At 44.4% G+C, this 69,488-nt stretch overlaps 6 protein-coding genes, 1 long non-coding RNA gene and 2 pseudogenes across 10 annotated transcripts; 5 read left to right on the top strand and 4 right to left on the bottom strand.

Annotated features, from left to right (window-relative positions):
• Positions 1–701: 701 nt before the first annotated feature.
• On the top strand, positions 702–2,350 carry LOC133895160 (plant cysteine oxidase 1-like; annotated as a pseudogene).
• Positions 2,351–10,146: 7,796 nt separating this feature from the next.
• On the bottom strand, positions 10,147–11,652 carry LOC133895977 (plant cysteine oxidase 1-like). Its single transcript, XM_062336501.1, has 5 exons — positions 11,478–11,652; positions 11,221–11,384; positions 10,976–11,123; positions 10,686–10,892; positions 10,147–10,580 (listed from the first exon to the last, which is right to left on the bottom strand). Exons 1-5 carry the CDS (start codon positions 11,614–11,616, stop codon positions 10,456–10,458), a joined length of 783 nt encoding a protein of 260 aa, XP_062192485.1. The 5' UTR covers positions 11,617–11,652; the 3' UTR covers positions 10,147–10,455.
• Positions 11,653–29,386: 17,734 nt separating this feature from the next.
• Positions 29,387–31,680, top strand: LOC133894773 (14-3-3-like protein GF14-A). Its single transcript, XM_062334935.1, has 4 exons — positions 29,387–30,067; positions 30,169–30,291; positions 31,117–31,233; positions 31,316–31,680. The coding sequence occupies exons 1-4, from the start codon at positions 29,579–29,581 to the stop codon at positions 31,367–31,369; spliced, it is 783 nt and encodes a 260-aa protein (XP_062190919.1). The 5' UTR covers positions 29,387–29,578; the 3' UTR covers positions 31,370–31,680.
• A 936-nt stretch (positions 31,681–32,616) lies between these two features.
• Positions 32,617–34,771, top strand: LOC133894772 (uncharacterized). Its single transcript, XM_062334934.1, has 2 exons — positions 32,617–33,050; positions 33,226–34,771. The coding sequence occupies exons 1-2, from the start codon at positions 33,031–33,033 to the stop codon at positions 34,532–34,534; spliced, it is 1,329 nt and encodes a 442-aa protein (XP_062190918.1). The 5' UTR covers positions 32,617–33,030; the 3' UTR covers positions 34,535–34,771.
• Positions 34,772–35,310: 539 nt separating this feature from the next.
• On the bottom strand, positions 35,311–38,884 carry LOC133894770 (pentatricopeptide repeat-containing protein At4g02750-like; annotated as a pseudogene).
• On the top strand, positions 36,972–38,858 carry LOC133894775 (uncharacterized). Its single transcript, XR_009905523.1, has 2 exons — positions 36,972–37,939; positions 38,104–38,858. It is a non-coding gene; the product is annotated as an uncharacterized LOC133894775 (long non-coding RNA).
• Positions 38,885–40,950: 2,066 nt separating the features above from the next.
• LOC133894771 (uncharacterized) lies at positions 40,951–44,255 on the bottom strand. 2 transcript variants are annotated; one of them, XM_062334932.1, is made up of 5 exons: positions 43,782–44,255; positions 42,781–42,971; positions 42,432–42,704; positions 41,569–41,832; positions 40,951–41,411 (listed from the first exon to the last, which is right to left on the bottom strand). In XM_062334932.1, exons 1-5 carry the CDS (start codon positions 44,167–44,169, stop codon positions 41,043–41,045), a joined length of 1,485 nt encoding a protein of 494 aa, XP_062190916.1. In that variant the 5' UTR covers positions 44,170–44,255; the 3' UTR covers positions 40,951–41,042. The 2 variants fall into 2 exon arrangements, with proteins under 2 accessions (XP_062190916.1, XP_062190917.1); XM_062334933.1 differs by having other exon boundaries at positions 42,781–42,947; positions 43,782–44,254.
• A 7,893-nt stretch (positions 44,256–52,148) lies between these two features.
• On the top strand, positions 52,149–57,514 carry LOC133896348 (heterogeneous nuclear ribonucleoprotein 1-like). Of its 3 annotated transcripts, none has more exons than XM_062336935.1 (14): positions 52,149–52,401; positions 53,372–53,469; positions 53,546–53,635; positions 54,027–54,092; positions 54,267–54,332; positions 54,446–54,534; positions 54,625–54,670; positions 55,351–55,405; positions 55,924–56,000; positions 56,140–56,278; positions 56,368–56,501; positions 56,610–56,714; positions 56,830–56,961; positions 57,134–57,514. In XM_062336935.1, the coding sequence occupies exons 2-14, from the start codon at positions 53,452–53,454 to the stop codon at positions 57,194–57,196; spliced, it is 1,080 nt and encodes a 359-aa protein (XP_062192919.1). In that variant the 5' UTR covers positions 52,149–52,401; positions 53,372–53,451; the 3' UTR covers positions 57,197–57,514. The 3 variants fall into 3 exon arrangements, with proteins under 3 accessions (XP_062192919.1, XP_062192918.1, XP_062192917.1); XM_062336934.1 differs by having other exon boundaries at positions 53,369–53,469; XM_062336933.1 differs by having other exon boundaries at positions 53,337–53,469.
• A 325-nt stretch (positions 57,515–57,839) lies between these two features.
• LOC133896347 (dicarboxylate transporter 2.1, chloroplastic-like) lies at positions 57,840–62,994 on the bottom strand. The gene is made up of 4 exons (XM_062336932.1): positions 62,110–62,994; positions 60,268–60,581; positions 59,087–59,535; positions 57,840–58,469 (listed from the first exon to the last, which is right to left on the bottom strand). Exons 1-4 carry the CDS (start codon positions 62,881–62,883, stop codon positions 58,354–58,356), a joined length of 1,653 nt encoding a protein of 550 aa, XP_062192916.1. The 5' UTR covers positions 62,884–62,994; the 3' UTR covers positions 57,840–58,353.
• Positions 62,995–69,488: the final 6,494 nt, after the last annotated feature.

The following is a 69,488-nucleotide window of genomic DNA, read 5'->3' as shown; positions in this document are numbered from 1 at the left end:
GCCAGTGACCTCTTGTGTGTGGTAGGATCGACGATGTCCGGTAACCTCTAGCATGAAGTGCGTCAAAATCCATAGAGGCAAAGACGTGTGAGCCAACGCTGACCGTTCATCAGCTCAGCTGGGTCAACACGAGGTGGGACCGACTCCCAATGGTCTACAAAGTTTAGTAGCTCTATGCCGATGTCCCTGCACATGTCTGGCTCCAATGCACAAGATAACACATTCAATATAATCATGCAAGTCAGTAGAATACAACAAGTCTCGCATACCATGGTGTGGTATGCTGCCGCAGGCTCTGTAGCAAAAGTGTCGGTGATCTTCAGCTCGTGCTATGCTGGCTCCGGAGACACTGGGATGCACCTAACCCGCGTCGCCACGTGGAACCAACACAAGTACGCGTCCTTCATCGACAGGTCATAAGGGCCACTAGGGACGTGGAGGTATGTAGCTGCGTCCGCCCACTGCTCCACCCGCAACTGCATCTTTGCCGTCCAGGTTCCATCGTACTCGATGCACTAACCCTTTCTTGTCATCCTGTAAGACAAAGTTACGATTACGGAACTAAAAACATGATTAGTAAAGCACATGTGATAAGAAATACTTACATGTGAGTGTTGTACATCAGTCGATGCTCCAGGAGGAAGTGTTAGTGATACCTGAACTGCCTATACACTCTATCCGAATAGTAGGGCTGGACCGTAATGTCGAAGACCAGCCGTCGTCTCGTAAGCCAGAGAGCCTGGTCCTTGTGGCACAAGTCAGAGAGGTCAAAAGGCGCATGAGTCGTGACCGCCTCGTGGTCGTACGATGTCCACCACACCCAATCCATTTGCAGTTGATTGAATGTGGCAATGAACTGATGGTACGAAGCGCGTGTCGTCGTTGTCGCCTACCTCGACTGCATGAAAAAGTAAAGTATTAGAAATATAAGCGTGATGAAATAACTCAGTGGAACTTGTTGGCCCTCCACGTTCTAACAGACAGTGACGTGCGTGCCGACATGCCCCTGTGGTCATCCGAAAGCCAACGTGGCGCCCCTAATTCAACAGGCACATGACCTGTCGACATAGGGAGTGCCGACAGGCTCCTGCGCCCACTGTCACATAGGAAATCGGCATACAGAGTGCCGACACACGTGTGGAGGCACCTATTCTTATAATTTTATGATTTTAGATATTATTATTACAATTTTAAATAAAATAATATTATTAATAAAATTATATAGCGATGGCCCATTGCCGTGGCGTTCCCGCCGCACATCATGGCGCTGAACAAGGTGCAGCGGCTGTACGACGCGTGCGACGTGGTCTTCTCGTCGCCGGGGCAGGCGCCGTCGCCCACATTCGGGGAGAGCAGCTGGCTGCAGCAACTCCTTGGTGAGTCCATGATTCTTTCGCTCATCGCATCCTCTGTGTGTGTTCGTGTTGGACGGTGAAGAGGATTGACTACATACCGTGCTGGGTTTCTTGATTTCAGATGGCACGGAGGCAGCGGATGTCGGGATCGACGACGGGGAGAAGCAGTCGGCGGCGGCGGACGACGAGCTAATTAGCCCGAAGAGCGGCCGGCCATACGTGCACATACACCGGTGCCACGATTTCTCGGTACGCGCGTGTGGCCCGAAACGGGTCGCGCAAGCGAAATCAGCGGACAGCGCTGCTGGTTTAGGCTGAGTTGGTTGGTTGTACTGATCACGGCGTGATGGTTTTCTGGCAGATCGGCGTGTTCTGCTTTCCGGCGGGCGCGACGCTGCCGCTGCACGACCATCCGGAGATGGTGGTTCTGAGCAAGCTCCTGTAGGGCTCCGTGCGGGTGTGGCCGTACAACTGGATCACTCCGCCGCCGTGCTCCACCGCGAGAAAATGTAAGCCCCGTCACACTGCATATGTACTTGCCATCTGTTTTTTGTGGTGTCGAACGGTCGTGCTGATGGCGCGCGGTCGATGCGTGGACCGCAGGTGGTCTGTCCAGGGTGGTGGCCGCCGACATGGTGCGGCGAGCGCCGTGCGAGGCGTCGGTGCTGGTTTCGCGGAGCGGCGGCAACCTGCACGTGTTCACCGCCGTCACGCCCTGCGCGATCCTCGACTTGCTGACGCCGCCGTACTCGGAGGAGCAAGGCCGGCCGTCGACCTACTTCTTCAATGACGTCCCTATCCCATCTCTCCCAGGTGCGTATTACACGTTGTAACTTGCATATACATGTACCGCTCGTTGCGCAAATGTGAAGGCTCAACATCAATCAAAACAGTCTGAGACAGATCTGCCAGAGGATTTCAGCGTGGCGGGGGCGCCGCCGTATCTTGGCCCTGAACTCACAGTCCATATGGATGAAGACGACGACGGCGAGTAGCTAGCTAACTGTTTTTTCGAAATAGCTAGATATTATACTGATACTAGGTAGTTGCATGCACAAGTTCTCAACACGAATGTAAAGACTTTTCCCCAGCGCGAGTTAAATGGGGATTGATAGATGTTTACGGGGATTATTCAAGAATAAGGTTTATTATTAGCAGAAAGCTAATTTTTATGTAAGGGTTGGATATGCAAAGCAGGATTAAAAGGATTTCATAAACCATGGTTGATGCCAATATTAAGGGTTGTTGGTCCCGCGGAGATAGAATATATCCCGTTAGTTTCCTAGTTTTAGGGCATGTTTGATAGGATTCTAGATTTTTTTTAAATGTTTTGATTCCATTTTCTCTCTGGAAATATTTTGCTAGTGAATCAAAATCACTACTACAGAAAGGATCATCCACGTCTCCTCTTCACTGCCGGTTCACAAATAATCGATAGTAATAATACTCCTTCGATCCATCGTACTAGAGCAATCCGAGAAGAATGCCAATAGACGAAGTGCTTCGCTTAAGGTCGATTTTTCACATCATTGCCGGTTTTTAAGCTCCAGGCGTGAAAAAAAGCTGTGCCAGTAAGAACCAGTAGCGATAGTAGTTATCACCGTCGGTTCGTGTTACGAACTGACAATAATATTCAAATTATTATTGTTAGTTCTTAAAAAGACATGTATAAAAAGACGTGCCTTTAATAACCATCATTGATAATATTTATCTTAACTGGTTCGTATTGCAAACTGGCAGTGATAAATATTTATAACGGCTGATTCTTAAAAAGACGTGCATAAAGATGTGTAGTTAATAACCAATAGTGATAATATGTATCTCTGCTAGTTCGTAAGCTGTACCAACGTAGCAATAATTGAGAACAACGAACCGGAGATGTTAATTATTATCACTGTTGGTTCGTATTCCCAACCGACAGTGATAATTTTTCAATAAATTGGAGCCATCTCCCTTAGCCACACCCATCTCTCATTTCTCGCTCTCCCAAAAGCCGCTATTGAGGGATAGTGGCGGTCAAAATGGAGAGGTGGTCACCAGCTGCCTCTATCCCTCATGCTTGGCTTCAACACAACTCACACGAGTTCCTCGTCGTAGCCACCGTTCGCCAAGGTCGACGTCCACCGTGCTCGCTGTCTCCCAAGCCAACACGCGCCTTCCCCATCTCTTCATTCATCTCCCCACGATCTCCTCTCACCATCTCCTCATCTCCTCTCACGGTCCTCCAAGCAAGTAGCCACCTCGTGTATGTTCACCGAGCCCGCCGTCTCCCGAACCAACGCGCGGCCACATGTCTTCTCGTCTCCTTATCTCCTCTCTCCACGTCTTCACTGCGTGAATGTTGTGAAGATAGTTGTGACAATAGATAGATCTAAAGAAATGACAAAAAAACATAGTCGCTTCAAGTTAAATATGAGTGTTAAAGATTGTACTTTTGCCATTTGTTTAAACTTACTATTGTCACTCACAGATAGTAAAATCAATCGGAACATCCGAAGAGCGCGCAAGGTGTATAACGGATGAGCAGAGCTGCTGTATCGGGATCTCTTTAACGTGGAAATGTCTGAAGAGTTCTTGGTACATCAGCTTCGTAACATCTTTTTCTATTTTTAGATTTAGATATAAAATACTCTACCGCGAACATTTCAGCATGGGGTGTCTGTCTTAAGTTTGATCCTCATACTGAAGAGTTCGAAGTAGAGTATTTTTGCACATCTAAAAGGATTATCACTGCCGGTTCATGCATTGAACCGCCATTGATAGTGGTGATCACTGCCGATGAACTGGGAGTGATAGTAGTGTCATCATTGCCGGATCAAGGCTTAAACGGAAGCATTATCAGGGATTATCACTATCGGTTTAAAAACTAGCAGTGATGTCAATTTTGAACTGACAGTAATGACCTTTTCTGTAGTAGTGAATCATGCAATCGTTTGGCTACTTTGATGGATTCCGATTCTCGAGAGAGGATGGGAATTGTAAATGAGAAGGAAGTGATTCGGAATAAGGAGAAATCATCTTTTCCTTATTTCTCCCTTGCTGTGTAAAAAAGAGAAATGTTTCTCTCATTTCGGATTCGAATCACTAGCCAAAAGCACCGTTTGGCATGGATTCTAGTGATTCTGGCCAGAATCTAAAATGTTTCTTGCTGCCAAAAGCAACCTTAAAGTTGGTGGATACCGTGTCCTAAACAACTCATGATATATAGCCAACATTTTCCAAAAAGGGCATATCACCCACTCACGTATCAAGGGAACTCACACTTGAGACTAAAACCATTGTGTAGCCAAAGCTTCGTGTGTCCATAACTGTTGACATGGCTTTCCAAATAGTTTTACACTCTACAAAAGTTGTACATTTTACCCATAAAATATGCTCAACTTTCAACCATAGCCAATGGCAGATCATACATAATGAGGTCTTGTACCCACCTACCATTGCCTTGATAACCACCCACAGGACAACCAGGTGCTAATACATCATAAGCGTGGCCCATTCAGAAATACCAGCCGGATTTTGGGACTCCACGTAGATCATCTTTGTCTTGTCCTAGCTCTTGTTGCCACTACCAGCCTCCAAGTGAGCATTAAGATAAGCTAGAGGGGTGTGGGGCCAAGACCTTCTCATAAAAGGATTTGTGATTGCACAAGGGTTACTTAGTGCGATGGCACAATGATTCGGTCTTTCAGCAGCCGAAGCGAGTGTCTCTTAGAAATATGTGGCTCTCATGAATTGACTTGCTCCCAATGTATTCTCACCCCCGTGGGGTACCTTATTCATCCTATCAAAATAGGTTTTTATTTTATTCATACCACACAGTTCAACCTGCTCACACCACAAAGCATACCCAACACATTTCACATATTTCAAAAAGCATGATTGAAGTGATTAACTATCACTATTTTCATTTACGACGAGAAGTCCTAAACATGCTAGTAATCAAGGCAATCATCTAAACTATCTAGTATATAGTTGATGTTGGGGACCTCCTACAGTTTCAAGATAAACAGGTAAATCAACAACAAGGGATGACATAATCAAAACTAGGCCATAGCTAACAATCATTTAAATTAATTAAACTAAGCATGCATAAATATACGAGTAATATTTTTGAAACAGGCTCGACTAGATTGTGGATGTAAAAGATGGATTTTATATAACTAAATGAGTTATGACTTTTCTTTTTTTAAATTCTTCTTCTTGCGCCGCCTACCTAGCAGGGAGACCACCCCGGGCCAGGGCAACCACAGGCGGGACCTGCACCCTTGCAAGTCACATTGGCACTGACGGTGATGGGACTTGTACTGCCTCCGCAATCATAGCAGCTGCATGCAGCCCCGGTGTTGTTACCATTAGTGGTACGGGTGGCACAGTCGCAAGTGGTGATGGCGGCGGGGCACCAACACCACTATGACAGACACCAAAAATGCTTCACGTACGACTGGGTTGTCCAACCCCCTATGATCAGGCCTTGCTACAATACCCCCGTTGGGTACTGTAGCCACGCGGCTGTGCCCAATCGTAAGCCGGTCGGATGATCTGGTCCTATGTCAGTTCTCGACATACACCATTGTCTGGACGGTGACCCTCGAAGCCTCCGGCACCGCGTCAAGGATCAAAACCTCAGGACCGACTACGCTTGCATCCACCTCGGCCACCATGTCCCCACTCCATAACCATAGTCATGACTATAGCCATGGTCGAAGTGGCCCCGCTCGGGTCCCCCGCCATAGTCGTACCCTGAGTTGTCGCCACCATATCCATACCCTGAGTTGTCTCCGCCATATCCTCCACGACCACCACCATGCACCTTGTTTCGGTTTGCATCAAAGCCTCATCCACTGCCACCAGTCCGCCCGCCACCACTGCCCTGCATTCCATCACACACGACTTACATGTAAGAGCGCAGAGCCGCATTAGCAAGTGCTGATGCAGGAACATGTGATGTTGCTGGAGAAGACCAAGAGGCGATAGTCGCAACCATTGGCGAGCCTAACAAGAGACAAGGGTGTACATATGTACACCCAAAATTTTGTGTCAATTATATAAAACACAAGTTGGTTTCCACATCATCTCTACCCTCTACTCTCCTCATATCTAATAAAAAAACCCTAAAATTTAAATAATTTACCCACTTTTGCTATCCACTCTTATCCTCTAGTCCCCACACCTCATTACCGAGTACAGATATGGGGCTTATTTTACTAATGAAAATAACTAAAGAAATTAGGAGGGAAATTAGTGGATAATTTTGTACTCCTTTTTTGAATCCCATTTGAAATCAAACTACGGCATCGCTTCTGACGTGTTCATTCAGTTGCGCTCCTCTGACGTATCCACATCTCCATACCATGAGTTTATGTTTGATGTTACCACGTCCAATGTTTGCGTTTTCGTTGCAACACACGGATACTTAGCTAGTTTCATGTTATATAGGTGTGCATGGTGACTGCAATCCACAACGGCTCAAGCCCATATCACCATGACCCGACCGGTGTTGATGCGGCCACGGCTCACAACCCACTGCCCACGCGACCACGCATAGTGGCCTAGACACCTTCGAGGCATGAGTGACAACCATATGCATGAGTGTGTCGATTCCTAAGAGGCTGATACCATGTGTGTGACTACGTGATGACCATATTCCTAAGATGGAGGACAGCGGTGGTGCAGGCATGAGCAAGGCAGGGGTCGCGGTGGCGGGCTCGAGCTAGGCGAGGTGCGGCAGTGGGGCGGGCATGAGCGAGGCGGGTGCACATGGCTGCACACGCGAGCATGAGCGTGACTGTTCCTGCGACAAGCGGCATTGCGTGGATAGCCCTCTGGGTGTTGTGAATGAAATTGGGGTTCCAGTGCCCCGATCGAGCAAAGAAGCTAGCTAGGCCAGTGGATGTCTAGAACATAGCCTGTACAGGCTGATTCCAGATGGTCACCGCACGGCCCACCCCACTTCTACCACTCATGGGTTGCCCATTCCGATCCACCTTTCCCTCCAAGCCTAGATCTGCTAAAACCACGTGATTTAAATTTTGAACCTCCTCCTTCTATCTCTCGATCACTACCGGAGCACCATCCACGGTGCTGATGAGCTTCTTCAGAACAGAAAGTGCTGACTGTAATCCCTAGACAGAGCGACAATCCTTGACCACGACGTCGCCCAAAGTTCACGGTGGAGAGACCCGTGATGGTGGCAGAGGACCTTGCCATGGTGATGCCATCGAATGTGGTCGATGTTGAATCACGACATCAATGATCCATCCAGCCAAAGATTTTTGTCACCCCAAACTTGCAAAACTAGCTGAATATACCTACGAGTCTCTGCTCTCCAAGGATGTCTCGGCGTCAAGCACCTCCTGGGTAAATCCAGCTTCCAGCATCCCGAGGGACACCTCTCCCTTTCCTTCTGAGAAACCAAGTGGAGAAGTGCCTTAGTTTTCATGTGATTAGACATTGATAACAATTGATGTATCTTGAACTTGGTTAGTATATATTTGTGTATGATTGTTCTTGTTTATGTCTAACTTGAGTTGGTGGTGTTTGGAATTGGCGAATACTTCTTTGTACGCAGAAAAGTTACACACACTGAAAGTTCCGGCGTGAATATCATATGTTACGGTGTTCACCGAAAGTTCCGGTGTGGGCAGTGTATACTTACCGGACTATTTCTTGCAGAGAGTAATTTTTCTGATAAAATTTGAGATCAATGCACCGGAAGGTCCGATGAGTGTGGTGGCTACACCAGAAAGTATCAACAGAGTATTTTCAGTACTGAAGCAGAAATGCAAACAAATATCGGATAGTCTAGTGATGGACTTTGACAGTGCTAGAGTATTTTCTACAGATAGGAGATTTTTAGCGTCAAGTTTGATTATATACGTCGGATAGTCCAGTGCTGAGATTGTGAACACTGGAGACTGTACTGGACCTTTTGTTGCAGAGAGGTTGCAGAATGGTGGTTCGGTGGATTGGCACACACTGGTTTATCCGATGATGGACATGAGATCACCATAAGCTTTTATTGGATATTTTCTTGCAGAGAGCAAAGTTTTCCTAGAACATAAAGTGTTACACTCATCGGATGGTCCGGTGTTCAGGAGCATAACACACCGGAACATCTGGTGTTCATATTTTCTGTAGGATGTACTCTGAGTCGAAGTTTTTGATTTAATGCTAACCTAAAGATGTTTTAGAGTGTGGAGAAATGTGTTTGCTTGTTTCAAGGTGTGCAAGTGACGGATGCAACTTGGCGGTCGACTGCCGATGATTGGCGCTAAGAGGGTGCTTGGTGCCTGACGATCAAGGAAGGTCAGTCGGAGTCAAGGGTGATCCTAGCTATACATATGAAGGTCAAGCAAAGTATGAAATAGATGTTGAAGATGGCGTATTGATAAAATCAAGCGAAGGGGATATCGGTGCAAGTGACAAGCGGCCCGAGGGATCAGGTGCGGAGAAAACTTGCTGGTAGTTAAGATCGCAAGACGGAGGACATGTATTATCGTCAGAGCGCTTACTTCAGGTGGAAGCAAGTGGTGGCTAGTTATACTTTGAGAAGCGTGCTAGGGTTTCGTGGTTTGGCCTCAAAACTGTAGGAGGATTGGAGGAGTACGTGGCACCATTGCAAAGCTTGCGTCAAGGCGAAGTTAAATCGTAAAGTCGATGTGGCCGTCTGATGAATGGATAAGAAAATAAATTAAAATATCCTCAATGGTAGGTATAAGTGTACTATAAGAGATGAGTATTTTAGAAAAAAACTAGTAAACTTGAGGGTCAAGTTTCCTACTAGCCATTTGAGCCCCTTATGACACCCATATGAGAGCATTGTTTAGTAGAGAGAAATATGAGTGTTTAGGCTATGTAATAGGTGAGAGTTTTGAGAGGAAAATCTTTTTAATCCGTTTAAGATAGGACTGACCTATTTGAGTAATAAAGTTTATTTTGTTTCATATCTTTGAATCCACCTCCTTCTAGTTTTCCTCTCTTGGTTCTCTTGTCTTGTATGCAAATTTTTTCCCTTCTGGTTTTATTTTTTGTTTTGGTTTTTAGGCTAAAATTTTAGCACATTGTGAGGTTATTTTTTTGTTGCTAGAGGCATAAAATTTACGTACACACACTTATATGATGGAGTCTTGAAATCTCTTACCTCTAAATAATCAACTTGGAAAGTTTTGTTGCTCGGTGTTCATCATTTCTTGTTTCTTTGCTAGTTATGATCTTTCGAGTACTAAGACATATGGATTAATCTTAAATGGAACATATGGATCATATATCATCCGTAGAGTCGTGTTGTTTTGATTTTCTTTATTAAATTTTATCTTAATTTTTGCTTCCACTTAAATTTAGAGTGTGTTGACTGATCTAAATAGAAGAAGATCATCGATTCCATAAGAAATTTATTAAAATACATATTCATCTCCTCCTGTCATCAATTTTGTTCCAATAAAAATAGTCCGGGAAAAGTCCGCCCCACGAGTTCCGAAAAGCTATTTGAATTCTGGGCCATGCGCATCATCTTTTCCGTCACAGCGATAGCAGATGTTCACAATGTTTTACGCCACCGCTTATCCATCTTTTTATCTTAACGAGTCGTACATGGTTACACAGGTTGCACGACGGAAACCACTAGCCAGCAATGTGCTATGTGCAGCAACGCTGTGCTGATACAATGGATTTTCCTTCTGTTTGCAGTTTTGCATGTTGTCAGACAGATAAACTTTTCTATCTCTTTCTCCTTCGTGTTCTTTTGAAGCGGTCTGCACTAGCCTCCAAGGAACAAAGAGACGGAATCTCAGCGTATCATGTGCTAAATAAAATGAAAGAAAATGCGTAAATCTGTACATAACATTACTCTGCACACTCCGATGCTCAGTTAGCTCAGTCAGTTTTTGTGATTTTGTTCAACTTGCCAGCCTGATTTTTTTAGGGCACTTGCCAAGCTGATTTATAAGGTTGTCAGTATGTGAAACTTCTGTGTAAGACTATGAACTCTGAAACACCCTAGTATACACAGGGGGGAAAGGCTTTACATTTTTGTATACAGAACTTGTGCCCGCAACTACCTAATACCATCTTTATATAGCTCTTTTAAAAAGGAGTGAGCGCGCTACTCGTCATAATCGTAGTAGCCGTCATCGTCATCCATATCGACCGTCAGTTCAGGGCCAAGATACGGCGCCCCTGCCACGCTGAAATCCTCGGGCAGATCCGTCTCCTCCAAGATAGCAAACCCTGAACAAGAACAGCATAGCACCGTGTCAGGCAGTGTTTTTGCCGGATGCAAGTTTTAGCGTTCATGCGCATATGCAAGTTTCAAAAGCGTGTAATGATCAGCACCTGGGAGAGATGGGATGGGAACGTCGTTGAAGTAGGTCGACGGCCGGCCTTGTTCCTCGGAGTACGGCGGGGTCAGCACGTCGAGGATCGCGCACGGCGTGACGGCGGTGAACGCGTGCAGGTTGCCGCCGCTCCGCGGGAACAGCACAGACGCCTCGCACGGCGCGCGCCACACCTCGTCGGCGGCGACCACCCTGGCCAAACCACCTGGAGCGCGTTGCCCACCGTTAGCACAACCGACACCACAATACAATACGCGCGTGTATGGTATTCAGCGTTGTGAGGCTTACGAAATCCTGCGCCGGAGCACGGCGGCGCGGTGACCCAGTCGTACGACCGCACACGCACCGAGCCGTACAGGAGCTTGCTCAGAACCACCATCTCCGGGTGGTCGTGCAGCGGAAGCGTCGCGCCCGCCGGAAAGCAGAACACGCCGATCTGCCAGCAGAAACCAACGCACCGTGAGTACAACCAGACAACCGGTCTAAACCAGCAGCACTGTCCACTGATTTCGCTTAGGCGACGCCACACGTACCGAGAAATCGTCGCACTGGTGTATGTGCACGTAGGTGATCCGCGTGAACGCCAGCGCCGGCAGCAGTCGGCCGCTCTTCGGGCTAATTAGCTCGTCGTCCGCCGCCGCCGACGACGACTGCTTCTCCCCGTCGTCGATCCCGACGTCCGCTGCCTCCATGCCATCTGAACCCAAGAAATCAGCCCTGCACTTTGAGTTCTAACGTCCGACACGAACACACAAGACAGGGCACATGCAGGCGTCGATCATGAACCTACCAAGGAGTTGTCGCAGCCATTCGATCTCCCCGAGAGAGGGCGTCGCCTCCCCCGGCGACGAGAACACCACGTCGCACGCGTCGTACAGCCGCTGCACCTTGCTCAGCGCCATGATGTCCGGCGGGAACGCTACGGCCATGGCGGGGAAAGCACGTACGCAATATATAAGTCGTGTCCCGATGTGTGTATCTTCTCTTGCGAGGTGTCGGACTTTGGTATATATAAAGCTCGGCTTGCGCGCGTACGTGGTGCGCCGTGGAAACCGTGGGCCTCGGCAGCTTTTCCAGGGGCATTTTGCCGTCCCAGGACCCAGCCTCCGCAACCTCGGTGCTCGGGCTGGCCGTGCCCTGCTGTTTCTGACGGCGGTGCGTTCGCAGAATCGTCACATCAGACGATACAACCGCACAACAGCTTCGTCCCGATCTATAGCAGAGATGTACATAGCTTAGATATAAAAACACACCAAAGACACACACTTGAAAGAAAACGTATTGCCAAATAAGCTGAAATCTGAGCAACACCGGTATAATTATTATGCTCAAGCTTAGATGCGAAGCCTAAACTACTATTTAAACCGGATGAAAAACTCTATGACCATTTTCTCCTAGCGTGCGCATGTTGGAGATAACCAGCTCGCCGTGTTCGCAGATTTGTGCTCGCACCAATGCATCCACCGCCGTTTCTGACTAAAACTAAAACAATTTGCTTCCCTTGCGGCCTGTTTGGTCGCTTGGGATCTCGACAGAGTCCGTTTTGGGCATGAGTTTTTGTACTTCTAGTGCCCACTTGATGGTGCCCTTTTTTTCATTTCGGGAAGGATTTGATGATGCTTGATAGAAAAGTTTATTATGCGTTTAGTGCTTATTATGTTGCTGCCAAAGATCAGAATGGTACTACTGTTTTGGTCGTATTATTTAGGTGGATAAATTGATGCACAGTAGCAGAGAGAATTGCTTTTTTATTACAAGGGGTTTCAACTACAAAAATCAGCTTGAGCAGACATGTTTTTTTTTTTTTGCAGGAAATGCTTAAGCGGACATGTGACAAGTGGCTAATTCATTGTTTCAATCAGCAGTTAAAAAACAACGAATCGAGTATCAAACACGTTAGAATCCATTGCTTATCTTCCTTGTGTTTAGTCTATTACGGCAGGAATCCACACCACAGAACCGATAGACCTCTTATTCCACGCACCAGGTTTAATCAGGCGAATGGAAAACGAAACGGATAGCGTGAGAAGAAATGCATTTCCTTCACTAGTCCACGCACTACGGCACCCTTTTTTGTGCTTTTTCCATGCATGCTTGTAGCGGTAAGCTACAAAACAAACATCAAATGCGGCGAAAGAGATGTGGAGATGACACCTCTCACGACCGGGAAGACATTTCTGCTGTTATCTTGTCTCTTTTATGGACCTTCGACGCTGTAAAATCAATCAGACGGCTCTGCGTTATGCTATTTCTAGTCTCGGTCTTCACTTCGTGCTGTCTCAGCGCGCAGTGTGCCTGCCGCTTTTGAGCGTCCATTTCGCTCTATTCGACCCGGGTTTGTTTGCAGTCCGATCCATGCATGCTTCCGGAGTTCAGTGTATTGTTTTTTAGAAAAGCAGTTTAGTGCAAGGAACAGATGCACGACGATATTGCTACGATGCTATCGATTGGAAACATAATATCTTCCAATTTGGGGGTGAATCAAACGGCACTGCGTGGACCAGTTCCAGCTGCAGCATCTGTGATCTCAGCCAGCCCAGACGCCGCATGACTCGGTTAAAAAAAGCCGGCCCCGGAACGCAGCAAAACAGCAGGAGACTCGAGGACGGATCAAACATGGGGCGGCGGCCAGGGGCACTCGCTGAACGGCATGCTGTGAAGAAACGTGCACCGCACCGCACAGCATGCCACTGCTTGCCTGCCGGCCTCTGCCTGAGGTGGCCAACCAAGCAACAGTATTGGGGCGGTAGGGAGCGCAACGGCGCAAGCCATGTGCTGCGCTGCTGCTCACGCGGACGGCTCACGATGCTGGCCCGGAATGGCAGTTGTCGCTGCAGGTGCAAGTGCAATGGATGCTTAAATAGATGCTTCAAGAGAGAAAAATGAAATACATGCGCAATAGCCTCAACCTCTATAGGGCGACAGTTATAGACGCTTGAAGAAAAAAAATACTAACATCATAAAGCAATTGTGCAATGGATGCTTAAAGAGAGAAAAATGAAATACATGCGCAATAGCCTCAACCCCTACGGGGCGACAGTTATAGACGCTTCTAGAAAAAAAATGCTACATCATCAAACAACTGTATACGAGTTTTAATTAGAGATGACAATCGAACACGGTCGGTATGGATAGAACTCCCCTATCTATGTCCGCTATTTTTTTTCTGGTCTGTGGGCATGCCCATTAACAACGATGGGCATAGAACTAGGAAAATACATGTCGCCCGCGGGCACCTGTCGCCTAGAGCGCCCACCTCCATACGAGAGCGCTTGTGTCCGGCTTGGGGCGTCGACCACTTCCTCTGGCGTCGATTGGTATGGGAGCTCCCGCCGGTCAGCTCCACGGTGCCCAGAAAATAACGTAACTTCTGTCAAGCGCCAGACACATGAGCATTGTGCATGGCCTTGGCGCTCGCTACAGTTTGTTGTCTCCACGCCTTGTTCGGCTTCACCGCTCGGAACCCGACCTTTTCTTCGCCCTCCCCCCGCCCCACCCCTCCGAAGCTGCGGCGTGCGGAATCGCTCATCAGCGCGTGGTTTGGTGCCAGAGCTCGTAGAGTTCCTCGACGCATGGCGTTGTCGACGAATCGTAGAGACGGCGAGGTGCGGAGCTGCGGTAAGCCAGAAACCGCAGGTAGCCAGCCGGTGGATTCGGCCAAAAACAATGATGATACAGTCATGTCAAAGGACCTGCTAGTTTGGTAGACGAACGAGCTAGATTTTACTAAGCCTGTATAGACCGGCCTGGTGGGGCTGCTGCAGACGACGGCGGAATCGTCTGCACGCCTCGAGACGCTGGAGTTGCGGCCACTACCTCCACCGGCGACTGCGACTCCCGCCGATGTGGCTCCATTGAAGGCGGCGCACCCATTTGCGTCGACCTCATAGCGGTCCAATGGGCACTGCGTCGAATCGACACACCGGGATGATGGCTGCAAAAACCTCACGGATCCTCAGCCACTCCCGATCACATGTGCGTCGAACTCCATGAATCTCTGTATGGTTGGGTTGCCTGAGGATTGGATGGGTGTTAGTTCGCGCAATGGTCCTCTGCCTAAGTTGGAATTTTCAAAGTTTGATGGTGAAAATCTTCGGTTACGGAAAGATAGGTGTGAAATGTATTTTGAGGTTTTCTCTGTCAGTGACAGTCTAAAGATGCGATTCACGGCTCTTAATTTCATCGGGCCCGTGGCATCGTGGTTGCAGACTCTGAATTGCATGGGAGGGTGACCAATTGGGATGAATTTTGCTCACGAGTGTTTGATCGTTTGATAAGGATCAGTATCAGACTCACCTGCGCCAATTGGACACTCTTAAGCAGACAGGCATTGTGTCTGAATATTATGAGACATTTGAACAATTAGCTCACAATGTGCTGCTTTATAATAGTTCATATGATGATGTATATTTCGTCACTAGATTTCTAGGGGGGTTAAGGGAGGAATTATGCTATGCTATTGCTTTGCACCATCCCAAAGATGTGGACATTGCTTTGTTACAGGAGGAAATGGAGTCGTAGAAGAAGAAGTAGTTGAGCAGAGATTTCTCTAAGTCTAGTGGCCAGGTTTTCTCCACTAATGACAAGAGCAAACCACCCCTTCCCAAGGATGCGGTGCAACGGGCTGATAAATCTGTGGATGAGAAACTAGAGCCCTTGAAAGCCTTTCACCGATCCAAAGGATTGTGTTTCACTTGTGGTGACAAGTGAACTCACAAGTGCCCTGATCAAGTACCTCTACACGTCATTGAGGAGCTCTTGGAGGTTTTTCAAATCAGTACGGTTGCTGATGAGGATGTGGACCTCTTGGATGAAACTCTTGCTGAGAGTATTTTGTCTGTTGGGGAGCAATCAATGCAACATAAGAAGCCTCGTAAGACGATGAGATTCTATGGTTCATTGGGAAGCAAGAGGTGATGATTTTGGTGGACTCAGGAAGTGTTGGTACTTTTATTACTGAAGACTTGGTTACCCGATTACAGATTCAGTGCCTGCTGAAAAAAATTTAGCTGCTGATGGTGGTGTGATGCTTTGTTCACACATCATACCCTAATTGCAGTGGTTTATTCAAGGCCACAATTTCTATTGGGATGTCAAAGTGTTACCTCTCAAGTGCTTTGATCTTATTCTTGGCACAGATTGGTTGGAGGAGCATAGCCCCATGTGGGCTCATTGGAAGCTCAAACATATGTGTTTCACTCATGGCGGGCGCCGCATCCTGCTTCATGGGTTGTCTGATCATACATCTAGCTGTGATGCGGTTATTGCAACAAAGCTGCACGGGTTACTCAGGCAAGGCGCTCTATCCATTGGTGTTGAGGTCTTTTCAGTTCAGTCAGCACTTGCGGACATCCATCAGGATTTTGCATCCTTGCCGAATACTATACAATGTTTACTTTGGGAGTTTGCGGCCTTGTTCACAGAGCCCACGACGCTGCCTCCTCAACGCCAGTTTGATCATCACATTCCATTGATTCCTGGTGCCCAACCAGTCAATATGTGTCCATATCATTATGCTCCACATTTGAAATCTGAGATTGAAGTTCAACTGCAAGCAATGCTGGATCAGGGAGTTATCCAGCCCAGTTCAAGCCCCTTCGCTTCTTCAGTCTTGTTGGTCAAGGAAAAAGACGGAGCCTGGTGCTTTTGTGTGGATTACCGTCATCTCAATGCAATTACGGTAAAAAACAAACACCCTATGCCTATTGTTGATTAATTAATTGATGAATCGGCTGGGGCTACTGTTTTTTCCAAGTTGGACTTTAGGGTTGGTTTTCATCAGATCTGGATTGCAGCAAGAGATGAATTCAAAACCGCTTTCCGTACACATAATGGCCTTTATGAATTCTTGGTTATGCCCTTCAGGTTGACAAACACACATGCCACCTTTCAAGGTATTATGCATCATATCTTTGCTCCTCTCTTGCAACAGTGTGTTTTGGTGTTCATGGATGATATCCTTGTGTATAGCAAGTCTTTGGATGAGCATGTGGTCCATCTCAGATGGGTTTTTGTAATTCTACAAGACCATCACTTCTTATTCAAACCATCTAAGTGTGTCTTTGCTTAGTCTACAATTGAGTAGTTGGGCCATCATATATCTGCATCTGGTGTTGCTACTAACCCCTCAAAAATCGCTGCAGTAGAAGCTTGGCATCTTCCTTCTTCAGTAAAGCAATTAAGGGGTTTTCTTGGTCTCACCAGTTATTACCGGCGTTTCATTAAACATTATGGCCTCATCAGTCGCCCATTGATCAATCTGCTCAAGAAGGGTACTCCTTTCCAATGGACTCCTCTTACTGAACATGCCTTTCAGTTATTGAAGAATGCCCTTGTCAATGCGCATGTGTTGGCAGTCCTAGATTTCACCAAATCCTTTGTGATTGAGACTGACACTAGTGCCTTGGGCATTGGTGCTGTCCTTATGCAGGATGGGCATCCCATCTCATACCTCAACCGGTCCTTGTGTGAGAGGAATCGGGCATTATCTACATATGAAAAGGAATGCATGGCTATTTTGTTGGCAATTGATAAGTGGCGCCCTTATTTGCAGGCCAAGTAGTTCCTCATCAAAACGGATCATCGTAGCCTTCTGTTCTTAATTGAACAACGGGCTACTACTTGTTTACAATAGAAAGCAGTGCTGAAATTGATGGATTTGGATTACAAAATTTAGTTTAAACAAGGGTGTGCTAATCATGCGGCTGATGCATTGTCCAGGCACCCTGATCACTCCAATGTCTCTGTTGTTTCTGCATGTACTCCATCATGGATTAAGAAACTTATCTCTGGTTATTCTAATGATCCTAGCTGTCAACAACTGCTGACGAAGCTGAGCCTTCTTCTCCCAATGCCAAAGAGTTTTCTCTGCGTAATGGTCTTATCCGTTTAAAAGGTCGTGTTTGGGTGGGCAACAACTCTTTAGCTCATAACCACATCATCCAGGCCCTACATAATAGTGGCATTGGTGGTCATTCTGGGGTTCAGGCAACCTACCATAGGATCAAGGCCCTCTTTGCCTAGCCGAAGCTCAAGGAAACCATCTAAGTCCTTTGTGCAATCTTGTTCCATTTGTCAACAGGCCAAGGTGGAGCATGTGAAGTTGCTTGGGTTGTTGGAACCTCTTCCTATGCCCTCTCAAGCATGGTCCATTGTCAGCCTTGATTTCATTGAAGGGCTGCCGAAATCTAACAGCTTTGATGTGATATTAGTGGTCATGGACTAACATGTTTATCAAGAATATATGTTAGTAAGTCTCATGGATGCAATACATGAAGAAGCCACCGAAGCCGGGACAAAGTTTGGTTAAATTGAAAAAAGTCCTCGGAGAAATGACTTCACCGCATGGTCTGGTGTTCACATGGTTGAACACACCGGAGCATTGTGTCCAGAGGCATTTGACCTCACCGTATGATCCGGTGCTCAGAGGAGGATACACACCGGAGCATTTCCACCAGAGAAGGTTGCAGCTGTTGAAGATCGAAGGTCAACACGCCGGAAGGTCCGGTAATGAAGTGAAGTGCACAGGACAATACACCGGACAATGAAAAGTGCAAAGACAAAGAAGAAGAAGACCCCATCGGATAGTCCGATGATTGATTTGAACTCACCGGATGAATGCACCGGAGCATTGTGCACAAAGTGGAGAATGCAGTGAACTCACCGGAAGATTCAGTGCTCTGAAGATTTATACACCGGAGCATGTTTTCAGAGAGGGTTGCATTGACTCGGCTGAAGCAGGATAACGTACCGAATGGTCCGGTGATGAAGTGATGTGCACTGGAGCAATTTACATAGAGAAGATGTTGGCTCGGATGGCTAAGGTATACTCACCAGAAAGTCCGATGATTAAGGTGAAGTATACATCGGAGTATTCGGTGTTCACAGAGGCTTAAGTGGGGTTCCAATGGCTAGTTTCTGAGAAAGTACTCATCGGATGATCCGGTGTTAGTACTACTATTCTTACTGGATCATCCGGTGTTAACAGCTTTTTATAGCCGTTGGGTTAACGGCTAGTATGCGAGTTTGAGGCTATAAACACCCCTTCACTCAGTCATTTGAGTGTGTTGGAGTCTAGAGAAGTTCATATACACCTGAGAAGACATCCAAGCCACCAAATTGCTTAAAGTGATCATCCAAGGTAATTAAGCATAAGATTAGTGAGTGATTAAGGTTTATAGGTGAAAGTGCATCTAGGCCCCCTAAGTGGGTTTTAGCTTATTGATGACAAAACAATTAAGGGACTAATATGTTTATTGAAGCTATGAACAGGTTTTAGTCTCATTTGTGAAGACACACAACGATTGACGTCCCTCGAAAAGAAAAGAGAAGCGGTTTATAGTACTCAATAGGATTTAATTTGTTTTATCTTTGAAATTGAGTCTAGGATAGCCGTACTATCAAGAGGGATGCAATTGTTAGGTTTGATGGCATCTCAATGCTCAAAGTAACCTATTAGAACCAATAGTTGAGAGACACATTCACCCACGGATATCGGGAAAAACAGGCAGAATGTGTTGAGTCCGGAGTCTCCGGTGTTCACCGGATACTCCGGTACAGTGTTTTAGGCCGGAGTCTCTGCGAGAGACTCTGTCAGAGAGCCTCGGTTCCTAATTATTTTTAATTGTCCGGAGTCTCCGGTGTTCACCGGATACTCCGGTAGTTGGTGAATTTTGGCCAGAGTCTCCGAGAAAGTCTCCAGCAGAGAGCCTCGGTTAAGCTTTTATTTTTAAAAGAAAACGACCGGAGTCTCCGGTGTTCACCGGATACTCTGGGTAGATGAAGTTTTTGGCCGGAGTCTTCGAGAGAGACTCCGCCAGAGAGTCTCGGTTAGCATTTAATTTAAATGACCGGAGTCTCCGGTGTTCACCGGATACTCCGGTACCTGGAGAGGCCGTAGAGTCCGGCAAGTCTCGAGACTGTTTCTTCGTGGTGACTAAGTCCTACCCGGAGACTCCGGTGTTCACCGGATACTCTGGGCAGTTCAACAGAACCGTAACGGCTAGTTCTGACACCATTCTGAGCCCGTTTTGGATTTCAGGCCGGAGACTCCGGTGTTCACCGGATACTCCGGGGTAGGTGAGTCAGAACAGTAACGACTAGTTTTTAAGGGTTAGCTATATATACCCCCATACCCCCTAGCATTTATGGCTTGCTGTTGCTGCTGAGCTCCACTTTAAAAAAGCTTCCTAAAAGCATTCAAGAGCCCTCCAAATATCTCTAGTGCTTATTTTTGCGTCAAATTTGAGAGATTGTATTTGGAAGTGAAATTGAGTTGTTGAGCATTAAGTTCGTCATCAAGCACACATTTGTGATCGTTTCTCTTGGAGCCTCGTGCTCCTAGACGGCAAGGCGTCGCCCGTAGAGCACCCAACCATTGTGGAGTGCCACGGGAAGTTTGTAATCGCCATCGACTTGAGTAAGAAAACCTAGCTTGATCTTTGTGGTCGCTAGGAGAGGATAGGGTTGGAAAAGACCCGGCTCTTTGTGAGCTCCTCAACGGAGACGTATGCACTTCTTTGTGAGGTGGCCGAACTCCGGGATAAATTCTTGTCTCCTCAATTGTGCAAGTTTTACTAATTGTTGTAGTTTTAGGATTTTTCCTAAATTCTAGTATTTGTGAGAATCTTTCTGCTAGCTATTGTTATTTAAGCATTTTACTCATAGTAGAACTAGTGGTATCTTTTAGACTATAGTAAACTTGCTTAGATTCATTTGTTTTTGAAATCCTGTATAACCCGGATATTCCGGACTTGACCGGATACTCCGGACAGACCGGAGTATCCGACCTTCACCGGAGTATCCGGCCTCTGATTAATCCGCTACTAAGTTTTAATTTTCAGAAATGACTATTCACCCCTCTCTAGACATCTTTAAGTACATTCAATAGGCCTAGAGAGTGAGTTGCTAGGTGATTACTGCCTAGAGAGTGGATCAATGAGTGATCCAACAGTGTACCTCTTGGTATGCCGATACCTTGGATTCTTGGTGACTCGCCGGCAAGTTTGTTGACCTCCGACTTGGTGTGGAGCGATGGCAAGGTAATTGTGTGGGGATGCGGAGACCATTGCCTTTGTGGCTCAAACTCCGAAGTGATCACGGCGGTGAGGAACCGGAAGAGAGGCTAGTGGTGAGACATTGCCTTGGTGGCTTGGTGGTACATCCGGGTGGAGGCCTTGTCTTTGTAACTCGGTAGCTCAAAGGTCGTGACCGGGTGCCGACCGGGAGCATATCCTTTGTGAAGCTCCAACGTGGATTAGAGATGGCATTCATGCCATCGATACCACGGGAAAAATCCTTGTGCCGAATTTGCTCTCTCTACCTTATTTACGTTTCCGCATTTACTTACTTGCAATTTACCTCCTTAGATAGGTTGCAAGCATTTTGATCGGTAGAGTAGACACACTAGATAAACCTAGAGCACTTTTAGATAGAAATTGATATAGGCTTATCTTATATTATTTGAAGCTAAAATAGTTTTTAGTGTCCTAATTCACCCCCCTCTTAGAACGTCACTGATCCTTACAATTAGTATTAGAGCCTTATACTCTTGATAGGCTTAAAATCCTAGAGTTGGGATGTTCGGGGTTGGGATGTATTCCTATAGTGTTCCACTTTTTGATGGCATAAATTTACCGCATTGGAAAATTCTAATATCTTGTTATTTGCAAGCTAGAGGTTTAGATGTTTGGAGAGTCATCGAGGAATGGATGAAACCTCGCATCACCAACAAAGAAAGACAATTAGATGCATTGGCAAAGAGTATCCTTTTATCATCTATATATGTTGATGCATTCAATCGTGTTTATTATCTCACCAATGCGCATGATATTTGGAATAGTCTCATTGAAATACATGAAGGTACAAAGGATGTGTGCAATAAGAAATATCATGTGCTTGTTACTAAGCTTAATGGCGTCAAGCAACTTCCCCATAAAAGTGCTAATGACATGTACTCACGTTTGAACATTCTTGTCAATAAGATCAATGTGTTAGGTTGGACGCCAATTGAAGATGATCAAGTGGTGAGAAGAATACTTCAAGCTCTTCTTCTGAAGTACAAGTTGATTGTCTCCATCATCTACGATAACAATGACATCAATAAGATGACTCCAAGTCAAGTGCTCGGCAAGATCACCGTCCATGAGATGACCATAAATATGGAGGTGGAAGCTCCTACCTCATACGACACCAAGAACCTTACTCTCACAAGCAAGCAAGCTCGATGTCAACACATGAAGGCAAGAATGAGGAGATATAAGCAAGAGTTAAGCTCAAGCGAATATGATGGAGATCAAGATGAAAAGAGCAATGAAGAGGATGATCAAAGCATATCAAGTGATGAAGAGATTTATCCAAGATGGCCAAGCTCATGCATCAAGTAGAGAAGAACATCAAGATCATCAATGCCATGATTGATCATCCAATCTCCTTGAAAGACTTGGTCAAATCAATTGATCATATCAAGAAGGAGAAGAAGAAGACAAAGAACAAGAGGGAGACAAGGGGAAGAGCCAAGGCGAGCTGAAATAGTTTTAAGTGTCCTAATTCACCTCCCCTCTTAGGATGTCACCGATCCTTACAGAGGGAATATGAGGGACTCAGGCGGTGGTACGGAATGCAGGCATGGAACACGAGCTGGTGGAGAATGGGCACACACTGATGGTCTTGGCTTGTGTTTCGGTTGGTAGTTAGGCTGAGTCGGGCGTGGTGAGCTGGCGTTGAGTTGGCCTACGGGCCCATTGGGTCATGGTGAAATATAAACCCAGCCTTGTAACGATTGGAGATTGAACAGAATAGAACATAGACTTTGAATCCTCTTCTTCTTCTCCATGGCTCTACCGTGTTCTATCTCCATCTCTCCACTCCAGCCATCCATGCTAGATGCCCTCGTGCTCCGGAATCGCCGTTGGGATCGTGACAGTGGGATGGACCAGTAATATGCCCTTTTTCTACACAGGGTAGCCAACAATGTATGTGAGATTCCCTTTTAAAAACTCACTTCGTAATTTTGAGGCACTCAAAAATGAGATATATCGATTAGACGATGAAGAATATCAGCAGGGGTTATGGGAGGGGTTGATGGGGGAAAGGGAGGTTTTGGGGAGGGAGACCGGCTTGGTGGAGGAGGTGGGCGCAGGGGGCGAAGTAGCGGGGGTGCCAGTGATAGGATGGAGGAGGCAAGGACATCGAGTTAGCATGACGGCAGGTGGCACTAGTGGATCCAATGGCGGAAGCGCTACCAAAGACAGGTGGAGGAGGGTGCGAGGGGAGGGCGAGCATGTGAGCCATTGAAGACGCGTGCATGTAGGTGGATGGGTGAGTTTTTCAAGCCGACATGCGTAGGGTGAAGAATCGGTTGAAGGAAGAAGAAGAGTCATCCGATTAAGATTCAACGACTATCATTCATCGACTGAAACAAAACTTTTTCAGATGCCCTGAAAAACCATAAATATGACACAAAATGGAGCAGAATTTTTACTATGGAAACATGGACCCAATTTGGAAGACTCCATGGATGGCCAATTAGTAAGAGGAAAAAGTTCATATTACCTCTCTCAACTATTGTTCGAGTCTGTTTGTCTCCCCGAACCGTAAAATCTGATATCCCACCTCCTTTAACTATTTAAACTGGTGTAATTTACCTCCTTAACTAGTTTTGATACTGGTTTCGTACTATGTGGCAACAACTCAGCCTGCCCTGTTGGCAGCGTTTCAATGACATGGCATAAAAAAATCATAAAAATCACAAAAGTATCTAAAAATACTAGAGACAATTCTAAGACCTTCTGTGAATTTTTTTTCAAAAATAATTCCATTTGCATCATATTTCATGGAGAGGATCTTGGAAAAAAAAAAGCATGCTTTAAAAAGTGTGCAACTCATTTATTAACTCACGTTAAGGAAAATATTAACATACAAATACAATATTTTATAGCGTGTACCTTAAAAGGATCTATAAAATTAGTTTCACTTCATTTAGAGTTTTATTAATTTATCCATGATTTTCACAAAGTTCACAAGCATAAAGTGAACATGTTAAAAAAAAACATTGTAATTAACTTTGTCATGTCTACCATTATTTTTCCTACACAAACATTATTTAAGCAAACTAATAAAAGTGGTTTCACTAATTTTGGAGGTGTGATGAATTAGTTATGAATTATGTTGGGGGTCACCATCAAGGACCCCTGATGCCCTCTTGGCTCCGCCGGTCTAGGCCCGAGGACCATCATGCTCAATTTTAGTTAAGAGGTGGTCGTCTGACACGCTGGTGAAGTGCGGCACCGAAATAGACGACTAGCCGCTAGAACAACCGTCTCACCAGCTGTAGCAATGAATTACGGGGTTATCCCTATGTCATGTGGTACATTAGAGAACTTGTATCTCTACCAGCCTCATATGGGCATGTTTGTACATTTACACTCTGAATATCAGTATAAATACAGACTCTTGACCAGCAAGTCATAGAGGGTAGATTTTTCCTTGAAGACTCGTGGTGTTCTATCCATCTCCGCTTTTCCTCTAAGCTTGAGTCATTCCTGTGAATTGGCTCTCGCCGCACTTTCGTGGAAGATATTTTATTTCACCAACAAATTAATCTAGTTGCAATACATTTACTCAATTATGCATGTTACAATAACTATTTCATGATTTTATGTATTTTTAGAAGATAGAGGATCATGTAAGAAGACTAATGTAGGACCGAGAAGATCATGTAAGAAGACTAATGTAGGACCGAGAAATGTGACTAGAGGAGGGTGAATAGGAGCCTCACCAAATTCTTGGATGGTATATCCCAATCTTTTTATCTAATGTATCTCAAATCAACACGCGGAAGCAACTAAACCGAGAGAAATAAAACACAACAAAAATCTTTGGAAAAAGTATGGCTCTCATGAATGAATATAAACTCTAGGTTCCATAGAAATCAATTCCAAAAATCATAGCCACAAAAATCTTACAACTTTATTTACTTAGATTCGAAGAAATAGGCATCGAGTGAAGAGAGTTTTGAGAAACCAAGTTAAAATGTGTCTTAGTTTACTTGTGATAAATGATTGACATTGATATTTATTTGGTTTGACGATCTTTGGTTTTGCATTAGCTTTGATGTGATTTGAAATGATTTGAGATTTCATTTGAGCATATTGATTATGTACTAACTATAATTAAAATTGGAGATATATGTTTTCTTGTCTCATAGTGTGCAGGTGATGGATGCAACTTGGCGGTTGATGACGGGATGATCTGGGTCAAGCAGAGTGATTGGTGCCAGACGATCAAGGAGGCCAGACGAAGTCAAGGGTGATCCTAACTGAACACATGGAAGTCATGCAAAGCATAGAAGGTAGATAGAGATGGTGTGTTGATAAAGTCAAGCAAAGGGGATGCCGGTGTAAGTGACAAGGCAAGACGGAGTACACACGTCGATATTAGAGCACTTGCTTAAGGTGTAAGTAAGTAGAGAGTCACGCTTTCAGAAGCGTGCTAGGGTTTTACGGTTTGGCCTCAAAACCCTAGGAGGACTAGAGGAGTACGTGGCACCATTGCGAAGTTTGCATCGAGACGAAGCTAAGTCATGAAGACGTCGTGGCCATCCAATTAATCGAGAAAAAATAGACCAAAATATTCTCGGTGGTAGGTATGAGTGTACTACAAGAGATGGGTATTTTAGGGAAAAATTAGAAAACTTGGGGGTCAAGTTTGCTATACTTATAAATAGAGGGGTAGGGCTATGGGAGGAAATGAACCAGCCATTTTGAGCCTTTTGTGCCATCCATATGAGAGCTTTGTGCTAGGATTTTAGAGGAGAGGAAGAGGAGTATTTAGCCTATGTATTAATTGAGAACTTTGTGATAAAAAAATCTATGTAATCTATCTAAAATAGGGCTGATCTCTGTTGCAATGAAGTTTATTTTTCTTCATATTATTGTGCTCACCTCTTCTTAGTTTCCCTCTATTGATTTTCTTGCAAGTTTGCAAGTTTTTCGGTTTTCGAATTTGATTTTTATTTTGATTTTTGGGTTGAAATTTCAGCACCATGTGAGGCCATTCTTCTTATTGCTAGAGGCATAAAATTCGTATACACACGTTTATGTGATAGGGTCTTGAATACCCTTTCCTCTAGATAATCAACTTGGAGAGTTTCGTTACTCGGTGTTTATCTTTTCTTGTTTCTTTGCAAGTTGTGATCTTTCGAGTGCTAAGACACATATAATGATCTTAAATGGAACATATGGTTCATATACCATCAGTGGAGTTGTATTGCCTCGATTATGTCTTGTTAAAACTTCTCTCTATTTTTGCTTCTGTTTGAGTTTTGAGATGTGTTGGGTGATTCAAATAGGAGAAGATCATCGATTTCACACAAAAATTATTAAGACGCCTATTCACCCCCTCTAGTCGTCAATCTCGTTCCTACAAGTCTCCAAGTTGATGTCTACAGAAAAGGGATAGTATAAAACCAACTTATAGATGATTCTTATCCCTCTAGCAACAATAAGAACAACTCCAACGCGATGGAAAATTTTAGCTCTTCAACAAAAACAAAAATAGCAACCGAAAACCAAAAAACTTGCAAACTTGCAAATGAAGCCAATAGAGGAAAAGTAGAAGGAGATAAACGCAAGCACAAGAGGAAGCATAAATTTCATTTCTTACGGAGGAATGTCATATTTTTGGCAGATTACAAAGTATTTTTGCTTAATAAAGCTTTCACCTAACACAAAGGCTAAGCTCTCATCTTTCACTCATCTAAAACCCTAGCACACAATCTCAAATGGTTGGCTTAAAAGGGTTCAACCAGCTCTCCCCCTCTATTTATAGCTTAGGTTCCTTGACCACTAAGTTTCCTAGATTATTCCCAAAATGTCTCCCTCTTCCAATACACTCCTACTTATCACCGAGGGCATTTTCGTCTATCTTTTCCTTATCCATCGAACAGCCTTAACGCCTTCATGACTTAGCTTCGTCTCGACGCAAACTTCGTGATGATGCCACGTGCACTTTACATTTTTCCCGTGGTTTGAGGCCAAACCGCGAAACCGTCTCGCACGCTTCTCAAAGCGTGACTCGCCACCACTTGCTTACACCTTAAGCAAGCCACCCGATGTCGACGTGTGTACTCCATCTTATAATCTCGACAGCTGGAAAGTCTATCCCGCTCCCGATCCCTCATGCCGCCTTATCACTTGCACCGGCACTCTTTTCGCTTGAATTTGTCAACACGCCGTCTTCATCCACCATCTCATATCTTGCTTGCCTTCCACGTGTACAACTAGGATCACCTTTGACTCCGTCTGACTTCCTTGATCGTCCGGCACTAAGCATCCTGTTTAACCCTAATCATCCCGCTGTCGACCATCAAGTTGCATCCATCACATATACATGACAAGACAAGGACACACGTTTCACTAATTAGTCATAATAAAACATTCTTGAAGAAATGCTCATCTCAGAAAAATCATGAACACCAGATGATCCGGTGTACACTCCTTCTGAGCACTAAGCCATCTGGTGTGTAATCCCATCTTCCATTGCACGAATGCAAAAACTCTGAAAAACACTCCGGTGTACACACCAGACCATCTGACATGTACAAAAGCTCTTTCTCCACTGAGCCAAGGGAAAACTACTAGAAAATGCTCCAGTGAAGCCTCCAGTGTACACACCGGACCATCCGACGTGTACAAAAGCTATTTCTCCATTGAGCCAAGGGAAAACTTCTAGAAAATATTCCAGTGAAGCATCCGGTGTGCACAACTGCTCATCACTAGACCATCCGACGTTAAACTTCATTCTGGCATAAAAAACACACCTCCTGAAAAATGGTCTGGTGTTCACACTTACTTAACACCTGACCATCCGGTGAGGCCATTGATTTTGTCTTTTGAGTCAAAATCCTCTGGCATGATTTATTCTTCTGAACACCAAATCAATGGCATGTACAATTTCTTCAACAACAAATCATCTGGTGTGTACATTTTTCTTGGCTCAAAAATAGAAAATGTCAACTCTCATTTCTCTCCAAACTGATAAGTCATAATCATTATCATGCATTATAATACATAGACATGCTCATAAAAACAAAACTCAACTCAACATAAACATTTTGAATAACTCATCATAAGTAAACCAAGGCACATTCCTACTTGGCTTCCCAACTAAAAAAATGGTTTCATGATTTTTGGATTAGCAAATAATTAACTATGCATTTAGGCCATGTTTGTTTCCTAATTCTGGTTTTGGTTCTGAGAAGTCCAAACAAATATACCCTTAACTAGGTTTAGCAAATAAATTTTCTCACAGAAAATATATAACTTTTTCATAAGTATAAATACTTTTATCATATAGATCATGTTATAAGGAAACCAACAAAATTTGTTTTCGCTTGATTTGAAGCTCTGATTAATTAGTTATTGATTTTATAATGAAACCAACATGTTCACTTTATACTTATGAACTTTGTAAAAATCATGAAAAAATTAATAAAACTCTAAATAAAGTGAAACTAATTTTATAGATCCTCTTAAGATACACAGAATATACACAAAAAATATGTGTTTATATGTTAATATTTTCCTGGACGTGAGTTAATAAATGAGTTACACGCTTTTTAAAGTATGACTTTTTTTCAAGCTTCCTCTCCATAAAATATAATTCAAATAATATTATTTTTGAATTTTTTTCACATAATATCTTAGAATTATCTCTAGTATTTTTATAAACTTTTGTGATTTTTTTTTGAATTTTTTGATGCCACGTCACCGAAACGCAGCCAACAGGACATGCTGAGTTGTCGTCATATAGGATGAAACTATCATCAAAATCAGTTAAGGAGGTAAGTTACACCTATTTAAATAGTTAGAGGAGGTGAGATATCTGGTTTTACGAATCGATGAGGGACAAACGAACTCGGGCAATAGTTGAGTGCGACAATATAGATTTTTTCCTTCACTTTATGCTTATAGACTTTGTAAAAATCATGAAAAAATTAATAAACTTTAAATTAAATGAAACTAATTTTATAGATCCTCTTAAGTATACCTATAAAAAAATGTGTTTGTATGATAATATTTTCATCGACAAGAGTTAATAAATGAGCTGCATGCTTTTTAAAGCATGTGTTTTTTTTTCAAGCTTCCTCTCCATGAAATATGATGTAAAGAAAATTATTTTTGAAATTTTTTCACATAATATCTTAGAATTGTCTCTAGTATTTTTATAATTTTTTTATAAAGTTTTTAAATTTTTTTATATCACGTTAACGAAACGTTGCCAACATGGTAGGTTGAGTTATCGCCATATAGGATAAAATTATCATAAAAATTAGTTAAGAAGGTAAATTACACTGATTTGAATAGTTTGATGAGGTGAAATATCTGATTTTACGGTTTATAAGGAAAAATAGATTCGAGTAATAGTTAAGTAGGTAACAAATAGAGTCAATTAATAGGAAGAAAACCGAAGCATTCTGGGCCAGATGACCGGGCCTGGCCCAAGGAGGTAACACATGCATTCCACATGGGAAACCCACGAGGCTAATCAGCAGGTAACACGTCCTACGAACGCGCGAGAGAAAATATCCACCTCCTCCAACTGTATCTCAAAAAAAAAAAAAAAAAACTGAAGTCTGAAAACCGATCTCGTCTGCCCTCTCTACGACTCTACCTCGTTCTTATCTCCAACGCTCCTCCCCGCAGAAAAGGAAAAGCGAAGGGAGAAAAAAAGAGACAGAAAAGGCAGCCCAAAAGTCACCACCCCTCGTTCTAAAACCGCAGCCGCTCCTTCCCACTTCCCCTCTCCCCTGCCCACCCCAAAACCGCAAGAGCCACAACGCCTCCACACCCCGTCGCACCGGAGGAGAGAGAGGTCGTCGCCGGAGCGGAGATGGCTTCGGCGCCGGGAGGGACGCGGGAGGAGATGGTGTACATGGCCAAGCTGGCCGAGCAGGCGGAGCGGTACGAGGAGATGGTCGAGTTCATGGAGAAGGTCGTCACCGCGGCCGGGGGAGGGGAGCTCACCGTGGAGGAGCGCAACCTGGTCTCCGTCGCGTACAAGAACGTCATCGGGGCCCGGCGCGCGTCCTGGCGCATCGTCTCCTCCATTGAGCAGAAGGAGGAAGGGCGCGGGGCCGCGGGCCACGCTGCCGCGGCGCGCGGGTACCGCGGCCGCGTCGAGAATGAGCTCTCCAACATCTGCGCGGGGATCCTGCGCCTCCTCGACGAGCGCCTCGTCCCTGCCGCCGCCGCCGTCGACGCCAAGGTCTTCTACCTCAAGATGAAGGGCGACTACCACCGGTACCTCGCCGAGTTCAAGACCGGCAACGAGCGCAAGGACGCCGCCGACTCCACCCTCTCCGCCTACCAGACCGCCCAGGTCCCCTTCTCTTCCACCAACGTTTCCACCTTTTCACTCTGTCCTCCCCCCCGTCCGCGAGTGAGTTGGATCTTGGGTGGTTTTCTTCTTCCTTTCTCTAGGACATAGCCATGAAGGAGTTGCCGCCGACGCACCCCATCAGGCTGGGCCTCGCGCTCAACTTCTCCGTCTTCTACTACGAGATCCTCAACTCGCCTGACCGCGCGTGCTCGCTGGCCAAACAGGTGATTTGCTGCTTCTTGCTAATTCTTTGCTAGTAGTTCATAACATGTGTGTAGATCTGTAATTTGTTACAGATGAGTGGTAGTTGCTGTAAGCAACCCACGATTTGCAGGGCAAGCTAGGATACGATTTGTGCGTGACGACGTAGACTGATTCAGTTCCTTTTCGCGAATGCATCATACCATATTTTCGATTTTTTTTTGTGACCACTGACGGTAGATTAACTACTCTGCTAGTCTGCTTGCATCAATAAGATTCAGATCCTCACCACGTCTGCAGTTGTTTAGGCCGTGTAAATATTCTTCAGTTACAGTTACATTTGGCAGTGTTAGCTGTTCCGCACCTTCAGATATTTTGGCCACTGGTTTCTTGGCGTCCTGTACCATTTGTGACCCATGCCGGCTCAAATTGTCAAATGTTTCCAAGATGTGACTGTTATCTTGCAGCCCACATCCTTGCTTGCTACTGGCAAGCAGTCATTGCATGTGCCATGCTGCCTTTCCGGTTCCACTGCAACTTGCTAACTCCAGATTCCGGGATGCCAAAAACAAACAAAAAAATTGTAGCTTTATTTGTTGGTTGCAAACATGCAATCAGCTTATGCATGGTGTTCTTTCAGTGTCATTTGCATAAGATTCATAGTTACAAGCTGTGATCAGGCCTTTCTTAATTTTCTAACTATTTTATGGCATTGGATTCTTATCCTTGAAAAAATCTTGTTGACCTGGATCTTAAAATCCTTTAAAGATATGATGCAAGTATTTAGCCAGTAATAACTGGAACATGCTGTTATTTTGGTATGTGATCATAGTCCTTGTTGGTTTTAGGCCTTTGATGAAGCCATTTCGGAATTGGATACTCTAGGGGAAGAGTCCTACAAGGATAGCACTCTGATCATGCAGCTTCTTCGCGACAACCTAACCTTGTGGACTTCTGACATGCAGGTAGATCGGTGTATTGACTAAGTAACAATGCAGAACACTTGGCATTTTTATTGTCGATAATGCTAATCATGCTGTGTACCAGGATGACGGTGGCGATGAAATGAGGGACGCAGGCAAGCCTGAGGATGAGCAGTAGCTAAGGCTCCTAGCGACTACCATCTCAATGTCTTAACCCTTTGGGTAGTTGTGATGTTTGTACAAGGGCCATTTTCGTGTGTCCTTTTCCATCGGGTCTTCCTACCCTTACTTTTGTTATATTGCTATTGTCAATCCCATGTATTGTTTTACTTTCCAACCGGAACCGTGTTAGTGTGTGGTAAGAATAACTTAATCCTTTAACTAGTACAAGGATTGTCAAACTCTTATGTACTATGATTGAATGATTATGCATGTTCAATATATTTAGCGAGTGCCTTGTTATGGGCATATGGTTAAGCTATGGTTTGAGTTCGCTGTGTAATTATTACACATCAGCTTTTGATCTTGGAACAGATAGATCACAGCTAGAACTCCAATAATTGTAATCGTGGGCAATGAATTAGTCCGGTCAATGATTGTGCCATTGAGCTTTTCTGTTGGTCTGTTTGCTTTCCAGCTAGAGATATTTTGAGAGGAACATGGTCAGGCGGCTAGTAGTTGCGCTCCACTGCCGGATCCTTTGGGTTGGAAACATCATTGTGTTATTTGATTCTAAGGTGATGATTCGATTTGTTATGGAATGATATTTCCTCTAGAAGTCACGCTTTCCTGGGTTTAAAAGACAGTGACACACTGGCTCTAGCGTTAGACTTGATCACACATGTCAGCAGCCACCCCCGCAAAATTCACTGTGCAAGCCACCGTCGAGGAGTGATTTACACTGGTTTTTAAACTTTCTTTTAGGACTATTTTTAAACTAAGGGGTTCAATTGTTCAAATAATCAGTTTTGTGCTAAAGGGTCTTATATGGACTTCACTAGATGGGCAAATCACTAAAATGAACATTTTACGTTTATGTTAGCTCTTCATGGCAAAATGCGCAAACTGAAGGCTTTAAACGCGCACAAATTGATCCGTAAACTTAACCACCCTTCACAACTCTATCATTGCTTTGCACCAGCACATCCTGATCACTCCACACATCTTTGCAAAGGGTTAACTAGATGGATCGGCACTTCAGCAGGGTGTAAAGAGAGCAATAACACCCAATTTGTGATGTATCGAATGTGCAACCTACAACATTAATCCGACATACCTTTTATTTAGGATGCCAACTCAATATTCCAAAGGGCAATACGTGCACGCAGGCTAACAAATACCAAAAAAAATGAATTTTTGATCGGCATGATCTTGCGAGTCATAGGAAAGGATGGGATCCTAACCTGGAGGCATCATTGTTGCCATCAAACTTCAAAGGATCCCCCATCCTGGACCGCGTAAGGAGAGTCAACCAGTGGTCTCTCTGGCTGACTGGTGGGGCCAGCTTATGCCGAAAGCCAGGTCAGAGAAGCAACTCAATTGGTATGCTGTATCAGAAATAACGAAAACCCAAAGAAACAAGCTTGACCGCTTCTGTGCTTGCTTCGACTCTTCGAGGCGGCTCCTGAGAGTTTGACCGATTCAATACCAATTCCTTCACCCGTAAGACTTCCCTTCATCTTCCCCTTTCACGACTCAAAAACACGGTGTGACTCAAAAACACGGTGCGGCAACTGATCATCTGGCATAAAAGTGGGGTTTCATAGGAGCAGCGGAAGTGCTATATGGTTGGTTGATTCTGAGCCTGGCTGCAGCCTGCAGGATTCCTGACTGGACAACATGTTTTCATTCAAGTCCAGGTAAATAGTTGATGCTACCACCAGTTTCCTGATTTTTCTTATTCAATTTTTGTAATCATGTTTGTGACAAGTCGGTTTCCACCGGGTTTTGATTCCTTTTGATTATTTTTCCCCTTCTTGTGTTTATTTCTGTCACCAATCCATGAATCAACATGAACTCTGTTTTTGTTGACAGCGTCAAATCATCTTCCAGTGCTAAAGATGTTCCCAACTCTCGCTTCATCATAGAGGGATCAAACATCCAGGAACAACTGAACAAACTGCACGAGGAGCTGAGGAGGGAGAAAGAGGAGAAGATGCGTGCCCTAGATGAGATAGATGAGTTCAGGAAGAAGAGCCTGAATAAGAACAAAAAGTTAAAAAGCAACGGAGGTGAGGATCAGTTGGACCTTGCAGACAGGTTACAGCAGTTGGAAGGTGAACTGGAGGCAGCAAGGGATTCAGAGAAGAAAATGCTACTGTCATTGGAAGCCCAAACAAAGCAGCTTGAACAAACCAAGGTATCTCTGGAGGAGGCTAAGCTTGAGATAGCTTCACTTCGAGACAACACCAAGAGTATAGAGGCCTCTAATCCCGGTAGGCAACCGATGAAGAATTTCAGGAGAAGGGGTGTGCTGTCCTTCTCCTTTGCTGACCCTGGCGAGGTTGAGACATGGTCACTACAGCGTGAGCTCAAGTTGGCTGTGGAATCTGAGGAGAAGTGCAAGAAGGCCATGGATGACTTGGCCATAGCCTTGAAAGAACAAACCACAGAGGCCAGAGAGGCAAAAACAAAGCTTTCATTGGTGCAAGCAGAGTTGAATAATGCAAGAAGTGAAGTGGAGAACTTGAAGGCCTCGTTGGAAAGCACAGAGGAGAAACTCCGGTTGGCACTGGAAGAGGCGGAGAGACTAAAGGTTGAGTCAGATGAATTAGCAGCAGCTTCAAAAGAGAAAGAGAGGGGACTCATTGATTGCATCGAGATGTTTGAGGGTGAGCTAACCAAAGGAAAGGAGGAGAATGATAAGTTGATTGAATCACAGAGGGTGATCAGAGATGAGAATTCTAGGCTGAGGGAAATGCTGAAGCATGCGGTGAGTGAAGCTAATGTAGCAAGGGAATCGTTGGAGATTGCCAGGGTGGAGAACTCTCAGCTTAACAAACAGATATCTGAGAAAGAATGTACCTTGGGGAGTATCATGCAAGAGTACGATTCCCTCAAGATCAGTGAGGCTGCAGCACAGATTAGTATTAAAGAATTAAAGGATATGATTGATGCTATGCTCAGTTCAGAGTCCACCAAAACTTCAGCAGAAGCGTCACCCCGAGATACCAAGAGGGGAGTAATGACAGAAAAGTCTGTGGCGGAAGATGATGTGTTTTCTGATGGCGAAAGATCTACTCGTTTTGCGGACATCAGGGGTCCTGCAAAGCAGAAGAAGAAGGCAATTCTAAGAAAATTTAGTGACATAATGAAGAAAAGGAACTCTCAGACTGCAATCTAGTATCCTTATGGAAGCAAGTAGATACAGGTCTAGTTTTCGTTTTGTTTTTTCAAAGCCCTTGAGCAAAAGATAGTTGAAATACCAACACAAATTCATTGCCACGAAATGAAAAGCAGTACATGTGGAGTAGCCCTTCTCTTACTCGGTTTTACAGATTTAAACTACAGAAAATGGAACATATTTGTAGAAAATACAGACTATGAAATATTAAAACTAGCATAGCTTTTGTTCTTGACATACTTTCTGCATTTTTTAGTCGTTCCCTCTAAAAGCTTGATATGAAAACCCTTGGATCATTGCAAACTAAGTCAGAAAATCTGACAACATGCAGTTAAGCAGCCTTTGTTTTGAGATTACAGTCTGGCCAAATTACCTTATCATTCAGGGTTACTTCTATTAATATTATTTATTGCTGTCGAACTTTAACATTTTATATTTAGAATAGCTCTTAACGATACAAAAATAACTTGAATGGTCTGGAAAAATGAAAATACCAAGTCACCCATTCCTATGGTTCCTTACCAATGCTTTGCAAGTTTCTTTGTATATATTCAACGAAATATTGAATCAAATGAAACTTTGCATTTCAGCCCCCAGAACCATAAGCTTATATTTACTCAGGATTACAAACAAAAATCTACCCATTCTTCCTATATCCGTCCACAAAAGAAAGAAAAAACATGCCGCATTAAACCTAGTTTTGCAAATAACAGGGTACTATAGTAATTTTTTAAAACCGAAATTTCATTCTATGTAGATCTATCTTGTTTCTGCATTTAAACAAGGCCATCAAACCATCCTTCTTGGAGCATTGAACTTTTACAGGGAAAAAAAAACTCATTCCATTCTATAGTATTATAGATTGCAAAAGAGAATGGAAGAACTTGTGGCACAGTATCAACCTTTTTGTAACGTTAATGATCCACGAAGCACTGGATTAATGATCCACGAAGCACGGGAGTTCCCTTCTGTCCATATAGAAAGTAATATTGTATAACAGTATGTGATTAGGAGGCATAAAGGAAACTGCAGATTGATTTTGTGGAGCAACGACAGTACTCTGTCTGGAAAACCATAGCGCTTTCCTTTGGGTTAATTGATCCGACAACCAGCTGTTTATCTCACCAAATGTTGCAGCAGAACCTGCAAGTCTAAAACTATAAATGCTAAGTTAAATTAGGTCTAATTTTTTTATTGATTACAATAATAGTACTTCCAAGATCAACATAAAAAAATATGGTTATTACCTTCAAGAACTGCTCCTCTAATTTATAGTTTCAACCATCAACACCATAACCTGAGTGCCTTATTTCTTTCTAGCCCATCTTTGCAATCACAACATCCACTGGACGCATCTGATTACAAGACATGTTGTAAATCCGTGCAGCTGAGACGAATAATCTACTCCCTAGAAACTTGATCAATTTTATCCTTGAGGATGTTCAAAATGCATCGGAATTTGGAGGTTATGAATAATGCTAACCATATTCTTGTGCCAGCTCTGCCATTACATGCATTTCATCAGCGGTCATTTGCATATGAAAGCTAATTTTTCTCAGCTCGGATATGATCTTGCTCATCTCTGGATGAGATGCATCACCACCCACAAACATATGAACTTCGTTAGTAATCTCAGTCCAGCTGTATCCAGGTTGTTTCTTCACACCTTTTTCTTTCATCCGGCATCTGACTTGATTGACTTCAGCCCACATGCCAGTGGCAGCATATATGTTTGAAAGCATCACATAAGGGCCTGAACTTTCAGAGTCTGACTGAACAAGCATCTTAGCAGCAAGTTCGCCCAGTTGCACATTACCACATGTCTGACAAGCTCCTAGCAAGGCACCCCAAACATTCTTCTTGGCTTCAAATGGCATCTCTTTTATATAGTTACAAGCTTTCTCAAGTTGTCCTGCTCGGCTCAATATATCCACAATAAAAGCATAGTGTTCAGCTCTTGGAGATATCGCGTATTTGGATGACATGAGATCAAACAATTTCAAGCTTACATCCACCCTGCCAACATGCCCACATGCTGATAACACACTAAGGAAGGTAATGTCATTCGGAATCAGTCCACGCGCTTCCATCTCATGGAACAGTGCAATAACTTTTTGATACTTGCCATGTTGTGCATATGCAGCAATTAGTGTGTTCCAAGAAACAATATCGTGGCCTTTAAGGTTCATGAAGACTAACTCTGATTCACCCACATCGCCACACTTGCTGTACATTGTCATCAGAGCGTTAGAAAAGGAGATTTTAGATTCTAACATTGCTTTGATGGCAACAGCATGTGTGCATCTTCCTTGTCTGAGCAAAGCAAGAGCAGAACATGCAGTCAGGATTGCAATAAGAGTTGCATGATCTGGTTTTACACCTTCTTTGTGCATTACAATGTGCAGTTTCATAGCTTCTTCTCCGTGTCCATTATGAACATATCCTACAGAAATATAGAACAGTGAACTGTGAGGATTTTTCTCTATGCATGTTCAGTGCCACGATTAAAAAAAGCGGGCTAGAGACATGATCTTTTGTTCTGTTTACTGAACCCCCTTAACAACAACAAAAAAAGATGTGACAGAATTATTGCAATAAAAGAAAAAGGAAGACATTCAGCTACGGACATTAGCATTGGGGTCCTAGTTACTTAGGTGTGTTTGGAGTTTGCACTCCCTAGTCAGATCTGCTACAGTCTGTAGAGTGTGTATGTGTGTGTTGCTGTTTAGCTACATTGTCCCAGACTATGTTGTCCTCATCTGCTTTGGGCTGTTTTTCTCCCTGTGATTGAGTAGTTGTCCTGGTAGTTTTGTGCCTTCTAAAAGTATTATTTTCTCCTACTTAATGAAACGGCAGAGCTAATGCCAATTTTCTTCAAAAAAAAAAAAAGAAACTCAAGAATATGGAAATGACAGATAAGCTGAAAGCTTGAAACACTACAGTCCAATGCTTCAAGCATTCAACTGTCCAACAGAACCACTGCACTTCATCATGCAATCTGTACTATGGAGTGGCAATCAGGTATATTCACAATATTAAGGAAAATACCAAAAACATGAATTTGAAATAGTTTTAAAATTTTGAAGTAACCAAGTAACGATCAACGGATCAGGACAAGCACACACTTTCTGGACCCCCCCCCCCCCACCCCAGCGAAGTTATTGCTTCAGAGTATCACAGCCAGCATCCATTTTGTCACTCACAAGAAGTAAACTTTATTTCCTTGTAATTCATAAAGTTTGTTGCAGATAGCAAATTTCATCAGCTATTACCAATTGTTTGAAGCATCAGCAACAACAACACAGATGCAAATGTGCACACTGACACAAGTAGTTAAGGAAGAAGGATGCACAGCCTCATCTCGAGCTTGAAGATGTAAACAGCCACCATGGCTTAGATATGAAGGTAAATATGCATCATTTTCACAATTAGTTGTCCTTTATTCTTCACTCGTACTGTACTAAGCAAATGGAATCATAACAAAGGAACTCATGTCTGTGCAAGCACAACATACCAGCGATCATTGCATTCCAGGAGATGACATCCTTAACACGAATCCCGTCAAACAGACTCCTGGCGCTCCACATCCCCTTCCTTGAAGTACCCAGTGATCATCGCAGTGCATGCCACAACATTCTTCTTCGGCATCGCTTCAAACAATTCCCTTGCCTCGACGAACATGCCGTTCTCAACATACCCACTAATCATCGCTGCCCAGGACACCAGGTTCCTCTCGGGCATTGCGTCAAACACCTCCCGCGCCCACGCCACCTCCCCGCGGTGCGCGAGCCCGTCCACCATGGCGGTATACGACACCACGTTCCTCACGGGCATTTCGCCGAACAGCCTCTCTGCGTCTTCCATGCGGCCGAGCCGGACGAGGCCTGCGAGCATGGCGTTCCACGTGGCCACGTTGCGCCGCGGGGCGCTCGCGAAGTAGGCGGAGGCAGCGCCCAGGTCCCTGTGGGCGAGGCAGCCGGCGACGACGGAGTTCCAGGAGACGACGTTGCGGGTCGGCATGGCGTCCGAGGAGCCGCGTGGCGGGCAGGTCGCGCCCGCCCAGAGCGCGGTGAGGAGCGCGTTCCAGGAGACGACGTCGCGCTGGGGCATGGCGTCGAACACCCGGCGCGCCGCGGCCAGGTCGCCCGCGCGGCCGAGGGCGCTGATGCGTTGGTTGTCGCGGACGAGGCGGCGGGCGGCGAGGGTGGCAGGGCGACCGAGCGGGGGCATCGTGACGGCATGGGTGTCGCCACTCGCCAAGGCCACTACGAGGCTTCGAGCTTGGCGTAAGTTGCAGGGTAAGAAAAAGCTAACGGTTGTTATCCGCGACTGCGATCCAAATCTTGGCATGTGATTGATTCTCTGACTTGTGGGTCCAACAAAGCGCGAGCCCACATGTCGGCGAGATGACCTTTTTGCAGAGAACACCCTTTAAACTTTATCGTATTATTTAGAGCGCTCAGATGGCGATTAGTACCCGTGGTTCTAATCCCAATCTGTCATTGGTACGCCGTGATTCAACGAGTTACATTCCAGTTCCAGTTTTTGCCTCATAAAAATGCTGCAAACCTTGGTGGCATAGCTTTCCGGCGTCCCAATTTCAATTTTCTCCGAAATTCCATCCAGCAGTACATTGCTCTACAGCACAAAATTTAAAGTTAGCCAGGTTTTTTCCGTCCTAGCAAAACACCACAAATGTGTTCGCCGAGAATACGAGGTACACCAAAAATTGTAAGCCGAAAAATGGATTACAGTTACATTGTGCGCCTCGCAATCAGTAGCACTTGCGCGCCAGCCGAATGAGAGAGTTGCCTTCCTTGCGGCCGTTTATTTTTCTCTCGTCCCTATCCGGATTCCCCACGTTTTCCTCGTGTGACTCATGCCGCTTGACTCGCGTCACGCCATTTTCTCAACTCCTCCGGGCTCCAGTTTCACCTCAACACTCACACATCCATGATCCATCCATCCGCTACAAGCCGACGTGCCACTTTTTCTCTCGGCAACCCGCATGCGTGGCAAAAGTTTCCCTCGCCGAAGCCCCAACCGAGCCGAGGCAAACGCGGCAGACAACCAGATAGAAAATTCTATAGGTTCAGATCCTTTAAAAACTTCCTCTCCCAACACGGCATGTGCTCTTATCCTTTTCTCTGCTACACACACCAACCATTGAATAAAGAAAAGGATGGTATAAATTAGAATCTCGTAAGAATCTTTCTATAAAATCTCTTATAAAATTTCTTTCTAGGACACGTCTGTGTCCGCCTACAAGGATCATCCTCTGTCAACATATGTTGCACACATGGACGAATGTGAGTGCTGACGCCGGGAAAAACTCGCGGATAGAGCGGGTCGATCACGCGATGAGGCGACAAGGGACGACGAAGCCAGGCACGAATCTGGTAAATGGCCGGGAGGAGGAGGAGGACACTTGTGTGGTGCTCCCGGCCTCCACTCGGGCGGACGGGGAGGAACCGGTCCTCAGTGCTCCACCCCGTTCACGCGTGCCCTTCGCCTCCTATTTATACACCCCTGGGTTTCCGTTCCCATGCACCGCGCAGTGTTCATTCAAATGGTAGATCTCCTTCCTTCCTTCCCCGATGATCGCTGTCTCGTCTCCAAAGAGATCTTAGGTTATTCCTCTGAATAAAAGGGAAATCTGAGAAGGTTTTGATTGGCGCTGCGAAGATGATGGAGAAGCGGAGGGATCAGGAAGCAGGGCAGCAGCAGCAGGCGGTGGCCGCACGGGTGGTGCACAGCCAGGTGAGGCAGATCAAGCAGGAGGAGGATGAGAAGGTGAAGATGTACGAGACGTACCAGCACCAAGTCTCCAATATGCGCCTCGTCCTCCGAGACCTCGATAGGTAGCGCTCCTGGTCCCCGCTCAGGCGCGTCGGACGCCCCGCCATCTCTATCGGCGGTGACTCCTGATCCCAGTCCACCTCGGGGGGAGAAGGCGGTGGCCGATCGTCTCCTCCCATTCCGTCGTCAGGTGTCAGGATCGATGGTTGTTAGGATTTTTGTTTGATCGTTGTTGGAGAGAATATTTTTGTTGGTAGCATCGAGGAAAGATTTCTTGTAGGTCAGTTTTCTTGAAAAGATTTCTTTTGTAGGGTGATTACAATTTTCTGTGATCATCTTGTGAGAAGATTTCTTTCGATGAAGAACCAGTTAATCAGAAGAAAACAGAATTTAAGAACCAAGAACAGTAATGTTCTGTTTCATTTCCCCTACACATTGATCAAGTCTTCAGGTAGCAATCGGTTGCAACTTGCGCAACAACACTTTTTTCGGATAGCTTAAATATTGCTCCAATCTGATGTTAAATGTTGTTGCGCACAGAAACACACCCTTTGAACCAAATAGATGTAACTATTCCATGTTCGGCACTAAAAGTAGGACGACAAGGAGATGGTACAGAGTCAAAATTGGGGCTTTATTATTATCTGAAATAATCAGTACAGAACGGTAATGGATTGTTCAACAAAGGAACCCCAGAACTTCAAATATTCTATGCGGTGGATTTCTGTGGCGATAGCATCTTGATTCTCCTGCTAAGATTCTGCATCACGTCAAGGATCGTGAACTTCTTCTGCAATCTAAACTGGACGGCCAGTTCAGTAGTAAGAGGCAGTTCTCCTTTTAGAATGGCCTCGTCCTCCATTATCTTCGTGTGGAAGTGCTGGAGAGCAATGGCACAAAGTGCAAGAACTGTTCGGAGCGCTGAGGCTTCAACAGTAGGGCCTAAAGGAGCTTGCGCGTCAAGGGACATCAAAGTTTTGAGGTCATGCTTGTGCACAGCCTCTGGATCAGCTGCAAGAAGCACCCGTAAAGCAGCTAACAAGCGCCCATCGACTATGTCTGGGCCTCCTAAGCTTACCTGAAAGGAAACACATGTATTGCCCATAACAAGTGAGAGACTTACTGAAATTAAAGCTTAACAGTAACATACATTAATACTGCATTCAATAATAAGTAGATGTGGACTCAACAATGTACCACGAGATATACGAGCAGGTTAAGAATGTGGGAAAAACCTTCAAAATGGCACCCTCTCCATGCAGGTTTAGCTGTGACAATATATCTTGTTGCCACTTGGCTGGTGCTGAAAAGTTGGGAGAAGAGACCCCTGCTGCCATGCTAGCAGCATCAAGAAGGGTTCCATCGTAGTTCAGTTCCACTTGATCGTAAGGATTCGGTGTTATCACAAATCCATAATCAAGAAGAAAGAAATCGTTTGGGTGGCAGCCATAGTTCAGCGTTATTGCTGCATTTTGCTCAATCTTGTTCTCAGCAACAACCTATATAAAGCAGTATAAATGTAAAGATAAGTCGATGTACTTATTTTGCATGTTACACAAGCAAGGAAATTATATGCTCCCGGCAAATCAGTTGACTAAATGCACTTTAACGTGCCACAACTTTGCAAATTTTGTTACTAATCAAGAACATTAATCACCTTTAGGTTCAGAAGTGGCAATAGTCTTTATTGCAGTATGGTATTGCTCACTAGACGAACAGACAGCAGCAATGGCACAAAGATAGCTTAAAGAGGGGTGATAAGTTGATTCAAGTGTTGCATGGCTAACAGGTGCATTCCAACACACGAAATTGTATGTGAAGAAGAGTAGTGAAGAACACAACTGACACATGGATGTTATAAATTGTGCACAGAGATGTCAGCAATGAGTGTATCAGATGACAAGTAGAGATCAAAGCAGAAATTTGGTTAAAGACAGATATTCTTGTAGTAATAAGAATATAAGATATCCAGTAATACCATCCCCATTTGAAAAGTGGATATGAGAAATAGGAAAAGGATAGCTTGATTCTGGAACAAAATTTTCAGGAGTGTATAGATGGAAAATTTAGGAGTGCAAGAATATCACAGGATACTTGCCTTAACTGACATGTCTGAGCTGTTTACACTTCCTTCCTGGACAATCCTAGCATTTGGGTTGAAACTATGGTTGCACATATCAATAAGAGGCAACAGCATTGGGATTTCACCATGCAAACGGAATGCACGAGAAGAGGCAGCTGACATAGCCCATCCAAGGGAAGATGAATTTACATCTTGTCCATAAAAAGGATGATCTTCCAAGGGCACAGTATCAAGCTTCTGCTGTACCTCTTTCTCAAACTCAAGAAGAAAACGGCATCTTTTATTGATCTGAAATAGAATCAGTCAGAAAAGAAAGGGCAAAATGATAAGCCTCCACTAGATACGACCATATATATTTAACAACCTGGTGGAGGAGAGGAGCGTACTGCAAGTTTTTTATGTCTTCCCCAGGAAAGAAGATTGGAACGGTAAATGTCTCTGGCAAATTGGCAATATATGGCCACCAAAATGATTCAGGTTTTGCCCTTTCTTGAAGCAACCTCAAGCCCAGCTTCATAGCCCATAGTTCCTCTGTAAAATGATTGAATTTACTCCCTGTTTGAATTTACAAGATAGAAATCCCCTTATAACTAAAAGAGGGGTTGTAGTATAACTGGCACATTTCAACATGTGTAAACTCAACGACATGATAACATCAGTTACACACACACACATATTAATATATTATCGAACGATTCAATAACAGGAAAACATGGATACAAGCTTGTTCAAATCAATATACTATCTCAGGAAAATATAACGGATAACGAACTATAAAACTAAGAAATGCCTGTAATTCCATTTTGAGCAACGGGAGTATGGTATTTATTCTCAAAAGCAATTTCTAAGCACTGAAACTGAATTCTTAAGTTGATTCAAAGGAAAAGAGTATACACTGCAGATGTACACTACACCTACTCATATACTTACTAGGGGCCTAGTTCCGACAACTTTGGGTTCACTTCACCAATTTAACATAATATCCCCAGCCCCCACAACAATGTTGTAAGCATGAGTTTTCAGTTAGTGATTCCACAGTTGGTAGCTTCCAACAACAAACACCAAAAATTCAGAATAGACCCTAGATGGTAATGTTATGGTACTATAACATTATCATACTATACAGAAAACAGAAAGAACGGCGCTCACTGTTCAATGCTCCCAAGTGCAAAAGTGACCAAGTGAGAAATTCAATCGTGACCAAACGTACAAATTAGCATTAAGGTTTCAATTCAGTCACTTCAAAATCAATATAGAGGCTCAAAGCATTACAACCACTAATGTACCTAACGTTTGATGCATTCACAGGCTCACAGCTACAAGCATACGTTGCCGCACAAGCAACCGAATCAGAAAGGCCATTACCCGGGACTTGTTGGGCGAGCTGCACGAGCACGTCGTCCGCGGCGCCGGTGGGGCGGCAGAGTCGTAGTGGGAGGCGGCCCGGGAGCGCGATGAGGACGTCCCCAAGGGGGATGTCGCCGTCGGCCACGGCGGTAGAGATCCCGAGCCCGTGTTCCGGATGGTTCGCGACGCGGAGGGCAGGGTGGACGAACCCACCCTCGCGCTGCACCCACCGGACCAGGTCCGGCGGCTGCGGCGCGAGGCGCGGGGCGCCAGCGGACGCGGCAGAGCAGGAGAGGCTGCGGCGGCGGCTGCTGCGTATGAGTGAGGATGAGAGGAGGGTGGCAGTAGTGGTGAAGAGGGTCTTCCTCGCAGTCGCCGGCGCGGTCCCCGCGGCGGCAGCCGCCATGGGGGAGGTGCGCAGGTTGGATGCGGATAGAGCAACTAGGTGCGCACAGGATAAGCGAGGTTTTGGTGGGGTTGGTTCACTTGCGAGAGGGCTACAAATATCGGCGGTAACCTTTATTTATTATGATTACCGGATAAACCGAACGGTTACCAATCAAATATAAATTTAAAATTTTAATAGATTATAAAATTATACAAAATTCGATCGATTTCTACCAAATTCCACCGAATTACTATATGGTTACCGCGGTTACCACTGGGGACCGGTAACCGTTTCCAAAACGGTAACTAAAACCCTACTTGCGACCTGTGGGCTCCGACTACTGTGTTTTCTCGAAGGATTCCGACCGCCCGATTCTAGATCGACCATGTTATGGAGTACCAATTTGATTTCCTAGCCCGTGGATCAATTTTGTATGGGTTTTAAGTTGATCTTCACAAGTATCTGATGCAAATGAACTACAAGTAGTAAATAGTATATTAAGACCCCGATCATCATGTATATGTTGGAGCCCCCACATGGCCACCGCCCTCGCCCCCGCATATCTAGCCCCATCACCCTCCTTTTCTCTCCAGCGAGCCTAGATACTCGCTCACCACCTCCCCTCGCACCATTGGAGCCTCAGATTTGCATCTCCTCCACTATGCAAAGATTCACCCAGCAGCCGCCACCACTGCCTCGACTCCAATCCATTATTGTCGACCAAATCCACACGCCCTTGATCCCAACCTCCCTAGATACGACCAACTTCAACTCGTTGCACGATGCCATCGAGGCCCCCTACCTCCTCCAAGCAAGTCTGCTTCTCTTTTGCTCCATCTACACTAGCCACCAACCCCTCTGTTGTCTGTTGTCTGCTTCCGGTCAAGTCCTGCCTCAAGGCACCTTCCTCTGCTTGTGCCTCTACCGCGCCTAATGCTGCATCTCAGGGAACAAAGAGAAAGCTTTCACTCCACTCCAACCCTGCAACTGGACTAGTTTCAGAAGCTCTGCTATCTCAATCGTCGCAGCCTCAGGAGCCACACTCCCCCAAGTAATTATGTGAGGAACTCATCAAAGATCCAGAGAAATGGCAAGAGGTACAACCGAGATTTTGGTGGCGTAAGAAAGGCAGTGGCCTCATTTCAAGGCGTGCACCTTTCGGGCATTCTAGGAGCAGTAGCGAGTTTATGATCAAGATGAGAGGTAAGTGCTTTTGTTGTTTGGGAAGATGTCACTTTGCCTCTTCTTGCAGGGACCCTTTAAAATGTGTTGCATGCGGTCGCTTGGGGCACAAGGAGCGCCACTACTCCCTGCAACGCAACATCCCTCCTCAAGCTCCTGCACTCACCATCCACAACTTCCCTCCGCTTGCCTCGGTGGACATGTCGTGCCGTGATGATCTGGCCACTCGGCCAACGGCATCCCACGTCATGGCTTCGACCACGTGCGACATGGATCGGGAGCTAGCACGCCTCACCAACTCGATGATCCTAGCTTGGATCGATCGGATCAGACCTGAAGTTGACCTGAAAGTCATCGAAGAAGCTTTCTGCTCCAAGTTTGGCATTTGATCGGACGACATCACCATTGCCAAGCATCACCCCGAAGACTTCCTCATCGCATTCAAGCATTGCCATCATCATGATGCTGTTGTGCATTGCAAAGGATTCCACCACCGGAGCCTTGACATCCGCATCTGGCCTTGGCAGCTCCAGACGCTTGGCTACCGCACCGCCCTCAAGCACCATGTCTAGCTGTGCCTCGAGGGTGTAGCGCTTCATGCTTGGAACGAACACACTGCCGCAAAAACCATCTCCGACACATGAGACCTGCACTATGTCGAGGCTAAGTTGCTGCGCAAGGAAGATGCCAGGGCCCTCAATCTCTAGGCGTGGACAAAGAACCTGGCGACCATATCGAAGGTAATTTGGCTTTCGTTGTCTGACAGGGCGATGGACGTACATAACGGCTTCACGACGCCAGCGCCGACGGGTGGAGACAGTGCTCCCTCACCTTTCGGATCTTTGTGCATCTCGACATTGTTGAGCTCCCACTCGAGAGTGATGATTGTGTATGATGTAGCGAAAATGGTCATATTAGGCAGTGATTGTGATTTTGGTGATTAATGATAATATAGTCAATGGGATTAACATGTTTGTTAAGAATATATGTTAGTAGGTCTCATTGATGCAATACATGAAGAAACCACTGTCGGACCCCTCCTTTGGGGTCACCTCGTGTAGCTCATACCAGTCCCTGGATCAGTAGCTGGTACGCACGAACTCCAACAGAAGTAGACATCATAGTCATACATCGGATAAATACGATAATAAAGCACATTACAGAGTTCATTACAATAGAAGCCCGAAGGCATAATCTTACAAACCCTCAAAACACAGCGGAAACACACAAAAGCGACCCAAGCCCTACAGGCAGCTTGAGTGCAGACGAAACCGGCTTCTCTAATCTTCATCTCCTTCTTCGGCGAAGTCAGCCTCTGGATCATCTGGATCCACAATTAGCAAGTATGAGTACATAAGGTACTCAGCAAGTCCTACCTCAAGGGGAGAAATTAGATGCTTAAGGGTAGTTCAAGGGTAAGGCTGTAGAGTCTTTTAGGTTTTGCGGAAAGCTAGTTCTGTTGATGCAGGGTTTATTTTGCAAAGACTAACTTTTAATAAGAACACTTTCAAGAGAAATACATAAGTTGAGCTTATGGGGGTTGACGGCCCTGGGGGAGGTACACCCGTCCCGCCAGTTCCCACAAGACTTTGCCAGCGGACACACAGTCCAGGAGGCTTAGGGCACAAAGCCAAAACCATTCTTTTAGAAAACACGGGCACACAGCCCACTCACACGTCAAGGAGTTACTCACGCCAAAAAGCTAATCATTGTGACCAAACCATAGCATGTCCTTGACCGAGGACACGGCTATCCGGATAGATTTTAACACTCTGCAGAGGTTGTACACTTTACCCACAAGATATGCACAGGCTCTCACCTTAGCAACTGGTGAAGCCGTCATAACAAGACGTAACGACCTCACAACGAAGCCACAATATCCACCCATGGGGCACTAAGATACCAGGGACTTTAGAAGAATTACGGGAAAGATCACTTAGCAATCCCAAGGCTTGACTTAGCCTCAATAATATCACCAGCCGGACCTTGGGCTACACACTACCCAAGTCTTCTCCTGGTCCCCATTGCCACTACCGGCCTCCGGGTGGGTACCGCACTAAGTCAGAGGGGTTAGGTCAAGTCCTGCCCATACAGGCCATGTGGTTGTACGAGAGGATACTAGGTGAGATGTCACAGCGAACCGGTCCTTATATGACCGAGGTAAGAGTCTCCCAGCAAGAACACCACAAAGGCGAATCTTGCTCCAAGGTGACTCCCACCTTTGTGGGGCACCTTACTCACCCTCGTCAACACTACTCTAAAGTTTTCCCAATAACACAAGTTTTACATGCACCAAGCACCAAGCACACACCATTCATTTTGTAAAGCATGATTATCTCAGGTAAATAATCTAGTTCTTTCTTTTGAGCAAAGCAATCCTAAACATACTAGTAAACAAGCAATCTTCCAAACAATCATTATAGTTGATGTTGGGAATCTTCTAGGGTTTCAACGAAATAATGGTAACAATGACAAGGCATGGGATAAACAAGCTGGGTTATAACTATTCTAGCATTTCTTTAAGAATCATAACTATTAATCTAAACATGCATACTCCTATTATTTGAAACGATGGCTCTACGGGTTGTGTTTAAAAATATAGGATCAACATGATCAACGGTGGTAGGACTTGCCTTCGTTGAAGTCCTCGCCTGCTCCTTCAAACTCCGGGTCCTCGGGGTCGTCCTCGAATGCTTCTTCCTCTAATAGCCGCAACAACGACAAAGGCACAAACAAACAAACAATTAAAACAATGACCAAACAATTTACAAAAATTATGAAATTGACATGATTGGATAGATCTCAAATTTAGATGAATATCGGTGGAAGAATCGACGAAAACGGAGTTATGACGGAGGAGAAACGGGCTTTGGAAGTTTTGCCGGGAGAAAAATTCAGAAAAAGAAAAGGGGGGAATATTCCAGGAATATTCGGCTGAGTCGGCTCGGACTGGACTCGGCTCGCGGCTCGGCTCTGGGGTTGGCTCGGCTCAGTTTTTTCGGCTCGGCTCGGCTGCTGTCGGTGGGCTCGGTTTCTCGGCTCGCGGCTCGGTTCGGTGGAGTCGGCTCGGTTCGGTGGAGTCGGCTCGGCTCTAACCGGACCCACATGCCAGCCACACAGGAGGGGAGTATAAAAGAGAGAGAGAGAGAGCAGAGAGAAGAGGGCGGCTGGCTCGGCTAGGGCACAGAGGAATCGGGAGGGAGAGAGAGGGGCGACGGCGGCGCAACAGCGGGGGCCGGCGGAGGCCGGCGACGGGGCGCCGGCGCCGGCGGCCGTGCCGGCGGAGGGCGGCGGCAGGGCACCAGCCGGGGGCGGCGGCGGCCGGAGAGAGGGCAGCTTCGGCTCGGCGACGGGCAGCGGAGGCCGGCAACGGGGAACGGCGGCGGCCGGTGTCAGGGAGGGGCCCAGGTACGCCTTCGGGGAGAGGGAAGGGAGGGGAGGAAGAGGGAGGTGCTCACCGGAGGTGACGCGCACGGAGAGAGAGCGGCTGCGGTGAGAGCTCGGGAGAGAGAGGTGAAGTGAGGAAGGGGATGGCACTGTTCACCGCTTTTATAGCGGCCGGCGGGGCTCGGAGCGGCGCGCGGAGCGAGGCACCGCGGGGCTCGGAGCGGCGCGGGGCGCGAGGCTCGGGCGCGGGGCGCGAGGCTTGGGCACGGGGTGTATACTTTGTGAAGCTCCAACGTGGACTAGGGGTGGCTTGTGTGCCACCGATACCACAGGATAAAAATCCCTCGTGCCGAGTTTGTCTCTCTACCTCATTTACGTTTTCACATTTACTTACTTGCAATGCACCTTGCAATTAACTTAAGCGGTATAGTAGACACACTAGATAAGAAGCATGGATCCTAGATTCGCCATACTCTTCTCCGATTCATACCGAATCTCGGGACGAGATTCTTTTAAGAGGGGAGGTTTGTCACGTCCCAAATTCCGTAATCACGTGATTAAACATAATCATGCGTCATAATTAAATTCGTGGTAAATTATTTTGGAACACTAGAGCAATTTGTTTCGAGTTAATCGGATAAGAGAAAGAAATTCAGGAGAAGAAAGAATAGAAATCGCAGTTAAAATAGACTTTTTCTCTAGCATGTGGGCCCCACATGTGGGCCAACACCCCTTGGGCAGCACCACCTGCCCCTCCCTCGTCTCACTCTCTCCCTCACCGTGCTCCCCATCGGCCACAACAGCACAAAGCTCTCCCTCTCACTCTCTCTCAAGCTCCCTCTCTCTTTCTCCCCTAAAATCCAACCTTAAGACTTGGAATCAAGGTATGCATGTGGTACTCACGCGTTCCATAGCTCCTAAGCTTCTTATCCATCCAATTCATTTTTGTTTTCCCGAAAGATTCGAGCCGATTTTAACTTGTTTTGGTGTTTAGGGTTGAAACAAGAGGAACACTGGATTTCTTCCCCTCTCGAGCGTTTCACTCTGTTTCCTTCATCACCCGATGGTAAGTCCCTGAGGCTTCCCTCGGCATGAATTCGTGATTGGTTGGTCGATTTCGTGATGGAGTGAAGTTCATGAGTTCTTGAGGTTTTGGACCAAATTAAAAGATTTGGGAAGTTTTGAGTTAGGAATCACCGTGAGGAGATCAGGATGAACTGGTAGGAGGAAGACAACTTGCATAGGGCATTTTTGTTTGTTCACTTGGGCTGGAAAAAGAAAAGGAGGGGAAATATGAGATGAAATGGCGAGAATGGTATGAAATAGAATAATTCGTATGCACAGTGGTGAATCATATAAGGCTATCATATATGATGGTAAATAGTTAATTATCCCTCGGATCTTGGCATGGGGTCGCGGCTGACGAAGAGATTTTTGGGGCAATTAACTTTTTGCCATATAGCGCACTCTCAAATACCACCCATACCAAAAACTTTGATAAAATGCCAACTGGAGGGCAAAATGACTTGTCTGTCCTTCTTCTTCCATGAGAGGGCAGAGAGCAACAGCAACAACAGGCACTTGTTGGAGGCAGGGGCTGGCGCTAGCGTGCGTACGTGTGGGTCTCACCACCACCAGTACAAGCCTGAATCTCAACAGCCAACCGAGCGAGCACGTGCCCGTGGGTCTCACCAGCGTCAAAGCTTGCCACTCATTGCCGAAGCTCACCTCCTATCGACGGACATCATTAGGGCAGCTGTAGCAGCTGGTGGCGCCCTAGGGCTCACCGTGGGCTGATTGCCCTCGGCAGGCTCGTGGTGGTCGGGGCGGCTCCAACGGTGGAGGCAAGCTCAGTACTATTGCTATCCGTGGGGACGCGTGGGAGGAAGCGATACCAACCATCGCATAAGTAAGATATGACACCTACTAAGTTACATGAACCAACCAGTTCACTCAAAGTTGATGAGAAAATATGAACAATTTATTTATACTTCAATACTCCCCATCACGTGAATGCTCGCTCAGATCTTAAACGTGAAAATAGGAGTCGACTACCATTTTTTGTTAATTGCGTCCGTCGAGACTTGAAATCGAGACCTCTAGCTCCAATACCATATTGAGCTACATGTATCAACCAGTTCACCAAAAGTCTAAGTTGATGAGGAAATATGGACAATTCACTTACATTTCAATACTGCCGGCAATATTCCTCACTAAGATCCACGGTGGCACCTGCATGACCGCAAGCAGAGCTTGGCTCCTGTCTACTGGCGATGACGAGACAAGCCCAGACGGCATTGGAAGGAGCGGACAGGTAGCCTCTGCCATCGGTGTGCCGCTAGAGGTACTCTTCTCCCATATGCGCTTGCCCTCCATCATTGCTCACATGTAGGAACCTAGTGGCCATCCTTCTGCGAGGACGTTGGCTAACATCACTGTCGCTTCCTCCCTAGGCAAGAGGAGCATGAGGGCGTGGGGGAGATGGTCATGGCGACAGGTCATGTCCTTCCTCGGTTGGAGAAGTGTGAGCACGTTTGGGAGGTGGTCACAGCACAGATGAGATCCTGACAGGCAGGTGAGGAAGAAGAGTAAGAAAGAAGACGAAAGATAATTGAGTCAATTTGTAGAGGAATATTTCTTTAAAGATGTCGTCACATCAGCAAAAATGACATTAAATCAACAATCTAGTGGTTTTAAGTGGCATTTTGTCAAAGTTTCTAATAACTATAGTATTTAAGAATATGTCACTGATAAAGATGATAAAAAGTTCATTGCCCCGATTTTTTTTTTAATTTGGAGGCAACAGTCAGTGAAGGAAAGAACACGCGTATAGAAGGAAAGAGCACGCCTACAAAGAAGGGAAATTAGGCTGTGTAATTGCGTAGTGTAAATGCTAGGTACAAATACTGGATGCAATTAGCCAATATCTACGGAGGGATGTAAGATGAATATTAACATTAGATGTAGGAGGTGCTTCTATAATAAAGCTAGAAGGTTGGTTGCATATGTCAGATCTGGAGGCGGACAATGTTTGATGTGTATTTTTTTTGGTGGATGTAGCATAATTTTCATTCGTTTTTTTATAGTTTGGACGGCAAAAAATCAAAATTAAATAACTTACACGACCGTATTTATCAAAATAGATAACATATCGTCATATTTATAATTTTAGCATCCATATTCAGCACCTCATTTGTCGAAAATTGACTTTCGACATACGATGTGTCGAATATGATCGGATCCATGTTTTTTCGGTGTACGATATACCAAAAATTAATTTTCAATAAATAAGATACTTGATGCTAAAATTACAAGTACGAAGATATATTATCTATTTGGTTAAATAGTATGTTGTCTAATTTTAGATTTTTTTCCAGTTTGGACTTTTGTGGAGTATTAACTGTATGTAAATGTATACGGGCGAGGCAAACCGATCGGCTGCGTGGCTGCTGCAATCGGCCTACGACGCACGGGGGGCTCTAAAGTTTCCAAACCCTAGACTCCGAAATCCTAACGCGTGGCAGCCGAGCACCACGTCGCCGGTGGCCGGTCCCTCCCTCTCTCCGCCGAATCCTCCATCCGCCGCTCCTCGGCCCTTTGCCGCCGCCGCAGGGCCGCTCCTCCCTCTGTCTAGTGGCGCGGAAATCCATCCGAACGTGGATTGGCTTTCTTCTTCTATTGGTACGTAACCCTAGCTTGCTCGGATAGAATCCCTTGTTCTAGGAGTTGGTTTTGTCCCCAATCAATCCAAATCTTCAATTTTCGCCATTCATTTACTTGTGGATTTGTGCGCTGCGTGGCGCCCTTCTGAACTCTAATCCAATCCATGGTTCGATTAGGTCGTCAGCACTCAAAATCGACAATAGTTGAGTGCCATAGGACTCTTGGTACCCGATTAAGGTCCGGGAGCAGTTACTTTTCCAAAATTTTGGGGGTAATTCAGCTGAATCCCCTTGCCGCACACCATGTCCGCTCATGTTTTGAGAGGTTAACGTCGAAATTTTGGGTAATTGGTTGCTGCCTTTTCCTACTTTAACCCAGGCCGTAGAATCGTGTTTTTGGTACTGGCAGGCACATCCAGAGTTGTGCTTTTGCATTGGGGCCAAATTTTCTGTGGAAAAAGAATCCTCATTACTGTGGAAGCTGTGCTGCATAGCTGATGTGTAAATTTGGAATTTGGCATGAGCCAAATGAGGTTACAGGGGAACACTGAATGGTATTGCTGTATCCCACTTGACTGCTGGAGGACTAGCTTCTATCTCTCTGGAAACGAATAGACAAATACATCCTGATGCAAAATCAATATTTATTTTCTGCGCTGGAATTGTTTTCCTCAATATATCCAGTTGCTTTATGATCCTTTGCCCTTTTGCCTATGAATTAGTTGGCACTTTCATAGTATACCCTGCGAACCATTTACGAGCATCAATATTATTGTTCTTGGATGTCCGATAGGAGCATTCAGATATTTTTATTGCTTTTGTCGCCTAGCACAGATAGAGACATTCTATTCATTCGAATATTATTTAAATCTTGCTTTGCCACTGGCTGTATAGTTGAAAATTAAATGCATATTTTTGTTCCGCTCAGAGTCTGATATGAATGTTCTTTTCAAGGCACTATCTTTTTCAATCTTGGGAACATTTAGTAGATTGCTTGAGAGTTTACCTGGATCTGAGGGACTAGAGAGCCAAAGAGTTTTTGTGTCATCGGTCTGCAGCCAGTGTTATAATGGGTTCAAAGCTTGTGGTAAGTAACCGACCCTTCTTTTTCTTTTGGTAACATTCTTACGTGAATGACTATGATGCATAATTAATGCACTTAGGTTCTTGGTATCCCCTGGGATGTTGATACTGAAGGACTACGAGAGTACATGACCAAGTTTGGGCCCCTAGATGATTGTGTCGTCATGAAGGTTTGCAATAATTTCATTCATATGAAGTATCAGATGCATACTCTGTGTTTTCTTCCCCGTAACTTTGCAGCATTGTGATTTTGGAAATATTTGATCTTTTCGTCAAATGGTTATTTGTTTCCATCTATTTCCTGCAAGAATACATTTGCTTAGGAATGGGTAAGTGTGTGTGGCTGTATGTCCCCTGTGTGTGTTTTCTTTTTCTTTTCTTTTTGAGCAACTGTGTTATTTTTTTTCTTTCATTTGACTTTAAGTTTAGCATTTCATTTCAAATGTTTGTGCTTGTTCAAGGGAATTTTATTCCAAGTTTTTTTAGTAAGAAAACATAGGTGTGCAACTATTAGCCATAGCTGACTGTCATACTGATTTACCTACATGTTGAAAATAATAGGAGCGTTCTTCTGGTCGATCTCGTGGGTTTGGCTACGTAACATTCTCGTCAGCCGATGATGCAAAGGTAGTAAAAGAATGAAATGACCCCTTCATTTTATCTTTGCATGATATTGCATAATAAGTCATGTACATAACTAAACCTTTGACTAGAATCCATATGCAACTGTTTTATATTTCCAATTTCAATGTTAAATTTGCATTTTGTTACCTTCTGAATGATTCCACAACATCCTTTTAGAATGTTCTTGAGTGTGAGCATGTTCTTGGAAACCGGACTTTAGAAGTGAAGATAGCAACTCCAAAGGTAAATAACATACAAATACTTAACCTTTTTTTTGGTAACATCCATATGGTCTATTATCGATTTATATCACATGTATTTGAAATGATTATGGTGTAATTTTCTCTTGAAAACAGGAAGAAATGAAATCACAAGGAACAAAGAAAGCTACTAGGATATTTGTTGCTCGAATTCCACAATCTGTGGATGAGTCAATGTTCCGTAGGTGAGCTATAGCTTTATTGTTTTTTCTCCGTTACTGATTTTCCTATTGACTAGTATCGAGCTTGTCTAAATTGGAATGTTGTGTTAACAGGCATTTTGAAGCATTTGGTGAAATTCTTGATCTTTACATGCCGAAGGTTAGGAAAACTGGAACTGGTTTACAATGCAACATTTACAACTAGTATCCTACATATAGTGAAGTATTGTTTCACAAGGCACCGATGCTAGCTGCCCTGTTCCACTGATATTACTGGAGTATAATTTAGGGGACCTTCTGTAGCGTCATTATTTATTGTCTATATAAGTGTGAGATACCATATCTTAATCTGGATATAACATAAGGGCCTTTAAATAAATCAAATGTGGTTTACATCATTGCCTAGAGGATTTAGCATGCAATCTTAAGGCACAAATGTATGTTTGATAAAGGGTAACCCCTAATTTAGTCCTTTAAATGACACTGAATGAAGTTAGTTTTTTAAGTTGTATATGTCAACTTTTAGGATTGCCTGAATTTGTATAGCCTTACTGGTTTGGTGTGATTCTTATATCAGTCTGTGGTACCATGGAAGATGAGGGTTGAATTTATATCAGTGCATCCTCAGCATTTTGAATAGGACAGACCTTGTTGTTACGTCCAGCATTAAGGTCATATTGCAGAAACTTTGTTTTGGATGAGTATTCTGCTCTAATTTTTTAAATGCTCTGTCATGTCACATTCTATGGTAATGCGGCATTGTAGGATTGGAAATAAACTACTGCTGGAGATGTTAAGATTTTGCTAAACTAACATTCCACACTCTTTTTTATTGTGTAGGAACATGGTTCAAAAGGGCATCGTGGAATTGGGTTTATCACTTTTCAGAGTGCAGGTAGGTTTATGGATGTCTTCCAGCATTATTTATGTATGAAAAGATTATTTGGTCGAGTTGGGGTGCTGGGGCACGGTAACTTTAAATGAAATGATCAAATAAGTTACAGACCCATCTTTTTTACATATTAATGGAAGCTATTAATGGGAGAATGGACATCAATGATATTTTACATGTTTTTTGCTTCTTTGGAATGTAGCATCCAACCGACCTCTTTTACGATGGTATTTGCCCAAAAACCAATCTTTGGAATGGTATTTGCCTAATTTTCTCTTTTTCATATTGTTAGTTGATTACACTTGTAGAAAATTGGTACTGTGCCCTGTTTCTTTTTTTCCCCCCTTCATTGTGCTTGACATTTTGATATGCTACTTGGGATGGGATTCTAGTGGTAATTGTTATCGAGCTGTTATGTTTTCCCTGTGTTATTTCCTTTGTCATGCTCAATGTTTGTCTTAGTTATTTCTAGCTGTTATCTATATTTTTGCATTGTTCTAATTTTAATTGTAACGTAACAGAATCCGTCGACGGCATCATGCAAGAGTCGCATGAGCTTGATGGTACAACTGTAGTTGTTGACCGTGCAACTCCGAAGGTACATGACGCCGTTCTGAAATAGAGCTCTGGTGGTGGAACCCTGTTACTAGATTCTACTAGGCAATCTTAGTACCCATTATGCTAGAATATTAGACCCACTTACTATTTATAATCTCCTGAAAATATGTTTGCATCAGGATGATGATGTCAGATACCCCCCGAGCAGGCCATCTCAGGGTGGCTATGGTGCATATAATGCATACATATCGGCTGCTACCAGGTACGCAGCTTTGGGTGCACCAACACTGTATGATCATCCAGGATCAGCATATGGAAGTAAGTCTGTTTTAAATTTGTCTGAGATGTGGCACAGCACAACTTTTGTAGTGGACTAAGTATTCCGCTTTTTGACTTACAATGACCAGGAGGATACTATGGATCCTCCCAAGGAATGGGCAAAAAGATATTTGTTGGTAGGCTTCCACAAGAAGCAAATACAGATGATCTAAGGCAATACTTTGGTAGATTTGGCCGAATCGTAGATGCGTACATACCAAAGGTGAGGTTAAGACTGTCATGTTTTGTTTTTTTTTGTGTGGGGGGTGGGGGGGGGGGTGGGCATGCCATAGCATTTTTAATTCTCTCAGATTTTTGAATTCCCATATAGGACCCTAAAAGAAGTGGCCACCGAGGTTTTGGTTTTGTCACCTTTGCTGATGAGGGTGTAGCGGATCGGGTGGCTCGCAGAAGCCATGAAATTCTGGGGCATGAGGTAAGACTGTTGGCGTACCTACCCTTGTTCCCCTTGCATTTAATGTGAAAAATGATAGTATTGACCTTATCTTGTTCTGAAAAATTTGATGAATTAAGTTGGTCCACTATTTCAGGTTGCAATAGACACAGCTGCACCGATTGAAGGTGATGCAACTACTGGTGGTTACATGGAACCCATGGAACTTTATGGAGCTTATGGTTCAATGCGATCTTTTGGCAGGTTCTGTGGCAGTCTAGATTATGATGTAAGCACAAAATTATGTTTTCATGGCATACTACGCTTATATGCAGTATAAATTAATAAATCATTAGGCCCCTTCTAAAAGGAAATATAGGCTTAAATTGATAGTTTGTGGCTGTCACCCATTTTTCTGTCATCTCTAGCACGTCTAATAACCAATATTTTTCATCTTCCAGTATGGATATGGTCCCAGCGGAAGTAGCAGATCAAGAGCAGATTGGCGGTTCCGACCTTATTAAGCATGTTGTGCGTCTTGTTACAATTAAGTGATGTTTTAGCTTGCCTCTAGGGAAACTGTGGAGATGGAGGCAAGATATACTTGTTTGAGAAAGGTTAGAGGTACCTAAGATCTATGGTAATCTTAAGCTATGTTAATCTTAAGCACGGTGCGTGGAATTTGTCTTTTGTTCTGTTGTAATTGTTGACATTGAAATGATACCATGCAATTTGTTTGTCTCGATTCACATTGAACGCTGTTGCTAAACGTTGAAGGCAACCATGTAGTTATCGCGTAAAGTGCTATATGTAATAAAAATCCTTAATTTACCGGAATCGTATTCGATTGCTTTTTGCCCAGAACAACTGTCTGGTCGTTCGCTCATCTACTGTTAGTTTGCGCTTGCTATCGTGTTAATTCTTTGCAAGTTTTTTTCACGGCTTATTAGTTTGTTGGGACCAGGATTTCAAATCGTGACGGTAACTGGTTTTCATGGTGGGTAATGGGAGAAAGATCCGGCAGGAATACATAAATTTTAACGGGAACATATGGATTTAGAACGATGATGAATATTTTCAGATGGATCGTGGTAGTCGATCCGTCAATTCAAGTTATGAGCGGAAACAGGAGCTGGTACAAAATTTTAATCGCAAAATCAGATCAAGGAGATGAACACAGCATGAGGATCGAACCGTCACCAAATATCAAGTATCGCAATCAAACAGCGTAGCCCCTATCAGTCAAGAAATACTGAATCATCATTTCTTGAAAGGGAATCCTCACTGAAGTGTGAGAATGGTGTAACCATGCGCTATTTCCACACTTCCACTCGCTGTCGACTAGACTCCTCTATGTATATCAACTATCTTCAAGATGCAATGATAAAAAAATTCTGATAGGCTACGGTTGCAAAAAAAATACAGGGCCTTTTGGCCATCAAAGTCGTCCATGAGGTGAATTCCATTCATGGGGAAGATATGAGTCAACCTATGAGAACCCTTCGGCCTGCTGGTTTGACATTTTGTGCAAATGTAGCATGTTCAAAACTTCTGGTGATGGACATTATTATTATGCATTCACCAAGCGCCTCATGAAAAAAACTGACCCCTCTCCCCCGGAACCCATGAATTACTTGTTCATTAAGGTAAACTTTTTATTTAACTTACACTGCGGCAACACTCAATAAAGCCCCAAAAATTTCCACCAGAATGAACCAACGACTCCCCATATTACAACATTAATTGCAGCTGTTGTTAAACCCAACTTGAATACGTCAGGCAGATCAACATATCCCGCTGCACAAGTAAACAACAGGTTACTAAAAAACAGGTTACTCAGTAGAAAATAAATGATAAAGGCTCAAAATCACTATACGAACAATAGTAGTAAAAGAAAACAAATAATTTTCTTTAAATGTCCATATGTGCATTGGCTTGTGTTTTCATTTCTTTATTAGGCTCCATTGGAAATATGGTGTTAATCTGTGCAAGATATGAAGGTAGTTATCATTATAAAAAACACTCGCCATAACTAGTGAAATAGAGTTGATGTTAAAGAACGATTCAGCAACTAAGAGTACCCAAACAGAAACAAAATGGGTCCAAATGTGTTCTAAACATTGCCTCGTAGAGTTGTTTGTTGTGCTTGTGTTTTCATCAAACAATGATCACGTTTGCTGTATAGTGAACTCCAGGATACGGTGATTCGAGCGGCAGATCAGCTCCAAGGCAGGCAACTCCGTATAAAAAAACTAAATAAAATGATGAACTGCTCTATGCATCTTCATTGAAAGCTGGGGATAGAAACAAGTAGAGAATGTAACACACACATACACACACATTATAGTGATGTACTGCTTGCAAACTTGGAGAAAATGTTGAATTCAAGAACGGATATGGAAAAGTAAAGTTACCTCCATAGTATAGTGCAGACTGCCCACTGCTATAATGTGTTAGTGCACCGAAGAGATTTGAATTGTACGTCAAAGCAAGTGCCGACAGTACAGCTGGAACTCCAGCTGCTAAATGCATGGCAAGAAATGCTGAGTACAAAGCTCCAACATGTGCGGTTTGGCTTGCAAATAGATAGTGAATAAAGAAGTATGAGGCCTGAAGAACACCAAATGCGGCAGGCCAACTCAATGAGAAAGACTGGAGAACCTTCGCAACACAATTTGACATCCATGACACAATCCCAACGTTAGTAAGTTGCCCAGCCATTCCAACTAGAATAGCAAACCAAGCTAAGGTGTCCCATGCAGACTTCTCATTCAAACAATCATCCCAGTTCAGCACCCCAAGCAGGAGAAGAATTGAGAGTCCAATCATTGCAGCAACAACACTTGATACACCAATAGCGTCCCTGCACCACAAATTGTATAGCGGATTATAGATGGCACATTTTGAGTTTTTGACATATGCACAAAAAAGTGCATGTCTGTGTTCATTTCTCAAGGCATGCAAAAGAATAATAACAAAACTCAGGGGAAAACTCGTAATTAAGGCTTGCACTTTATAGCAACCTGATTCCTAAAGCATTTCCAGATGCTGCTTAAACCTCTACTTTTTACCTTGTCAGCGTTACAGATTGTACTAGAATAGTGTATGTCTATATGGAAATGGCAGCCAAGCAAAAATATTTAGCAAGTCACACTATCAGTACAGATTAGGGAGAAAAAGAGTGGATGTTCATCATAAACAGGATAATCTTTTCACAAAAGAATATTAAGTATGTTTGAATCATAAAATCTTGTTCATAAGAAAGATTAAAAATTTGAAACATCTCCACATCTCCATAATCATGAGTGGAACTCACTGCTGATTTCCGACTGATAAAGGTACCTTTCAGGGGGGAAATACTAAATGGAACAATAATGGATAGAGTGTTGATCAGTGTTCTACGATGTGAAGATGGTTCGCTACGAGAAATTCAGCAGGCATCAGTCAAGAAGGGTATTTGTGCAGTGTATGCACGTCTGATTTCATAGAACAGTGTAAAGCAAATAGACAGCAGAAGTTTGAGTTCTTAAAAGCGAACTTGAGACTGCAAATCAATTCATGAGGAAAACTCTTCTAGTAAAAAGAAATATCTTACCCAAAAATCCAGAGTGAGACTGCAAGAAGCATTGTACCAATCATGACCCATTCATTTCTTGTTATTGGGCCCATGTTCTTCAGCCTCTGAGCAGCTAATGCTGGGGCTTCAGGAGTGTCCTTTATTTCAGGAGGGAATATTTTGTATAACAAATAAGGCGTCACTAAAAGGCCAACAATGGCGGGCAAACTAGCAACCTTGAACCATGATATCCATGGGTTTCCAATCTTAACACCAATCTCCTCTGCTAGCTTCAGACACAACAGGTTTTGTGCAGCCGCTGTCAAGAAGAGAGCACTGGAGTTGCCAGATGCCTGTCAAGCACCAGCCGACACAATAATGCCATTGATCAATTTTTTAATATGTTTCTAATGATTAAGAAATAGAAACATAATTAGCCAAACTACAGAGCACACGTGCACATAAACATGCTAAAAGCAGTGTGTCAGAATTATGTCAGTCTTTTTTAGAAAGAAATCCACTTTACTGCCTCAAAGTATTGTGCTTGTTCAGATAACCCCCTAAAGCTTATTTTGCTCTATTTAACCCCCTCAAGTATCACAACTGGGTTACTTAACCCCTAAAGCCATGTCTCAGCAACCTGCGGTCACCCGTGATGCTTATCTGTCAAAGCGATCCTTTAATAGCATCCTACCTGGCAGAACCACCCCGTCAAACCTGCTTAAGGGGTTAAGTAACCCAGTTTTGATACTTTAGAGGGTTAAATAGACCAAAAGAAACTTTAGTGGGTTAGTCAGACAAACATAATACATCAAGGTAGTAAAATGGACTTTTTGCTTTTTTTAATGAAATAGAGAATTGACAGTTTGAGTTAACTTTCTATATGACCATGTCAAGTAGGAGATTTGACATTTTCCAAAGGAAAATACATCTGTACACATTGCCCTGCACTAGCATATGGATATCTCAGTGAGCTGCATTGATTAATCACGGTCATAATGCACCAGTGTTTTCATTACAGAAGTACTCCCTCCATTTCAAATTATAGGGCTATTGTTTTTATTTTGAGTGGGCACAAAGACTAGGAGCTTTTAAATCAAGAAAAAGACAAAATAATATGATGGTATTATCGTTTCTATATATACAATGGAAAATGGGAGAGAAATTAGCTAATGAGTTACCTATAAATGCAGAAATGGTGATGTGATAGATGAGGGTAAACAAGAAAAAACAACAACAATTCACATGCACGCCTTATAAGTGCTGCGCAACAAGATGGTGTGTCTTATAAAAAGAAAAGGAGGGACTACTATATAAGAGACATGATAATTTCAAGTGGCTCATAGATAGGAAACAATGATGGCGATTGAAAAAACACTTCAAGTCTTCCCAAATCCCAACACCACGCTTAACTGTCCACTGTGCATTTTCCAGTTACTCCCAATGATTTCTTCACCTCCACATGTTACTCTGGTGAATGATGATACCATCTACAAGATAAGCTCTATAATACAGTCTTACGTGGAGTGATCAAAGAAGATAAAGACATAAAGTCACCCCTCTAAGAAGGGGCTATGATGTCGAAAATTGAAATATTTGAAATTATACTTAAAGTTACTAATGTATTACATCTAAAAACTAGACTGAGCTGTTGGACAGTGGTAATTTACTTCACAGCAAACACCCAAAAATAAATAAATAACCAGCTGAGGATCCAAGCATGCCCCTAGATCTAATCATCTAACGCATCTCATAGTTTCAGCCATCTGGAGCAAAATTTATAAGCATCTTCCCACCACAGAAATTAATCTGTAACATCTTAATAAGTCGGGATGAAAAGCATAGCCATCATGCAAGCATCACCAAGCATCGTTTTATTACCTGGAGCTGCGACTGCACGAGGTAGGAGCCCAGCTTCTTAGCCGATGGGTCGTTCGGCTTGCTGCCCGACGAGAGCGAGAGCGACTTGACGATGGGAAGGAAAACCCCTCCAGCCCTGGCGGTGGTGCTAGGCATGGCAGGCGCGATGAATGCCTCACTGATAGCGAGCCCGTAGGACAGCCCCAGCGTGCTGCGCCCCAACCACTTCACGAAGTAGGTGGCGACGCGGTCGCCGAGGCCGGTCTTGACGAACCCGCGCGCGAAGAAGAAGGAGATCACGATGAGCCAGATGACCTCATTGGTGAACGCCCCGAACGCCGCGGCGAAGGGGAGCGTGCGCGTGGCGACGGTGGCGGTGAGGCCGAGGAACGCCCACGCGCCGACGGGGAGCGGGCCGAGGACGAGCCCCGCGATGGTGGAGAGGAAGATGGAGAGGAGGTGCCACGCCTGCGGGGTCACCTCGGCGGGGCGCGGCACAAGGAAGCGAACGGCGAGGCCGGCGGCGAGAGAGGCGAGGAGGGGCAGCGGCTTCGCGCCGCCGGCCGCCGCGGCGGGCTTAGGGCTCGGGCTTGCGGCTTGAGTTGCCGATGCAGAGGCGAGGAGCGGGGGGAGGTGGCAGCGAGGGGTGGGGGAGAGGAGGGGAGAGATGGGGACGGAGAGGGAGACAGAACTGGGGGAGGGCTGGAGGTGGAGATGGCAGCGGCGGATGTGGTTTTGGGGAGTGAGGAGGAGGCGAGCCGGACGGTGGGAGACGGCGACCCGGAGGCTCTCCATTGGCGGCGGCGGCGGCGCGGCGGAGCGGGAGGAAGCGGTGGAATGGGTAATAGCGGCTGCGGTGCTCGGAGAGCAACAGCCAAGATTTGTTTTGTTTTAAGCGGGGAGGCGTGATCTGTCAGAGTGCTACTCGCAGCTGGGACCAGTGTCCAGGTGTAAAAGTAGGACCAGAAAGCCAGTGTTTCGAGTGCGTATTTTCTTGGATTTGACTCGATGATTTTCTGTGGGATTCACAGATCATCACGAATTTTGTTTCTGGGGATTGGCGTGGGGCCCAGAGGCAGTAAGCGTGCAGATTGGAATCGTCAGGTCTGGTCGTGTGGCGAGAGTCATTTACAACTGTTCTCGTATACAGTAGGGCCCGAAAAACCCTCGGCTCAGGGTGCATGATTCTAATACCGGAAATACTCTTCTTCACACGTCGGATATATTGCACGGACGATCTACTCAGATTATAATAGGCGGTCTAAAAATATTTTCGTATCTTTAATGTTTTATAGGTTCAAATTTTATATCTGAGACGTTATAAAAATTTGTTATCCTAGTTATTTTCGTATATTGCATTCTGAAAATCTCTTGCGTATAGAATTTAATATTTCAGACGTTATAAAAATTTATTGCCGTAGTTATTTTCGTATGTTGCATCACAGGAATCTTTTGCGTATAGATCCGAACTCGAAAAAAATATCTATTCGAGTTAATTCCTATGTATTTCTAATGTTTCAGAAGTTCAAATTTAATGTTTCAGATGTTATGAAAATTTGTTGCAGAAGTTCTTCGAAAATGTTACATCTTGAAAGCTCTTGTGTACAGATTCGGACTAAAAAATTATCCATTCAAGTTAATTTTTATATTTTCATATCTCTAATGTTTCAAACGTTCAAATTGAATGTTTCAAATGTTATGAAATTTTGTTACAGAAGTTATTTTCGTATGTTACATCTCGAATATAGAAATTAACTTAAATAGATAATTTTTTTGGGTTTGGATCTGTGTGTTTTTTTGGTGTATTTTTTATGTTGCGAACGTTGATTTCAAATGTTACAGATGTTAGTCTTCGATACTGCAACAGGCAGTTACAACGTCCAATATATCGGACGTCCGAACGCTAGCTTTACTGTTCTAATACCTACGTGTTGTTTTAGTTTAACTAATAACACTATTTTTTTAAATTAATTTTTTAAAATTTAAAATAATTAATTAAACTATAGAGAATCGGCTTATACTTTCAAGTTTACCGATTTTCATCCTACACGGCCCAGATCGGGCTCCAAATGAGCCGAGCTGGATCCATGAGCTCGCATAGTGTGATCACGACTGGACTTACAGATTCTTAACTTCCTCCGTATATGATTCCCGCCCAATTTGAGCTACATTCTAGTCTAGTTTAGTTTTCACCGAGTTTTTACAAAAGATGTCATATTGAAGTATAGTTGTTGGGCCTTTTCGAGCCAAGTTTCGAGCTTAGTCAAGCTTTCATATAAGTATTTGCATAAGTGTTGATAACTTCAATAGTAATCTTGGCTCGAGCTTACATGGGGCTTAAGTTAAACAGGCAGGCCTACTTCGATCTTGACTCGTTTACAACCTAATAGTAATTTTCTTTCGGTTTGAATTTGTTGTAAAACAATATATGCTTTCAATATAAGGGGGATCATGCTATCATGGGTTAATCACTGACAATGATTTCAGATGTACTGATCAATGAGCATATGAATGATGTTTACGGTGTGATGAACTCAAGAACAACAGAGGTTATCCAGGTTCTAGTCTTCTGAAGAATAACAGCCATACGTTTTGTGTATTTTATTATGAGTGTTTGTGAACTAGCTACAAATAAGTTTCTCCTCCCAATCTAGACTTGTTCCTCCCCTTTACATACAAGAGAAAAATAACTTACAAGTGAGCTCCTTTTAGTAGATTCATACCTAGCTAAATATTCTTTTCTCAAGCTATCACCACGCGGAGCATGCGACTGCACCTTGCGCCGGTGGTACTGTGGGGTCCATCTTATCCTCTTGGACGCCTCCACTTTTACTTTGCCTCGGTAGCCTTGCCTGTCCTCTCGCCATGAGCAGCAAGCTTATCTGCCAAGCTGTTCTGTCCCAGCCTTCCATGAGTCCGCGTGCGAACTCATCCACCTACCAAGTTGTTCTACAGACCCTATCGCATCTATTGCACGGCGCCAAGTCAGTCCATAAAACCCCACTCCATAGCATTTAATGCTATAGGATACGGCACTGTCCATCTGCGTCGACCACAACTTTATTCGCTGAAGGAGATGTTTCAGAAAGGAAAATACTTGAGTAGAAATCAATAAATACGATTAGACATGTTACGTATGGACGTCCCGCGACCAGCAATGGCTGATCGCTAGATCACAATATCTCGCAAGGAGGTTGGTTGCGCAAGCCTCGCACTAGTCGAGCGAGCCTTGATATGATCGCACAATGAGTTAGGGTTCAGGAAATATCCTTGCCGATCACTATATCCCTTGTGTGACCAGTTAACCAGGACGCCCCTGAAGCATCTAAGCCTCTAATTCATATTTTGGTAATTAATAACAATATATCTTTTGTGGACTAACATATTTGAATAAGTTATAAAAATATTAGTCACAAAGATGTTGCGGAGCTAAAAGATACATGAGTGCAAAACATGAAAATAGCTAGCTCAAGGCAAATGTATAATTGTAGGGCTTTTTTTGCCGGTCAAAGGAGATTAGAGAAGAGAATTTGACCGGATTGATAGGACAAGTGTCGTATTATTAAGAGGAGTTGATGTGCGTTTACTTGAGATATCTATAGTGCTAAAATTGCTCAAACTTGCATTTCATATAGAGTGGAAATTTTAGTTTAAGAGAAACTAAGGAAAGACTATCTTTGGGGTGTTTCTGAACTGTGATGATCTGACTGCCGGAGAAACCAGTTTGACCGTTGTATAAACTTGGTCGATACTTAGTAGAACTCAGTCCCGGTATGACCGAAGAGTGTGTCAATTTGACCGCCAAACTAACAGAGGGGTTCAGACCCTCTGGTCTGGCTGGCGGTCTGACCGCCCTAGGAACACAAAGTTCTGGCACTCTGTTTCGTGCTCGCAGTCTGACCATGAGGGGTCGCAGTCTGACCGCCCTAGGAATAGAGAGTTTTGGCACTATGTTCCCTACTCGCAGTCTGACCGTGAGGGGTCACGGTCTGACCGTCAGACGTGTGTCAGAGTCATCATCACGCCTTTTATAGCTGTTGTATTTGCGGTGGTCCGACCGTCGTTGAGCTACGGTCTGACCGCCTAGTGCACGGAGGTGTCAAATCAACAGCAACAACCATATTCTTGAGTGTGGGTTATAAATAAGAGCTTGGCTGGTTCAAGAAAGCTCTCTAGCACTTCACTACAACTCATTGGAGCTCTTGCCTTTCTCATCTCCCTCTCTTGGCTTAGTGATTGCATTTTTTTAGAGTGTGAGAGCATTTAGTGCATAACTTTGAAGAGTTTGAGCATTGAGACACTAGTGATCCTTCAAGTTAGCATCATCTTATTGATTATATTGATCATATCTCTTTCCTCGAATCCATATATACAAAGTAAACTCCGTTAATTATTTTATTCAAAATTTGTAGGGGAGCTTAACTTGAAATGAGTTTTTATAGCAAATTATCTCTATTTAATTTTATATCCTTTAATTTTTTGCTATAGAAACTCATATTCGAGTCTTCTTTATGCTAATTGCTAAAAGTGGGCTTAAAACTTAAATCACATCACTTCTTAGTGTTATTGTCATCAATTACCAAAAAAGGAGAGATTGAAACATCTAGACCCCTAATTCGTGTTTTGGTAATTCATGACAATATGTCTAATAAGTTATGAAAAGGTTAGTCACAAAGATGTTACAAAGCTAGAAGATGCATGAGTGAAAAACATAAAAATAGCTAGCTCAAGGCAAAGGTATAATTGTAGGGCATTTTCTTTTGCCGGTCAAAGAAGATTAGAGAAGATAAAATGACCGGATTGATAGGATAAGTATTGTACTATTAAGAGTGGTTGATGAGTGTTTACTTGAGATATCAATAGTGTCACAATTGCTCAAACTTGTATTGCATATAGAGTGAGAAGTTTAGTTTGAGAGAAACCAAGAAAAGACTGTCTTTGGGATGTTTCTGAGCTGTGGCGGTTTGATGTCAAATCAACTGCAATAGCTATATTCTTGAGTGTGGGCTATAAATAAGAGCTTGGCTGGTTCGAGGAAGCTCTCTAGCACTTCACTGCAACTTTGGAGCTCTTGACTTTCTCCTCTCCCTCTCTTAGCTTAGTGGTTGTATTTTTTAGAATGTGAGAGCTTCTAGTGCATAACTTTAAAGAGTTTGAGCATTGGGTTAATAGTGATCTTTCAAGTAAGCATCATCGATTTTGTTACTCTTGGAGGTTGCCGTCTCCTAGACGGCTTGGAGGTTGTTGCGCTGTTGAGCCCTTCAAAGAAGATTGTGAAGAAGCCATGGCGATAATTGTGAGATGCTTTGAGCATGCCTTGTCGGAGAGGCTAAGTGTTACTCTAGTGGAATCGAGGTATTAAGTAGTTCTTGTTCTATTCCGGCTTAAGATCAAGTTGCTCGATGTGAGTCCTTTCTCGTGTGAGAATTGGATACTTGATAGAGAAGCGATTAAAAGCTTAAACTCACCTCAACATGGATTAGGGGTGATCGGCAAATCACCGATACCACGGGATAAATTTCATGTGTCATCCTTTGAACAATTTACTTTATACAATTTATCTTCCTAGAATATAAATTATTGCATATCACCTTAGGTTTGCAAGCCTTGACATAGCTCTTAGTTGTTTTCATATTGTTCTAGTGATCTTTAGTTTGTTTCGACAAGTTTCATTGATCGCTTAGCAATTAGTTTTAAAAACCGCCTATTCACCTCCTCTAGTTGGTATCTTAGATCCTATAGCTCCCTTACTCAATACTCCGACAGTAGCTCCTAAACTCCCTCACAGATGTGGTGGTCTGAGTGGTTTGCTGTATGGTCATGGGTGGACTTGGTCGTACCACTTGGGCCCTAGGTGAACACGAGTTCACCCCGACAGTGGCCATTGACGCAGTCCACTTTCGTGGTGGACCCATAAAACCACATCCCGATGGGAGGTTTTAAACTTCCAGAGATAGAGAGAGAGAGAGAAACATCGTGGGAGAGAGAGAGATATTGATTTCCGCTGGACCTAAGGGAATTTCAATTCCCCAAGCGTGCTTTTCAAATGACAAGATGGTTGGGCTCCATGTGATGGTTGGGATGTCACGTCGGCCCTATAAATTGGAAAGCCAAAGCTTGCCCCACGAATCCTTTCACCATCCCCCATATGCCCTAATCCCTTGTGCTCATAGCCCATTATCTCCATCTCTACCCGTGTTCCTGCCGCAACTCCTATGGCACCGTGCTCCAAAAAAGAGTTTGACTTCCCTAAGTCCAGGTGCACCGCTGCGAAGCTAAAGCTGATGTACGAGAGTTGCCTTCTCCCGCGCCGCCTGTCTTCTGGGTACCACCATGGGGGGATGTCCCTACTCCCTGCTAGGGGGAGATCATAATGTTCGCCCGTTCTTCCTGGTTGGCCTCGTTCCTTCATTCTCCAAATTCTTCACCACTATCATCTCATTCTATGACATCTGCCACCTCCACCTCAACCCCAATTCAATCATCATGCCAAGCATCTTTGCTCATTTGTGCAAGAACTTCATCGGGGTCAAGCCATGCCTCTACCTTTTCAGGTACTTCTACACGGCCAGGTTACAGACCGGTCCGGCTACCGGAAGCTATAGCTTTTGTTTCTGCGACAATGTTGCGGGATCCTACAATAAGATACGTCTCAAATCGTCGTGGTCGGGCTAAAGAGAGGAATGGTTCTACCTCTCGACCAAAGATTCCTTAGACAACCTCTGCGTGCCGGACGTGTCGGCGCGCCTCAACAAGAACTAGGAGAACTCCCCTATGTCGACTCCGAAATTGTTGACCCTCGTCGCTCAGGTCAAACAACTTGCGAACGCCGGGCTGTCGAGATCAGACATCATCCACGACTTCATTAAGCGTCGGTTGTGCCCCTTGCGGAGGAGAGCACATCCGGCCTATCAGTACACCGGGAATGACAACGCCACTCTAGAAAGCCCCACTGGTAACGTCGCAGCCGTCCTCGTGGTGCTTGTTGCTTGTCATGCGATGTCTTAATATTCCCCTCATCCAGATATCCCTAATAACGTTATTGACTTACGGGTCAAATTATGAATAAAAGCGGCCGCGGGGAAAGGTGGACCTTCATGCGACGCTCCTACATTATGCAATCTCCTTCCCCTGAAGAGGGCTCGGATCAGACTGGTATGCTTGGTATTTTCTTAGGATTTCTATCTCCAAATCTTCTCCTGGGTCAGGGTTTCATGATTTGTGTCACCGCATAATCTTCCTGAGATTGATGTATTGTGTCTCGTAATCTACAAGGTTATAGAAGTTGCCCTAGAGATTGATCTTGCTACTCGCATGCCCTCTCTACCGCCCAACGCCGCCTTGGCCAGCCACCACTCTATTCGCGACATCAGCCCGGCTGGCCGCCAATGTGATTAGAT

The sequence above is a fragment of the Phragmites australis genome, chromosome 16 (assembly GCF_958298935.1).
Source record: "Phragmites australis chromosome 16, lpPhrAust1.1, whole genome shotgun sequence".
Classification (NCBI taxonomy): Eukaryota; Viridiplantae; Streptophyta; class Magnoliopsida; order Poales; family Poaceae; genus Phragmites; species Phragmites australis.
This window is presented reverse-complemented; position numbering and strand designations above follow the sequence as displayed.

What these genes read in the sequence shown, in the direction of transcription:
- LOC133896347 (XM_062336932.1), bottom strand. Translation starts at nt 62,883, where the DNA reads ATGGAGAGCCTCCGGGTCGCCGTCTCCCACCGTCCGGCTCGCCTCCTC. An exon ending in TCGTGCAGTCGCAGCTCCAG is followed by an intron (nt 60,582 to 62,109) that starts GTAATAAAACGA and finishes GGTGCTTGACAG; the next exon opens with GCATCTGGCAACTCCAGTGC. An exon ending in GTCTGCACTATACTATGGAG is followed by an intron (nt 58,470 to 59,086) that starts GTAACTTTACTT and finishes TTACTTGTGCAG; the next exon opens with CGGGATATGTTGATCTGCCT.
- LOC133894773 (XM_062334935.1), top strand. Translation starts at nt 29,579, where the DNA reads ATGGCTTCGGCGCCGGGAGGGACGCGGGAGGAGATGGTGTACATGGCC. An exon ending in CCGCCTACCAGACCGCCCAG is followed by an intron (nt 30,068 to 30,168) that starts GTCCCCTTCTCT and finishes TCCTTTCTCTAG; the next exon opens with GACATAGCCATGAAGGAGTT. An exon ending in CGTGCTCGCTGGCCAAACAG is followed by an intron (nt 30,292 to 31,116) that starts GTGATTTGCTGC and finishes TGTTGGTTTTAG; the next exon opens with GCCTTTGATGAAGCCATTTC.
- LOC133894771 (XM_062334932.1), bottom strand. Translation starts at nt 44,169, where the DNA reads ATGGCGGCTGCCGCCGCGGGGACCGCGCCGGCGACTGCGAGGAAGACC. An exon ending in ACGCTCCTCTCCTCCACCAG is followed by an intron (nt 42,705 to 42,780) that starts GTTGTTAAATAT and finishes ATTCTATTTCAG; the next exon opens with ATCAATAAAAGATGCCGTTT. An exon ending in GCTCAGACATGTCAGTTAAG is followed by an intron (nt 41,833 to 42,431) that starts GCAAGTATCCTG and finishes TGCTTTATATAG; the next exon opens with GTTGTTGCTGAGAACAAGAT.
- LOC133896348 (XM_062336935.1), top strand. An exon ending in ATGATTGTGTCGTCATGAAG is followed by an intron (nt 53,636 to 54,026) that starts GTTTGCAATAAT and finishes TGAAAATAATAG; the next exon opens with GAGCGTTCTTCTGGTCGATC. An exon ending in TGAAGATAGCAACTCCAAAG is followed by an intron (nt 54,333 to 54,445) that starts GTAAATAACATA and finishes TCTTGAAAACAG; the next exon opens with GAAGAAATGAAATCACAAGG.
- LOC133895977 (XM_062336501.1), bottom strand. Translation starts at nt 11,616, where the DNA reads ATGGCCGTAGCGTTCCCGCCGGACATCATGGCGCTGAGCAAGGTGCAG. An exon ending in ACCAGTGCGACGATTTCTCG is followed by an intron (nt 11,124 to 11,220) that starts GTACGTGTGGCG and finishes TTCTGCTGGCAG; the next exon opens with ATCGGCGTGTTCTGCTTTCC. An exon ending in TCCCATCCCATCTCTCCCAG is followed by an intron (nt 10,581 to 10,685) that starts GTGCTGATCATT and finishes GTTCTTGTTCAG; the next exon opens with GGTTTGCTATCTTGGAGGAG.
- LOC133894772 (XM_062334934.1), top strand. Translation starts at nt 33,031, where the DNA reads ATGTTTTCATTCAAGTCCAG. An exon ending in ATGTTTTCATTCAAGTCCAG is followed by an intron (nt 33,051 to 33,225) that starts GTAAATAGTTGA and finishes TTTTGTTGACAG; the next exon opens with CGTCAAATCATCTTCCAGTG.